Below are 72,089 nucleotides of genomic sequence, written 5' to 3'. Positions count from 1 at the left end.
GAAGCCATGCTGGTTAGTCGTAAGTATGTTACATTTCTCGCAGAAACCGGACGTTTGCTTGTACAATATTTAAAAAAAAAAACACTTCGAGAAATTGGGGAGGATATACATTGGGCGATAAGTTGACAGGTTATTTTCGTCTCCACCTTTATGAACAACGGTAACTTTGGCAACCTGAAATCGTTAGGGGAACACTGCATGTTCGAGACAACAATTAAAAATGTGCTCTAAAACTGGGCTAATTACATCGGCTACATATTTTATTGGTTGGAGTTTAAGATCGTCAATGTCTCATGACCTGCTGTTACGGAGAGTCAGAAGGCAAGTTTTGATTTCACTGGCGTCCGTTGGCATCAAGAATGCCGTGGAAGAAACCCGCGAGTCGAGGCAATTGATATTCTTGGGGGCGTGGTTGCCATCTACCAGTGGCGCGAGGAAAACATTAAATTTTTCTGCAAATGCTTCCCACCGGCTGGTGTGTTATCAACCAAGACTTCAAGCATGCCGCTGGCGTCTCGACCTCGGTAGAAAACTTTATTTATTGTTTATCATACATGGTCACTCCTTTTAATTACTTCTGGATTAAATTGCTTTTCTATATCCTATTGCTTTGTTTGGCGAAGAGAAGAAGCGACATGGTTTCGATATGCCTTAAAACGCGCTAGCTCATCGAGGGATCGGCTTTTGATAAAGCAGTTGCAAATATGAGTTTTTTGTTTTATCATTTTAGGCATTCTTTGGTTATCAATGGTTTGCGGGATTTTTTGTAAGTATCAAGTGGAAAACTGGAAAACTAAGCAGGGGTAGGGGGTGAACAGAGGGACTCTACACTGCTGCTGAAAATGAGATGCGAGCTTCGAGATGCGAACTGGATAGCGTTCAGTCGCGAAGCGTTTCGCGCCCCTGATGCGGCAGACGGCACATGCCCAGGGTCAGCTGAGGTGGGCGCTTGGTCACCACTGCCGTCGTGAGCGCTGGCAATCCATTTTTTTCGCTGTGGACGAATATTCCCCATATCGCGTTCTCCCACGAGAGGGCACGAACCTTTCGTGAATACCCTCTCCGCCTGCTGTGCCTCGTTTCGCGGGAAAGATTGACGTCTGGGACGAGCATCGTCCCGCGCGATTTTCTTCTTTCCTGCGTAAAACACGTTCACCGTATGTGAGCGCTCTCTCCTTTCTTTGCCAACTTCTGTACCTCGCCCCATGTTCGCGCTGATACGACGGTCCATCGTTCCTGCAAAGCGGCATGCGGGTGCACTGCATTGGTCGCGGCCTACCTCTGTACGCTGCCCCGTGTTCTTGCGGATACATCAACCTGGGCAGATCATATTGAGCATCCGCGTCGAAAGCCAATCTCGGCGGGACACAATGCGTTCGTTTCTGAAACATGCTTTGATAGGCGGCTGTGCACAATTAGTTCCACGAGCTTTAACAAATTGGATGTTGTAGACATGCCGAAGGTTATCAAGATATCTTTTCTTTGGATCTTTTGAGAGTAATATTATTTTCGCCACCTACCAGGGGTGCGGCAGCCATGCAGCTGCCAATGAAGCATTGACCAGATCGAAGAGGTCCTGAGTGAGCTCTTCAGCTAAGATTTTCAATACACCGACCATGACACCGTCCGAACCCGGAGCCGACGATTGCATCGAAGAAACTATAGCTAGTAGCTCTGATTTGTCAACCGCAACGTAGTCTGAGCAGCGGTAGGGGGCGAACAGAGGGATTCTACGCTACTCCTGAAAACGAGATGCGAGCCCTTGTGCGATTGGCTCTCACACACCTTTCGCCTCATGTGGAGACAGCACGATGTTAACTCCATGGCTGAGGAGTTGACTTTCGGTTCCGTAAAACGATACAAAGCCTTCCTATTGTTTGAGTTTTGAGTTTGAGAGATACGTATTAAAATTCTGATAGTAGTCATCCTTTGCTGTTGCCATAGTTTTTCGAAACGAGGCCGAGAAAAATTTGTAGTTATATAATTTTCAGGGCTGTGTTTATGCGAAAGGCTCCTCCATACTGCTTTCCCTCGGCTGAAGGATGTCTCACACGCATCGTTCTATCCTATGGGGATGGTATTTTATTACAAACAGCAAAGCGCACCGTGACCTCTGAACTCTCCGTAGTCTTCAAAACTGAACACCCTCGCTGATCCCTGTCGTCCCTACATGAACAATGATCAGATGTAAGCGAGGCGCGCAAAGAAGATTTGTAGGCTGCAAGATTAACTAGTTTTCCGTCAGATGCATGATCTCGGAGACGGCTCACTAAGAAGGTGAAAGTAATTGGCAAGTGGTCACTAGATGTACCACAGTGAACTGTGCACCACGCCCCTATGCCCATCCCTGCTGCTGCCAAGGACAAATCGAGAACTGAACGCGAATTTCTACGGATGAAGGTGATGGCCCGATAATTGCAGCAACGCACTTCATTTTAGACATCCATGCCAATAACATCTGTCTATGTGAGCCAGTGTAGGTAGCCCACACAACGTGAGGAGAGCTAAAGTCCGCTGCAATGATGACCCTATTAGAGTTTGTAAGTAAGCTGTCTAGAAAGGCTGTTCTGCGTGCAACTCCTGGAAAATAGAGGTTAGCGACCGTGACCGCAGCGCACTGCGGTAAAGTGAGATCTGCAGCTCAATGCTCGCAGTCAGGAAGCATTACTTTTTTATTAATTGGTGCCTGGTGGCACAGTTATTAAGAAATTAGCGTCACTAACCCGCTGCTCTTACATTTATGCGGTCCGCTCGAAAAACACGAAACCTTTATAATGAAAATGACTTTGCAGAGTAGATCAAAGTTTCTTGTAAGGTCACTATGTCTGGGTTATCAGAAGATAAAATAAGTTTTAAATCTGGAAGAGAACATGCAATAGAGCAGTAAATTTTGTTTCAGAACGATTACACCTTCCATGATTACTATTTGAGAAAAGAAGATATAACAGCCCCTTGTAGCATATCAGACTTGAAAAGACTTTAGAAGACCATTTTTTAGTCTTGGCCTGGGGAACGGAGGACTCAGAGGGAGAGGTGGAAGCGCGACGCTTCTGCGTAGGGCAAGTCATTTCCACAGCATTGGTGCGACCACTGCTGCGAGAAAGGCTGACGGGGATGCTACCGAGAGGCGGCACGTGAGACGGCACTTTGAGTAATGACGTACCGATTAAACATTCAGCGCAGGCTTGGAGTCAAGCTGATGCTGCTGGCACTGCAGTGTGAGATTGACAAACTGCCTGACTCGCAACAACACAACTCCTGAGTGAAGCTGCTCAGCACACATTTGAAACAGCTTTTTCGACGGTTGACACGTTTATGGCAGAGATTGTGGCCTGCTGGTCAGGAGCGGAGGAGCGCACAAAGCTGGCGTAAGCGTGTTTTTTTTTTTTGCTTTTAAGGAGTGCTTGAGCGCCTGCTCGGCAGCAGCGATTCTGTTAAATTAATTGCAACAAACCTTGCCCCTGTGACCGTTTTCCACAAGTGGCATCATCGGCGCTTTGGACGTTACTGCATGAGCAACAGCTTGGTTGCCCAGCGGTGTTGCTGTCAGAAGAGTAGCCTTCACCGCACACCCGGCTCCTAGTCGCCGACTTACAGGCTCTAAGATTGTGTCAGAATCGCCAACAGTTGGCACATTGCAGATGACGAGGATGCAGTGGGTACACGCGATAAACAATTTGTCAGATTTTCAACTCCAAGGGGCATGTACGACGAGCAAAAGTTGTTATAACTGACCCCGTAGCAACACGCACGCCAGCCACCTCGAGAGAGCAGGGGTATACAGAAATAACAAGCGCTCCGGCATTCTAGGGCCGCTACGGGTACAACGCCTTTAGCGCACGCAAGCTGCTCTGGAAAGAAGGCTTTAACCGGGATAAAAATGAATGTATTACACTGGAGCAGATAGGACACATACTCAATGTTTGCTGATTTGCAAACAATACTAAGCCTTCCAAAAGGCCGGACTTCAGAGGTGTCTAGATAGTGATTCGTTAGACTCTTGGGTTGTTGCTTGATTGTTTTAGGATTTTTCATTTTCAGCATTCATCGCCTATCGGCACAAGCGCCACCGGAATTGCATGGACACCATTCTTTCGAAATGAAATCAGAGACAAGCTTTCGACTGGCAGGCTGGCAAACCGAGCTTCCGAGTCCCCTCCCGGGGAGGTGAAAGACGAGCCTACAAACAGCGCGACGGCAAGCTTACATCACCCAAGTCAGCAGAGCTACCCAAAACGTGGAATGGCCTTACCGGAAAGATATGCCTGGCGTCAGCAGGGCGGGAGCAGGCAGGCGGCAGGGTTCTCTGGCGGGCAGGCGGGAAGGCAACTGGGGCAAGGTTCAGGATGGCTCAGGTTCAGGACGACCCAGGCCTCAAAACTGCGGAGCCGAGCCGTTGCCCGTTGACTGCGCGCGACCTCCGGAATCGCGTGACCGTCCTCCTCTTCGCTGTCCATGGATGATGCCGCGTGCAGCGATATTTTTTTAAGGCGATGCTTATTGCCTCAGGGCATAAAAGGCTATGTAATGATGGATGGCGAAGATGCTTAAATAAATGAAAATATGTTCGCTGATGTAATGAAGTCGAGCAATGAACGATAATGTGGTCCCTGCACCCAAGCGGTATACGAATCAAGATTTTTCAGCGAGAGACCCGCTGCCGCCAAGTGCCGAATTCTCGTCTCCTTCAGCGCCAACAAAACCCACAGCAAGTGATGAAATTCGGCCTAAGTATTTCTACAGCGACTTCCTTTCTGCTATTGAAACTGCAGCTGTTCTATATCGCTCTGTAGAATATAATTAGGGCGAGGCGAAATTGATATTACACTAAAAAAGAGCCGTGAATGATGCAATGCGTAAAAAGTGATCAAACGTAACGCTACAGTGATGCTGCTGATGATGATTCTAGTTAGCTATTGAGATTCTAGGCGCACACAACGGACGTCTGGGGTTTAATTTTGACTGCGTGGTGAGCAAATGCGCCCTCGCATTGGATGTAATCTTCGTGGAGGCTAACCCACCAAAAATAAAAAAGAAATCTATAAGCAAGGAAGTGACAGTCTCATAGAGCCAATGGGGACGTTTTTTTTTTTCGGAGGCGATGGTGGCGGCACCTGGGAGAGGCGGCAAACGCAGTCATTCCAAAAATCCAATACGGCGGCGCGCGTTTAGGCGGCTGGTTGTGGCCGGTTGCTCGCACATTCCTGGTGCTGGCGGCTGCTAGCTCGATCAAAGCTTTGTAAATACGGGTGATTAACTGCTCCCGCGCTGAATTCACGCTTGATTTCCTAAGTACTTACGGAATCTGCTCCATCGCTTTTGTATTTCGATATGTCTGTTGATGTAGCATAGTGTATGGTTGAGAGCGGCGCGCATCCTTAGCAGCTGCTTAGGGCGCTCGCTCGAGAACGAAAAGCGCCAATGATTTTGTACAAAGAACAGTTTATTAAAAGAACATCCGCAGTGACAAGCTATGTTCGAAAAGTGATTTTAGGCATCAGTGGCGTTGCAGTATCAGTAACACGCATCCTAAAAATCAAAATTATAACGCCGTTATGTAAACCTAGAAAACATGAGCGCACAGAGAATATATGGAGGATAAAAAAAAGGTATGAAGCTAGGTAGAGTATACATAATCAAATGCTACATGACTGAATATAGGCTTGTACACGACTTTGTAAGAGATTCAGGTAAATCGCAGGGAAGTAAAACAACTGACATGTATTGAAATGCATCAGTCTGTGGCTATGAATAAACAGACGCAGAGAAAGACAGCAAAAATTTTCAACCTTTGACTCGCGCAGAAGAAATCACAGTGCATTGGGCTAGGGACAATATAATATGCTGTAGTGCTAGTGCTTAGTATAAAGACTCCAAGAAAAACTCACTGTATGACTCGACATGACGCCAATGACGCTGCTGCAGTGCGAACGTCGCCGACGTCGCCGCTTTCGCTTGCGCGGCTGTCCGGGCGTCGTCTGCTTGTCGTCTCTTGCCGCGTTACCCGCGGCGTCATCTTTGAAACTAATTTCTTTGGTATCTTATTTTTAATACCTATGGCTGGTTATAATTTAATTCATAAGCATATTTTTGTTATTGATAGTAGTCGAAAAATTTCACTTTTAGTAAGAATAACTGCAGCCCACTGATCTCCACTAGGGGAGCTGGATGCCGCATCGGGCGCCCGAAAGTGAAGCCACCGGAAGTAAGTGGCCTTGTCCCGGAAGTCAGCCTTTGGCAGTGCATGAAATCGGAGCTGAGCACGGTTTTTCAGTTCCAGTTTTGTTTTCCCACTTAGCATTTCGTCTTTTCGTCGTTCTCGTCTTTTTCCATGTCAATGCCCACCTTTTGCGCCGCCAACTGAGCGAGGAGACCAGCGAAGTCTTCGGGAAGGACGTTTCAAAAATAAGGGCCCATTGCATTTCAATGGGGCGACACTAGCAGACGACAGGACGTCGCTACACACAGCAAGTATGGAGCCTCGTCTACTCGGCTCGGTGTAGTCTCGTTTGCCTAGCTTCGCCAACTCTGCTCTTTACTGCGATGCTTGTTCCCACGCTCAAGCCCAAGTTATGCTATCAATGGGGGATAAATATAAGAAAGAATAGGTTGAAACATTCCGCAGGCAGCTTACTTTGCAGCGACCATTTTACCGAATTATATTTAGACCGAACCGGAGCGAGGGCTAGGCTACTATCTTGTGAGGTGTCGACGGTGTTCGGTTGGTTCATATTAGCGCCTCCAAAAGGTATGGTACTGCTTTTTCGACGGAGCGTGTCATGTACTGTTTCGTGTTGTTGCAAGTTAAGCCTGAATGGTCTTTAATTCGTGGTGCTTGGTGCAGTTGACTTCTAACAGCGCTTCTCACGCGCACTGCACCATTCGCCTTTCTTGTCAGTCGTTCCTCTCGCGCTGTGCCTTTTCTTTACTGCACGAAAATTCGGTTTTAAGGTCATCGTCATTCCACTACTTCTCCTTTACGCTCGGAATACAAGAACCAGGCAAGAACATAGTGTTTAATGCACGTACCCCTTTGCCGAGGCAGGGTGAGACCTGCATGCCTGTTTTCTTCACTTTCGCAGAAATTACAGGGTTCTGCACACAATGCTCACATTTCTCGCGTTCAGCTTGCTTGTTCATTTCATATAACAGCAGACATCACACGAAAACAACGCAAAAAACTGAGAACGAAAGGGCGAAAGACGCGACTTTTTGCATTGAAATACACAGCAGACACCCGACTTCCGGGACAAGCGGTCCAACTTCCGGTGGCTTCACTCGCGCTCGTCTCGGAAAGCGGGAATGCGGCATCCAGCCACCTAGTGGAGATCAGTGCTGCAGCCGCGTTTACCGCCGATACCAGGAGAGCGGCAATCGTTTAGACCGTGGCGGCACCCTTGGCGCGGACGCGCAACTTGCAGCATGCCACAGGCTTGGTATAAGTAAAGCTCCAGCGCCAGTCCTGTTGCCCTGTGTTCGTCCTCGTCTATTCGCGCTGCTTCTTTTTGTTATGCATTCTGAACCACAGGCCCAAATTAAGACTCTAGAAAAAGGAAAACTAGCTCTTTTCGCTTCTGAGTGGCACGAGTCTCGGAGGACGCAATGAAACTCATATCGAGAAAACACGCAGCATGTAGGGCTGGGACGGAGCAAGAGTCGGCACGACTGCACACCAACTCGCTGTCTTGACATGATTGGAATTTATGCTGGGGCTTCAGGACGAGACAAAACATGAAGGGCAATGAGGCGCTCCGTCCCGTCGTTCGTGCCTTGCGTCACCCTCGCTCCTTTTAACCGCCAGAGGCGCGTAAGTTTGGTGCTTACAGAAATTACAGGGACTGATGGCGGAATACCACTCACGAGACATAAAGCCGTTGTTAACCAACAGCAATCAAGCATGATGGGCCGTGGTGAAAGGGCCGTACATAGGCTTCGTAAGAAAGCGATGCCGGGACGCCATCGGCTAAGGCAGTGGGTGGAAGGTACACCAGGCATCGATGGCTGTTAGCTATAGTGAAATCAACCGGAGGCCACTCGACAATCACAGCAACCCCACTGTAAACTACGGGGATGGTGACGTCACTGGGGAGGGGTGAAGCTGAACGCGAGTGAGAACACGAGTACAGTTTGAGCTTTGGCTGGCAAGGACAGTGTGTAAAACTTGAGTGAAAACTTTTCTCTGCAGCGTAAGTAAAGCTACGAATGAAGACTTAGGGCATAATGCTAGTAATGATGAATGCAGCCACACACTTTGTGACTATCGCGAACTGTTGCTCCGTCTCTGTTTCGGCTTCACCTTGCGTGGTGCTAGTGTACGCGTACTTGAAAATCTGTGCTTCGCTATTGAACGTGCTTTGGTGGGTCTCTATGCTCTTACCTGCTCCTTCGGCCAATTGGCTCACTTATACAATAATAACTCGCAAACTGGGATTAATAGAGCCATTGATGGGCGCTCGCACAAAGATGTCATTACCTTTTTTGCAGTTACTGTCGTCGCTTTCTAGTCGTTTCTGGAACCATAATTTTTTTTAACACTCTATTTTCCAAGGAAGCGTGCTTATCAAAACTTGCTTCCGCCACTGGAGGCGGACGTTGTGCTCGGTACCGAGGCGATGCTCTTCGAATGAAATAATTCCGTTTGCATCGCACGAAGTCGACACCTCTTCTTACCGCTGCGCGAAACTCGCAAACGGTAAAGCAGTGCACTGTACGAGATTTTGTGCGACTTTTACCCGACGTATAGATTGTTGATCTAAGTTCGGCGGGAAGGGGGTATCAAGAGCCTACGTTCCCATGAGAAAAACACAGTTCTCTTCATGTTTAGACGTGGAGCTTCTGCCTGAGCAGCACGTTCTTTTCGTGTGATTCGAAGTTGTACAAAGAAACGCAAGGCTCAGCTGTGGGCGATTCTATATCAGTCACCAGTGCAAACCTCATCATGGAAGCGCTGGAGAAAAAGTGCTGGAAACGTTCACTCCGACGCCCAATGTCTCCTACAGGTATGACCACGACTGGTTTTGAATTTTACGGAAAGAAGACTCGTTGTGGTGCACAGTGTTGGACCCAGCTTGGACCAAGAGTAAGGTTTGATTTTGAGCAAGAAAACCGCCTTCCCTTCTTGGAGTGAAAAGGCAACAACTGCCAGTCCTTCTCGGCATATAGGAAGCCTACGAACACCGTCTGGTACTTGGATTTTATTTTGAAACCATCCGTTTGCGCACACAGCCTCCGTCGTCGCCTCGCTCACTAAACGTGCGACGTGAGTCTGCAAGGAGCAAGAAGACCTGCTAAATGACTTCAGAAGAGTGCGCCAGTAACTTTCAGCCAACGGTTATCCGAGCCACTTTGTAACGAAGATACAAGAGCACGTTAGGAATCCAGCGACCACTGAGCGTAGGACGTTTCGATCATTCGAGGCATTCGAGGCATTCCATAGGTGCACGGCACCGGGGAAGCGCTTTCTCTAGGATGTTTAAGATCAGACTTGCGTGCAGCTCGCGTGCCGTCGAACAAGCTCTAGAACCGGCTAATGAACGTCAAAGACCGCCTTGCTTTCTGATTTACTTGGCACGGCGCGTTGGATCGTTCGATGACGCGCGCTCGCTTTCGGCGCCACTCTTTCTCTCACCGCACTCGGCACTCTTCTGGGGACGTCGCTGCACCCGCCTCTCCGCCTCCGCCGATGCAGTGACACATTCACGAGGTTTGTTCTCCCTAGACCCATCATGCGCTGAAACGTAGCTTTGCATCAGCCTTTCATCTAACCATCCTTTGAAACATGCCGTCGTTTTTCTCGGATTGCTTATTAAGAGTTACATTGACACATTCACTTTCCTCCTCTCCATCTTTCACTTTCCTCCTCTCCATCTTTCATTTTCCTCCTCTCCATCTTTCACTTTCCTATCTTCTTTGTCACAACTGTTCTGTCTTCGTTAATTACTTTTTCCTTTTTCCAGGCGGCGAGGGTTAAAGGTGCACCGAAGAGTAATCTGCACTTGTCTTTTTAGCGCGGGAACTCGAATACTCGTTTCGAGCATTCTTAGAAACGCCGCCGCGGTGGCTCAGTGGCTATGGTGCTCGGCTGCTGACCCAAAAGACGCGGGTTCGATCCCTGCCGCGGCGGCTAGAATTTCTTTGGAGGAGAAATTCTAGAGGCCCGTGTACTGTGCGATGTCAGTGCACGTTAAAGAACCCCAGGTGGTCGAAATTTCCGGAGCCCTTCACTACGGCGTCTCTCATAGCCTTAGTCGCTTTGGGACGTTAAACCCCACAAAACCAACCATTCTTAGAAACGTCGAATTATTGTCCTGTTAGGCCAATTTCCTTAATTTAAATCGGATTAAACGTCCCGGCTCCTGCCTTTTTTTTTCAAATCACCGCTGAAGGTAGGAGGAGTCAAGTAACGCGTGGAGTGCCTTTCGGGCAGCCACGTGGGGGTCTCGCTCTCGTTTTTTTTTTGTTTTTTTAGGTTTCCGTGAATAAGAAGTGCCGGTCAGACACAACATAGCTGAAAATTAGGCCCACGGGAATAAAAATACGTGCGGAATCTATGCTTTCGGCCCTCGCTACGTATCACTCCGCCGATGGCAAAGCGGCAAGCCGCCACGAGATTTGGCGAAAGGTTGGTTGACTCCTACCGTCAGTGGTGAGTTCAAGAAAAGCTGGGTGATGAGACGTTTAATCCGATTTAAATTAGGGAAATGGGCCGCACATGACAATAATTCGAAGTTTGTAAGGAGGCTCAGGACGTGTAGATTGATTTCCCGCGGTAAAAAGATGAGTTCAGATCCTCTTTATTGCACCTTTAGCCTTGTGTGACGAAGTACGCTGCGATACGTCATATTGGGTTATAGTTGCGTTGTACAGCTGGCGAGGGCAGGCCTTGCTTTCAAGTTCCTGCCCCGTTCACGAATTGGGCTGCCTGGTGGGCGGCTGGCACCACGGCCGAGGAACCAGTACATTCTATGGCTTCCCCTACTCCAAAAAACGATCGCCCTCATAAAAAAGTGCGAACCAGTGTAACCGCTCAGTTGCTAACGAAAAAACAAAAAACGTTCCCGAAGTATCATGTGATACACAGCGAAGAAGCAGAAATGCCAGCAAGAAAAATATCACCATTCATAACCTCGAAGTCCCTGACGGTCCTTGGGCCTTGGCTAAAGGGTGACAAAAGTAGCCAGCGTCGACATTTCCTCCAGATACGCGACCTAGCGCAATATTTGAAACTCCTAAACCTAACAGACTTTGGAAACATTGCCGTCTCTGTTAGGGCACATCTATCCCTGAACATGCCAAAGGTGTCATTTCAGATTTCCTGACCCTCAGCGAGGAAGAAATGTTGGAAGGTCTAAAAAAATAAAGCGCCACTGAAGTCAGCCGAATAACCATACGCAAAGATGACAAGAAAATACCCACAAAACACATATATAGTCCTGACTTTTCCTTCCAGCCAGCTCCCAGAATCCATAAAAGTAGGATGTCTGAAAGTAGTTCTCCATAGAAGTAGGATGTATGAAAGTAACTGTACGACCCTTTGTCCCAGATCCCCGACGCTGCTTCAACTGCCAAAAATTCTGCCATGGCACTCAGAGTTGTCGCGGTCGCAAAACCTGTGCGAAACGTGATCATGAATTCGAGATCTGCAACGCTACACCACAGTTCACAAACTGTGAAGGGGACCACCCCGCGTACTCAAGGTCGTGTCCGACCTGAAAAAATGAAAGGAAATAATAACCATAAACACAAAAGAAAATATAACTTTCAAAGAAGCACGTCAGCGATTCAGGTAAACACAAGGCACAATATTCCTCTTCACAGCAAGTACAAATTTCGTCGATGAGGTGCGACGGGATGGTGTACCGCACCCGATTTCGGCACCTGCCCAGGCCACGCACAGTGAGCTTTAGGCAGGGCCATTTGCGCCCGGGCAGACGTAGCGAAAGCTGCCCTGCCACCCTAGAAAAAAGGACAGCCGGCCTCTGGGTCAGCCGCCCTCCAGGCTTCTGCCATTCGGGAGAGGCCTACAAACCGCACCCCGATGGACTCTTCGCGGGCCTCCAGAACCTCTATTGAGGTAATGGACGTAGCGCGGAGCTCACCTCCGCTTCGGCGGAGTTCTTTTGAACGAGAAAAAGGAAAAAATCCCAATAACAGACCCCAAAGAAATGGGGACTTAAACTTCCAAAATACAACCCAAAAAAATTCTTGTCATTCCTAATACATTGTAATTGTAGGAGACTATTAAATAACTTAAACAACATAAAATACATTTTAGCCACAATCTTACCTCTTGCATTCAGTATAAAGGAAACAAGCTCAGGTCCCAAACTCACAAATATACTCAAGAAATATAAAGTGTTTCGTTGTAACCAAGAGAATGCAAGCCGGCTCTCCGGTGGCGTTGCACGTCGTAGTAAAAAAATGACGTTCCAGCTTCTGAGCTTTTGCTAAAGACTAAAGTTGAAGCCGTAGGAGCCACTCTACTTACGCACAAAACAATAATAGTGTTCACATATATATATATATATATATATATATATATATATATATATATATATATATATATATATACAGGGTGTTTCACCTAAGACTTTCTGCAATTTTTAAAAATAAGCTATTTGAATTAGATGCTCGCTTTTTCTGGCATAGCATTGTCAGTGGTGTAGTACATCATAATGCAGCTAAGCCATGCTAACTAGAAGGCGTGTTAACCAATATTGAATAGTTAACTTTTAAAGTATTACCGTTGGGCTCCTTAATTATTGATAGACATGTAGCCCACCGTAAGTAATGTCCATATCCGTTTTTAGAATTTCGAGAACGCGATTATCCTCGGCGCTGTGTCCCAACAAATTTTGGCTATCTCGACGAGTTAGGTTCACTGGAGAGGTTGCTTTGCCTGCAAGCTTCTCAAACCGCATGTATTTTGGCGCGATGTAGGCGAAATTTGTTGGGCCACAGCGCCGAGGATAATCGCGTTCTCGAAATTCTAAAAACGGATATGGACATTACTTACGGTGGGCTGCATGCCTCTCAATAATTAAGGCGCCCAACGGTAATAGTTTAAAAGTTAACTATTAAATATTGGTTAACAAGCCTACTAGTTAGCACGTCTTAGTTGAATTATGATGTACTACACCACTGACAATTCTATGCCAGAAAAAGGGCGCATATAATTCAAATAGCTTATTTTTAAAAATTGCAGAAAGTCTTAGGTGAAACACCCTGTATATATATATATATATATATATATATATATGATGCGAAATTGAGAAACGCTTCGTTTATTGGGAGTCGACGTTTCGGACAGAGCCTGTCCTTTTTCAAGACTGAGGTTACATGGTTCTTGCTTCTCTTCTTAAAGGGTCTCCATCTGTACACGTGTTCGACACCTGAGCCAAAACAAGCCGATGCTGCAGAAGGAAGAACGGCTCAGGGAAGAGAAAAAAAAAGAGAAAATTAACAAAAAATACACAAACGGGACAGGGGGTGGGGAGGGTAAATGTCGTCGCCCGCCACCCACGTATGCGGTCGCGGGGAGAAAAGAAAAAAGGAAAAAAGGGGAGGAAAAGAAAAGGAAGAGCGGGAGGGGAATATGGACAGAGAACTGAGTCCTAACACAGCGGACAGCTAGCAAAGTGTATAGAGACAAACAGTGGCCGACGCACAGCATAGATTTGAGATGCACTCAAATGTTGTCCACTTAAACGAGTAAACAAGATACAATGGAGCAAAAGGGCGGGGGAAAAAAAAAGAAAAAAAAAGAAAGACTTCCGCCATGTGCAACTTCTTTGGCAGGATGAGTCAAGGCGGGCAGAGTGTAATTTAACGAGACACACGTGGAGTGTACCTGCACACACCCACACAGGCAACAAAAAAAGGAAAAGAAAAGGCCGGAAACGGAGGCGACTTTGGGGAAGAATCGTCGCGTGGGGCCACTATGAATGGCGGGGGTGCTTAAGTTCTTTGACGGCGCCGCTCTCGTCAAGATGGTCGAACGGGGGAAGGTAAGAACGCTGTGGGCGATGAGGCCATCGGTGTAAGCGTATGGGAGAAAGCTTGCGAGGCCTGTCAGGCCGGAACTCCAAGGTCAGTACTGGATTTGAGGGGGCGTATTGAAGACAAAGCGCCCAGGTTCTCATTAATGCCTTGGGCAATTGTTCCAAACTTATAAATAAAGTACGACTCGCGTTGCTCCCGCTCCCGGGTGTTGTTGAACCCACCCTGTAAGACTGTTAATTTAAGTGCTTCAAATGGGTGTTTTTTGTTATTAATGTGTTTTGACAAGGGGAGGTTAGGTAGAGATAGGGCATGAGCGCGGTGGTTATTAAAGCGAAATCGTAGAGGGTTAACCGTCTGCCCAATTCTTTTCCTTTTTTTGTTGCCTGTGTGGGTGTGTGCAGGTACACTCCACGTGTGTCTCGTTAAATTCCACTCTGCCCGCCTTGACTCATCCTGCCAAAGAAGTTGCACATGGCGGAAGTCTTTCTTTTTTTTTTTTCCCCCGCCCTTTTGCTCCATTGTATCTTGTTTACTCGTTTAAGTGGACAACATTTGAGTGCATCTCAAATCTATGCTGTGCGTCGGCCACTGTTTGTCTCTATACACTTTGCTAGCTGTCCGCTGTGTTAGGACTCAGTTCTCTGTCCATATTCCCCTCCCGCTCTTCCTTTTTTTTTCCTCCCCTTTTTTCCTTTTTTCTTTTCTCCCCGCGACCGCATACGTGGGTGGCGGGCGACGACATTTACCCTCCCCACCCCCTGTCCCGTTTGTGTATTTTTTGTTAATTTTTTCTTTTTTTTTTCTCTTCCCTGAGCCGTTCTTCCTTCTGCAGCATCGGCTTGTTTTGGCTCAGGTGTCGAACACGTGTACAGATGGAGACCCTTTAAGAAGAGAAGCAAGAACCATGTAACCTCAGTCTTGAAAAAGGACAGGCTCTGTCCGAAACGTCGACTCCCAATAAACGAAGCGTTTCTCAATTTCGCATCTTATTTTAAACTAGCAACCAAGTACGTTTACCATATATATATATATATATATATATATATATATATATATATATATATATATATATATATATATATATATATATATATATATATATATATATATATATATATATATATATATTAAACCTCACGTTCTAGCAAAAACGGATGACTTAAGAGACTTTTTAGAGGAGCTACCGGAGCCCTAATATTTAGTGGTTGGGGATTTTAACGCTCATTCAGTGTTTTGGCGAAGTGATGAAACTGATTTAGAAGGCCAAATCACAGAGGATTTTATTCTATGTAATAAAATTTGCTTGCCAAACACTGAGAAACCTACATACTGCTCCCCGACTTCGGGAAAAATGAGCTGTATAGATCTATATTTTATTTCACCCTCTTTGTTTAGTGATTTTAAATGGGATGACATCGACAACCCATATGGGAGCGATTACCTTCCTGTACTAACCAACTTAACACCTGCAGCAGAAGTGACCCCAACAAAACCACAATGTTGGAAGCTTCATTTAGCCGACTGGGCACTTTTTAGAGAAAAGGCCAGCCTTGATCAAATCATTTTTCTATAATCTCAGTGTGGACGAACTTAATGAACATTTCACGAACTGTATTATTACCGCTGCACGCCTAGCTATTCCTCATTCATCCGGAGTCGTAAAACAAAATCATGAACTGTGGTATACGAAAGAACGCAAAGAAGCAAAACGGAAACAAAACAAAGCCTGGGGCATTTTTGTCGATACGCAAAAGAAGAGAATTCCATAACTGTTAAAAAGACGGGAGCGAAAGCCCGATATATTCGTCGCAGTGCCGAAAAAACTTCGTGGCAAAAATTCATGTCCTCCATCAATAACTTAGCACCTTCAAAATAAATGTGAGAGAAGGTTCGAAAGCTGACTGCCCTACTCCCCCTCCACACTTCCCCTCCTGACAGCCCCTGATATACAGACAGATATAAAAGACCAAGCAGACATACTGGGTGAATACTTTTCTGCGGTGTCCAGTTCATCACACTACACAGAATCATATTTAAAATACAAAAACACACCCTAAAAACAAAAACTGCTGACGAGTGGAAGTATAAATGAACATTGCAATAATTTAATTACAGTTCAAAGAATCCATACAGTACTGTCCGCTGGTAAACATACTGCACCTGGCCCTGACGAAATACATGATCAAATGCTAGCCCACCTCTCTGAACCGGCTGCAAAGGCACTTCTAGGATTTTTTAAGAAAGTTTGGGTATCGGCGAAAATACCTGGAGCATGGAAGAAAGCTATTATTGGTTCATTTTATAGGCCCATAGTAGTTATAGGCTCATAGCCATTACCAGTTGTCTGGTGAAATCCTTTGAAAGTGTCCTGAATATAAGATTAACTTTTGTCCTTCAATCCCGTGAACTTCTTGACGTCCAACAATGTGGTTTCAAAAAAGCCTGCTCCACAACCGACCATCTGATTCGTCTCGCAAACACAGTCTGAGAAGCTTTTGTTTGCAAGCAGCACTGTCTTGCTGTCTTTTTCGAGGTAGAGAAGACATATGACACAACCTGGAAGTTCGGGATCCTTCAATACCTTGCTGAACTTGGCATTCGTGGCAGGATGTTGAAATGCCTAAAAGACTTTTATTGCGAAAGCAATACCACGCTCATGAACGGCCTTTCGCGTAGCGGCAACCGGTAGCCATGTTTGACCTTTAGAATGACCTCTGACATCATACCGGGGTGAGAGATGGGCTACCAAGTCGAGTCGTCGCGCAGCGGCGGCCAGTAGCCACGCGTGACATTTAGAATTACCTATGACGTCATGTCATGCCTAGTGACGTCATAGCGTGACGTCATTCTAGGATGAGAGATGGGCTACCAAGTCGAGTCGTCGCACAGCGGTGGCCGGTAGCCACGCGTGACATTTAGAATGACCTCTGCCGTCATCATCATCATCAAAACGTTTATTTCCACCGAAATGAGACTCCTTTTTGGACCCCCCGGCACGCAGGCCTAAGGGAGCCCTACTTAGGAGCCTCGCAAACTAAGGTCTGGTGAAGACACATTGTCTCTTCACGGCCTCGGCCGCCAGGCGGATGGCTTGTTGCTGCTTAGCGGGGTCCTCGCTCCGCAGCAAGGTCTCCCAGGCTTCTCTATCTTCTATCTTTTGCTCGGCGCCCGGGCTTCCAGCACATTCCCATATGACATGGTCCAGAGTGCCCCTCTCCCCGCACGTTATACAATATTGGTCTTTCTCCTCTTTGGAGATTGTTACGTATACCCAGAAGGGGCTTATATGATTCCCCCCTTGCAATCTTCTCCACGCAGTTGCCTCCTCTTTTGCGAGGGAACGGTCGGGCGGCGGATAGACCCTCCTGCTCAGCTTATAATGTTCCGTGATCTCGTGGTATGAAATTAGGCTATCTTTCATGTCTATGCGGGAGGGCTGCTCTGCGGCCGCCCGGTGATAGAGAGCTCGGGCAAGCTCGTGTGCAGCCTCATTTCCTGCAATAGACTCATGCGCTGGGATCCATATTATCTCTATGTTACGTTCTATCGGCCTCGCCTCGAGGACATGTTTGGCCTCTTCCGAGATTCTTACTTTAGCGAAGTTTCTTACTGCAGTTTTGCTGTCACTTAAAATCATCGTGGCCTTGGTACCGACGCAAGCGAGCGCTATCGCCAACTCTTCCGCCGCATTGGCATCTCTCGTGCGGCTCGAAGCCGCTACCGTTGGTACTCCTGCCCCGTCGACCACAGCGGATACAGCCGCCCCGTGCTGTCCGCACGCCGCGTCTACGTACGCCACCTGGTCTGCCGGTCGCTCCTTCATCTTCCTCTCGTAGGCCTTAGCCCTATGTTCTCGCCTTTCCTTGTTATACACGGGGTGCATGTTCCGCGGCATAGGTGGGACGCATATCTTGGCCCTGATTTCTGCCGGGATGTTTACCATCTTGTGCGTGCTACTTTATGGCCGGATTCCTACCCATTCGAGTATTGTCCTGCCCGTTTCAGACTGGCCGAGCCGTTCTAATTGGCGTCATGCCATGCCTAGTGACGTCATAGCGTGACGTCATACCAGGGTGACACATGGGCTACCAAGTCGAGTCGTCGCGCAGCGGCGGCCGGTAGCTACGCGTGACCTGTGGACGCGGCGCGCTGTGTTCCTTCTTTAGACGCGGCGCGCCGCGTTCCTTCCTTTAAAGGCACTGCGCTCGCTTTCGCAACCTACTAGGCTTAATCCCCCGCCAGTTTTTTGTCTAACAACTCCTTCCATGTACGCCTAGGCCCAACCCTTTCGAGGAATTTGATTCAAAGTAATGGGGTTCCTCAGGGGTGTATTTTAGGCACAACACTTTTTATCCTAAAGATGAATTCTATTCGAAAAATAATACCAAGGTCCATTATGCATTCGGTCTACGTAGATGATCTTGAGATAGCTTGCACGTCCTTCAACATATCGACATGTGAAAGACAAATACAGTTAAGATTATGAAACTGGCATCATGGGCGGACAGAAAAAGGGCTTCCGCGGTTCTCCACAGAAAACAGTAGCCATCCTTTTCTCGCTCAAACAGGGCTTAGAGACAGATCCCACACTACACATGAACGAAACCGAATAACCAATAAAAAACGAACACAAACTTCTTGGAATAATTTTGGACAAAAAACTTACTTTCCTGCCTCATACAAACGCATTGAAAAAGAAAGCTACCCAATCTCTGAACATACTCAAAGTCTTTTCACGCAAACACTGGGGTTCTGATAGGACATGCCTTTCGCAAATTTATCGCTTTGTTGTACGCGCCTGCTTACACTATGGTTGCATAGTGTATGGTTCAGCAAGAACGGCATACTTGAAACGATTGAACCCAACTTAGGTGTTAGTTTTTCAACTGGTACTTACAGAACGTCAGCAATAAACAGTCAGAATCAGAATCATGTTTATTTAACATCATGTCGATGTTGAGTGCGTCGACAAAAAGCCAGTGAAAGGCTTGACGAGGCCGGCGCACCCCACAGAGGCATTGCAGTGGTACACAAACTTCAGAGCACTTTCGAAGAACAAACGAGCATACAAAAAACAAAATAAATAACAGATTTGGCATTAGCTATGCATCAATTCGGACTCCTTGTTTAATTGACGCGGGAGGGTGTAGCTCAGCATTTGATAGCCGTAATTTGTTCTCATCCTAGGTACATACCATTTCGGTGTCGCTCGTGTAGAGTACTTTGGCTCTTTGCATTGTAAACCTGACATCTTTATCATAGGGCAATTATTTTTATTAACACTGGATTTATAACGCCGTAGAAGTAGAGTTTCATACAGCTGTGGTAGGCGGGTGATTCGAAGTTCATCGAAAATCGGTTCAGTGTGTCCTAGCCGAGGAGCATTCATAACATTTCGTACAGCTTTCTTTTGAAGAAGATACAAGCGGTTAATATTTGTATAAGACGTGGTACCCCACACTAAAAACAATAATATAAAACAGAAGAAAACAGCGCGCTATACAACATCTCCTTAATACTCTTCGGCATGAAATACCTCAATCGACACAAAATACCGACAACCTTTGACAGCTGGTTCATCACCATGTCGACATGATCATTCCAGATCAGATTCTCATTAAAAATAACACCTAAACTTTTAACCGCTGGGACCATTTCGATAAGTGACTTACCGATCTTTAAACTGAGTGGTGGCAGATTAGTCAGCTTGTTACGAGGCCTGAAAAGCACAGCTTTCGTTTTTGCAGTGTCTATGTTTAATAAATTATTTTGAGACCATTCTTGGAGTGACTGTAAACATTTTGTGGCTTGTTTTCGAGATCTGGCAACTGTGCAGCTATAAAGAATAAAGTTGTGTCGTCAGCGTAAATGACAAATGTTGGAAGATTACTAATACAAACGATGTCGTTAAGATAAATAAGAAATAGTAATGGCCCCAAAATACTACCTTGCGGAACTCCTGAAACTATGCGCTTAATATCAGATAAATCATTGTCTATTTTTACTTGTCGGGATCGAGAACTTAAATAAGACTGAATTATGTCAAGAAACTGTCCGCGGAAACCGTAGTGCTCGAGCTTAGTCAACATTATTTTGTGGTTTATGCAGTCAAACGCTTTTGAAAAATTGATGAATATACCAAGAGTAAGAAGTTTCTGCTCGAAGGACTCTAAAATTAGGTCTTTTTGTGTTAGCAGCGTGGTTTCCGTCGAACAGTTCTTCCTAAAGCCATGCTGACTGGGCGTTATTATGTTATATTTGTCACAATAACTAGATATCTGCTTGAACAAAATCTTTTCAAAACACTTCGAAAAAACAGGTAGAATAGATAACGGGAGATAATTTGACAAACTGTTCTTGTCTCCACCTTTGTGAATAACTCTGACTTTGGCAAACTGCATTCTGCTAGGGAACACTGCGTGTTCGATACAGCTGTTGAAAATAAATTCTAACACTGGGCTAATTACATCAGCAACGTATTTTACTGGTGAAATTTTGAGGTCATCAATGTCAGACGACTTGCTGTTAAGTAAAGCTAGGAGGCCGTTTTTGATTTCATTAGCATCAGTTGGAGACAAGAAAGCACTGGAAACAACCCGCGAGTCAAGACACTTAATATTCCAAAAATTGTAACTCGTATCTTCCTGAGACACAAAATAATTATTGAAATCGTCTGCTAGTCGTTTCCCACTCAGTGTTTCATTGTTGACTAATATTTCAAGTGCACTAGTAGCAGTTTTACCTCTGTTTAAGATTCTGTTAACATTTTTCCACACAAGATCGCTCCTCTATAATAAGTCTTGGTTGAACAGATTTTCCATGTACTCTTTTTTTGCCTGGCGAAGGAAAGATGTAACTGTGTTCCGGTATGTTTTCAATTGTTTAAGGTCATCTAGTGACCTGGTTGCGATGAAACGGTTGTAAAGGTCCGTTTTTGTTTTTATCATTTTGAGGCATTCGGCTGTTATCCGTGGTTTGCGGGCTTTGCGGGGTTTCTTGGAAGTTACAAGAGGAAAGCTTTGTTCATATATTGATTTAAATATGGTAATAAAGGCATTGTAAGCACCTTCTAGGTCCTTTGCGTTTTGCACAGCACTCCAGTCAAAATTTGATAGAGCTGCCCTAAAGTGATTCAGTGTGTCATCATTAATGCGCCGGTGTGAAATGCTTGGGAATACACCATTTTTAGGGGAGGGGGGTCTTTCATCAATCAAGTATATTGGTAGATGGTCACTTATGTGGCCATTAATTGCTCCAGAAGTCAGATGATTTGGTGGGGAGTTAGTAAAAAAGACATCAATTGCTGTCGCTGCTTGTAATCGTGTAGGGACATTTGTAACATTAATAAATCCATTGCATTGCAATATCGACTCAACTTCTAACTTATTAGCTGAAGGCGAAAGAAAATCAATGTTTATGTCACCCCCTAAAACAAGGTTTAGGTTGTTCTCTGTGGTCCATTGTAGGTATTCATCAAGGAAGCTGGAAAAATTCGAAAAGTTACTTTTGGGTGGTCGGTAAAACACAGAAAAGACATTTCTACCGCTTTGTAAGGAGAGTATTTCATAGTCATCATGAGTTAGAGTAAACTCGGCAAGAATACTGCAACTAAATTTCTTTTCTATCGCTATCATCACGCCCCCACCTCGTTTATCAATACGATTTTGAACGTACGTGTTATAGTTTGGCAACTGTAAGGCTTCACCGCTGTTTTGGTACCAAGTTTCAGTAACCATTATTATGTTAAAATGGAAGTTAAGTGCAGAAAGAAAACATTCGAACTCGTCACCTTTGTTGCGTAGGGACTGCGCGTTCACGTGAAAAAAGGACATGCTTCCCTTTTTCTGAGCAGCGCAGTGTTTAGAGCAGATGGCAGGAAGAACTGAGACTTTGTTTGGCTTAAAAGGGGAGGAGGCAGGTCCATTATGGGTACGAAGGGTGCACTTCCTAGCAAGGGCCTAGCCCCTAGAGCATTGCACCAAGTGTGCTTTCCTTTGAAATGACTATCGCTGGCATGCCATCAGAATTCCTCACCAGCACTTTCCCATTTGTGTGCCAGACATATTTGAAGTCGTGTTGCTTCGCCCATTCCTTCGTTTTCATCAGCAGTTCGCGCTTCTTTTTGGTCAGGTTCTCAAGCACGTGGACATTGCTATCATCATTTGCTATCTTTTTCCTGTTTGCCCACAACAGGTCCCGGGTTTTTTGTCTTGTGAACCGGCAAATAATACCAGGAATCTTATCTGGTTTCGAGGGCAGTCGATGTATGGCATCCACGTCATCAGAGGACAGCTGCCGCAGCTGAACCTCAGCAGCGATGGCATTAATTTTTTCCAGTAAGTCTTCTTTCTCGGAAAACGGTATTCCATGAAACTGTAGGTTTGCTCGCCTATTCCGCCATTCCAGTTCGTCAAGCTGAGGAATTCAGTGCATTCACTTCCTTCTAGTTTTTCAACCCTCTTTCTGATTTGTTATTTCTTGCTCATTTTTTTGTACACGTTCGATCAAACCAGTCAACTGATCAGACAAATTGCACAGCTGTTTCCATATCATCAACAGTACGTTCCAGCGGCATCAACACTTCCAGTTTTTTGTCAATGGCTTGCAGCATATGCCACATGTCCTGTAAGTTTGGTTCTACTGCTGATTTCTCAGGCGGGTTGGATTTTGATCCTCTGCATTTAGGACATCTCCAAGTTTTTCGATAGTCTTTTTTGGATTTTAGTGTCGCTTCAGACACGCCAGCACATTTGCCGACATGGAACACAGTGTGGCATACGCTGCAAGACACACCATTTTGATCTTCTACTACGGACTCGCACTCGGGACATTCTTTGTCGTCACCATTCATTGTAACACACTTGGCAGCAGCAGCAGTCATACAACTGATTAAGAGGTATGCGAGGAAAAATAGCACCAACCTGCGATAGTACAGGGGAAAAAATGTGTCACAAGGATGTCGCCGTGACCACCGCTGCCGCCAATGTGTCGCCCGAAGATGCCGCGGCGCCTCTTTTTATCCCAGGCCTGTCGATGGTAACGCCGCCAAACGGATCACAGACTTCTGGTCGTGTTGAACAAGTTGGGGCGTGACGAAGGGCACGTGCACCGGCTCTTTTTCGTCGCAGACGGTGTTGTAGCTTGCGTCCGCGGAACTCGGCGTGGCATGGGCACACACACCGGCTCTTTTCTTTCGTAGACAGTATTGCAACTTGCTTCGGCGGAAATCTGCGATAGTGCAGGGGAAAAAATGTGTCAGAGGGATGTCGCCATGACCACCGCTGCCGCCAATGTGTCTGCACGTACAATCTAATGAACCACCACTTGCAGACAGAAGAACAATGCTCACATGCTCTTACGTTCTAAAAATCCGTTCATTGCCGAAACATATATGTTAACCAATAGTTTCAAAATGCCCATCTCGAAGAATGTTTACCAATAAGCCCCAAACAATCAGACCACTTCTTCTCCGCTTTGAAGAGAAATGCCAGTAATTACACGTGATGCATTTCCTAATATTGCTCGGAAACCTGATTCTCTCCTGCCTTGGTACCGTCTGCCCTCTGTATGCGACTTTATATTAACACCATTTCAGAAAAAACAAACGCCACATGAACAGGTATTACAAGCATTTTTTTTCACTCAAAGAAAAGGTTTGGTTTGGTTTATGGGGTTTAACGTCCCAAAGCGACTAAGGCTATGAGAGACGCCGTAGTGGAGGGCTCCGGAAATTTCGACCACCTGGGGTTCTTTAACGTGCACTGACATCGCACAGTACACGGGCCTCTAGAATTTCTCCTCCAAAGAAATTCCAGCCGCCGCGGCCGGGATCGAACCCGCGTCCTTTGGGTCAGCAGCCGAGCACCATAGCCACTGAGCCACCGCGGCGGCTACTCAAAGAAAAGTACAGCGAATACACTGCATTTTATACAGATGGTTAAAAATCAGCCCAACACGTTGGAAGTGCAGTAATACAAAACAAATGAGAGAAGACAGTAAGGCTGCGACAGTGTGCATAAATTTTCACCACGAAGTGTTACGCAGTCTCTGTGGCTGTAGAAAAAATAATAAATGAGAACATCACGAACAGCATAACTTACACCGATTCTTTAAGCATACTCACTGCACTTCATCCTAAGAATGCAGTTATGCCAATAACCGGCGATATCATACACAACCTAACACGAGCCATAACAAATGGACAAGGCATAAAATTTTGCTGGGTTCCGAGCCACGCCGGAATCAGTGGAAATGAGAAAGCAGATTTATGTGCTGCACAAGCTCGGCACAAAGAAATCAAGAGCTTAAGCATCCCCCACAGAGATGGAATGAAATTGGTACGGTGCAAGCTGAAAGACAAATGGCAGGCCAAATGGAATATTGAAGGTAAATTAACTACACGATGTAAAACCCTTCATAGGTGAATGGAAGTCATGCTCATACCAAGAACGTTTCACTGAAGCCATTTGATGTCGCCTCGGTATTGGACACACAAACCTTCCACACAGTTTTAGTCTTACAAAACAACAAAGACCTGCGTGTGAGCTATGCGGGAAAGATATCAACATAAACCACATTTTATGTTCATCTACAAAGCTCGACAGACTAAGCAAAAAACAATTCGGACAATTTTTCGATGAACAGATCCCATTCCTTCCCAGATTAGTCTTGGGAGAAAATTCACTCATCGAAATTTCCTGCATTACATTGTTCTTAAAAAAAGAAAAACTTCTAACCCGATTGTAGTTTTTTTAAACTTCTTAACTCCTGCCTACCAAACAAACATGATGACCCTAATTGCCTATGTGCCGTAAAACCCAGCACAACAGAAAAAAAAAATTCTCACATTTGTTACTATTTTTGTTTCCGACGTCAGCAGGCACGAAATAACGTTGGGGTAATGATGGATTAACCTTGTTTGCGCGAATATAACGCGAAGGAGGAGTTTCAGCCCTCAGTAAGATTCTAAAAGTGATATCATTACCCTTATAATGCTATCGCAAACTGTCAGGAAAACAATAGCCGAGTGCCTCCCTGCCCCCCCCCCCCCCCCCCCCCCCAAAAAAAAAAGAAAGAAAGGAAACGCAGACAGCACACTAAAATACGTAAGCAACGGATACGTCGACAATTTATGTAAGGCAACGTTTTATATGTGCGTGCCATAATCTGGTGAAGAAAAGCCTCAAATACATTAATGCGCACAGCCACTGTCATTGCGATGCCGTCAGTACACCGTGTTCCAAGCGCCGCAGTTCTGTGCCCGTTTACCCTTCTTTCCTTTGCCCACTCCCCTCAACTGTTTCAGTGTCTTCTCTTTCTAAGCGATCCGTGCCGCCTTCTTTCGCCATCCATAGCCAGCACTTGCTCGCCGCACGGTTTGCCCCAACGTAGCTGAAAAAGCTGGGTTCTTCTTTGACTCGCGAGCTCAGTGGCGAAGATACCTTGTAGAGAAAAAATGACAATTAAAACTTTATTCATAACGTACTTCCAAATATAACGAACGGTGCATTCTGAAGCATTAATTATTGCCTCCCGCGGTATTTTGCAGATTATTTCTTTTCAGTAGTAGTAGTAGCAGTATAAAACTTTATTCCGCACGATGGGATGGGGTTTAGGGGTTGGGGTATTGAGCAGCAGGTGGTGTTCCTAGGTACAGGATCCCATTGGTTCTTGCTGCCTACTCGGCCTGCTCAACCAGCGCAAGCTGATCTTGCGGGTCGGAGCTGGACAGAAGCTCCTCCCACTGCTCCACTGGCGGGTTTTTAATTTTGGGCTCTATCGGGCTCGCCCGACAGCCCCATGTGGAGTGGTAGAGGGTGGCTATCTCTCCGCACCACACGCATTCTGGGGTGTATTGCGTAGGCTAAATCTTACTGTATATGTAGCGACTTGGGTATGAGTTTGTTAGTAGCCGTCTCCGTTTAGTTGCCTAATGTCTTGTGTCTTGTGGGGAAGCGGGTATTTACGGCGTCCTAACTTCCAAAACATGGTGAGTTGTCCGTAGCTGTTCGGAGTAGCGTTGGTTTCCCCCTTGTCGTCGGTCGCTCGGTTTGTGTAACCTCAAACTATCGCGTCGACTTTAAAGTTTCCCTCTACTTCTCCGTGCACAGGGGCCCATACCACATTCTGCTCGTTTTTGAGTTTTGTCGCCTCCCTGAGGAGGGTGCCGGCCTGCTTGCTTAATCTTTCCCTTAGGAAGCGTCTGCATGCAGCCTGTGAGTCTGTTACTATTCTGTAGCTCTTGTTGTTTCTATTTGCTTCCGTGATGGCTAAAGCTACTGCCACCACCTGTGCCGTGTCTATATCCCCAGTCCTAATTGACATGCTGGATATTTCTTTGCCCTGGTTGTTAACGGCGGCTACGACCGCCGCTTTTCTGTCTCTGTACGTGGAAGCATCTACGTAGAGGACGTTTGATTTCTTTGCCAGGCTTCGGCCTAGAGCTCTTGCCCTAGCCTCCCTCCTCCCTGCGTTGTGCAGGGGGCTCATGTTTTTTGGTATAGGGGTGACCACGAACGTTTCCCTAGTGTTTTGTGGTATGTCAGTCGAATTCTTGATCTCTCTTATTGCGTCTCGGTGGCCAAGTCTCGTTAGTAGGTGCCTTCCTACCTTGGATTGTGCTAGCCTGACTTTCTGAAAGAATGTGGCCGCTTCGCTGTGTTCGTTATAGGTGTTGAATACTCCTAGTAACATGAGTTTTTGCGTGGACGCTATGAGGGGAAGTCCTAGCGCGATCTTATATCCTTTCCTAATTTGGGCGTCAATTTGATTGATTTCCTCTCGGTTTATTTTGTGGTACGGCAAGCTGTACGTCAATCGTTTTATCACCAAGGCAATGACTATCCTGATTGCGTCGGCCTCCTTTAGCCTAAAGGACAGCATATTCCTGGCCATTGACTTGAAGGGTGCTTTTGACAACATCAGTCACAAGGCTATCCTCGAGAGGCTTTCCAGAACTAATTGCGGGGCAAAAACATTTCAATATGTAACAGCCTTCCTCACGGACAGAACTGCTACTATAGGTATCGGCAACATCCGGTCTCAACGGAAAAACACACCAAAAAAGGAAACGCCGCAAGGGTCAATTTATCCCCCTTACTATTCAACATCGCCATGATCTAACTGGCGGAAAAACTAGGCAACATCATGGACGTAGTTCACACCATATTTGTTTTAAGTTCACGGTATTTATAATTTTCCGCCACAGAGAGTTCGGGGTCTTAGTAATGATTACCCCGCTTCTGCGCCGTCGCAGCAATTTCATGAGCATTTAGGTGGTATTGAACGTCCCTTTATCCCTTCTCTGTTAATGCAGTTAGAAACAGCTACATTACTTTCAATATGCCGCAAGTGCAAGAAATGTGAGCACTACTGGCTGGTGTAGCTCGAGGACGGAACGCTGGGAGCATGCGTAGGGACCGCGTGCGACAGCTGAGTACGCGTGGTATCTTTTCAGACGACTAGGGGCTTTTTACTACAGCAGACACAAGAGAAAAAAGCACCTGTCTCCACTTTACCGTTAATTAAGCTCCGAATGCTCCACAAAACAACGTGAACTGACGGGCAAGTTGGTCTGCCACGGTGAAACAGCGCAACGAAACAAGGGCCAAGAAAAGAAAGGCCTTAACACAGCGCTGTGTTGTGTCTTTTCTTTCTCCTTGTGCCGTTGCACTGTATCACTTTACTGCACAAAATCCTCGGAGTGTCAGTAGCCAAGAGCAACCGATTCTCACCCTGATCTTCGCCGCTCAACTCTGGTACGCAAACCCGTGAACTACTACAGAAACAGTCTTCGTCCCAGTGCCGTGCATGCAGCAAGCTTCATAACGGAGGGAGGGGTGTGACAACTCGCGGAACCGACGGCCGCGACAACCCAGCGAGAGCTGATTCTGACTGCACCCGGAGTCGTGCGAGAGAAGCCGAATGTGGACGACTATGAACGCTCCCGCGTGTTTGTTTTTTTTTTCTTTTTCATCGAAGATAGAGTTAGCCTGTTTAAGCCTAGCCATATGCGCACTGTCCTTTTCCGGATCCCCCGTCTCTGCCCTGACAAGGCTTTAAGGCTAGGCCACAATGCCAGGTGTCCCAGCCATATTCAGCCAAATATTAAAATACACCATGGAAAGATAGGTGGAGGCAAATTGAACCATATTACTGACCGTTGAGGGCAGTTACTCCATTTTGTTTTGTATTTTGGCGAAATACATAATTAAAGTATAAAAAAAAAACATTTCAGCTATTTTGCTGTCGGCGAAACTTCTGAAACCGAAATGTAGAGCGGGCCAAAAAACTTGTAATTCATCAGTACCCCTGTGGATGTGTGCTAGAGAATAGTTTTTTTCCTGCGGTGAAACGAAAGCGTGCGAATATGAGAAAAATTCTAAGTGATCGTATGCTGCGCGCCGCAACTGCAGTGCTCTCAAACGCGGATTGAACGAAGATGCTTTCGATGGTGCCACGAATCTCAAGAATGAAACATGAAATGGGCGCTGGCAGCAAAATTAAAAGTAACTCCTGCGACCCCGCCGCATTCAGTGGAGATAACAGCGGGTGTGCCAGTGCCTATAAACAGGCAGAAACAAAGCAGAGTTCCTAGTCGTCGGTCGGCCGATTCGTATATTATCTCTGCCGGAGAAAAATCGGTGCTCTCAGAGGCAGAACCCTGCGTAGTGACAATAAAAAATGATGGTCGATTTGTGTAGTTAGGCCAAATGCGAGTTAGGTGCGCTACCAGTTCGGTTTTAACTTCAGTTCCAGTGTTCAGATCTAGTGTGCACGGATGGCCGTTGTTGGGATAGCGATAATAGGTTAATGTCCATATATGCGCAATTGGTCATTCTCTTCATTCATAGATCCATGGAAGTCTTCTCCTGGAACAGTGCTGCAGTGGTCAAGCTATGCACCATTGCCCTTCTATGGCAGCTGCTGCCATCGGGGGAAATCAGATTGCTAGGGTTGGGTTGCGATCCAGGTTGCTCTTCGCGAGCAGCCCCTCACGATTAATTGAGCAGCCCCCTAGCACCGCGGACAGGCTGCTCGGTGGGCAGGTGAGCAGCCTGCCACAAAACCGGCGTCAGCAAGACAAACACACAACAGCTAAATACGGGGAATGGCCACAATAAATTCTAGCGCAATATAAGATGCCACATGTGAGGCGCCACGGCAGGAACGCTGTCCGCCGGCTTCTAACGGAGATTAGTGTTTCGGCCCGCGTATAACTACTGCAAAACTAGCACGCACGCTGTTTTTTATTCCGCACTGACCGCAGCACAGGTGTTGCATTCAATATTACCGCCTTCGTCCACTTCATTGTTTTCACGCCGTCACATTCGCGCCAACGAGCCGCCGCGGTGGCTCAGTGGTTGCGGCGCTCGCCTGCTGACCCGAAAAACGCGGGTTCCATCCCGGACGCGGCGGTCGGATTTCGATGGAGGAGAAATTCCAGAGGCCCGTGTACTGCGCAATGTCAGTGCACGGTAAAGAACCCCAGGTGGTCGAAATTTCCAAAGCCCTTCACTACGGTGTGCCTGATAGCCTAAGTCGCTATGGGACGTTAAACCCCGATAAGCCTAAACCAAATATTCGCGCCATCATCAAACGAACGCGACTGTATTCTCGAATTCAGCGTTGGAGAGCGCTGCTATCGCTACGCGCAAGGCATGGTCACACTGGTGTTTTTCGTATTTGGCGCGCTTTTTTTTTTTTTTCAAAGAGGGAAAAGATAATCTATGGAACACATGAATTAAAACGGTAGAATTAGGAGGCCTTTTTTTGACACGCTCTACATTTTGGCTTAGGAATCATCGCCGGAAACGCAATAGCCAATGTTAATTTTTGTCAATTTTATAATTATTCTATACAGAAGGCTGACGAAGCTGCCCGTTCTGCCCACAATGACGGAATCCCCGTTAATATCCCCGTAACGAGAACTGACGCAGCGTGTGGGCTTCGTTCCTTGAGGTTTGAGCTCACACTTTCAGCGTGGAACTCTGGAGAGTTGTGCAACCGTCGCCTCAGGACATTGGACCCTGGACTGCGCCTCCGTCTTCCGTGTAATGTAGCGCGTCGTGAAGCAACACTACTGTTTCGTCTATGGCACGGTGCTGCCTTCACGAATAAGTATGTTTTCCGGATCGCGATGGCCGACAGCCCTTCTTGTGTGAACTGCGCCTGTGATGAGACAATCACCCATATCTTGTGTGAGTGCCCTGCCTTTGTGGCCGAACGACATAAGCTGCGATGTGCTCTGGACCGCCTGGACCCTCGCCCTTTCACAGAGGCCAAGATCCTCGGTCCGTGGCCACAACAGTCAACTGCCATCAAGGCTTACAAGGCACTCTTTCGCTTTTTGAGAGCGACTGCCTTGATTGACAGACTGTGATTATTTCCCGTTACTTCTCTCTTTCCTCTTTAATTCCCCTCATTCCCCTCCCCTGTGCAGGGTAGCCAACCGGAATCCTTTCTGGTTAACATCCCTGCCTTTCCCTCTCTCTCTCTACATACGATGTTCAACAACGCACAAGAAATTTACTCGACCTATCCTGCCGGGGTGTATTTAAAAGTTTTGGCTGAAGATAGCTGGGTCATTTGTTCAGTAGCCCATCGTGCAACAGGCAATAGCCGTCATGCGTCAGTGCTGATGTTGCGGTGCTTTTTTTCTGTTTTTTTTCTTTTTTTCTGGCAGGGCGGAAGGTGAAGGGGACGAAGGGCAGCCCCCTTCCTCGGATCCTGCCTTCGCTAAGTGGCTGGACGCCTTTTGAAAAGTTTAGCTCAGGCTACAGTGACCGCTGGCAAATATTTATTTTGCTTATTTTCTGCGCAAGTAGCATGACGGTCGCTAGTTATTGTTCACCTCTTGGAGAAGGCACTCAAAGTTGTGCTTCTAGTTTTGTAATTCTACCGCTCTGAAATGGACTTCATCGTCGCGTCACTGAGTCGAAATTTTCTCCAAATGCACGCGTCCACTGTTCATCGCTCCGTTCTCACGCCGGCTGAATCTCAACACTATTCCAGCGATCTCTTCCCTCTCTCCCGTTTATTGCATTACGCCCTCGAACAACGAAAGACTGGCTGATTTTAAGAGCTTGCCCCATGAACAAATAAGCGCGAGTCAGTCGCATTATACAAAGGTACGAGTGGGTGTATACACGCTGACCACAGAAACAGACCTCCGTAACGACTCTATTTCTGTGTCACTTGAGGCGCCTTCCTCCAGGTCGTGAATAGCAAGCAAGCACCTGCGCAAGAATGCGCCTTTTGCAGCGCATCTTCAGGATAGCTAACGTTAAAAGGAACTTTCGCGGTGCGAATCTGTGAAAAAGAGAACGACTGCATAAGTGGGTCGCGTTTAACGTTTGCTCAGTATGATTATGTTGAAGCACGCTCTGTATAAGAAGTTAGCGATTACGTCATCTGCGGCATAAACTTCAAGATGGTTGAATTATTCCTCACCTTTCGTGACCATCAACGCACTTTCATTGCGAGTAAGAAACTGTCAGCTTTTTTGCATACACTATTACCTCGATTTCTGCATGCTGTGCGCTAAGATCAATGGCTAGCGCTCCACGCTTATCAGGCATGCAGTTCCAGCTGTGTGACATGCTCATGAGTTCGGAATTGCACATGCTTGCGCTTATGACATGCGACTAACGTACATGGAGGAACCGAAAAGCGCACTGTAAAGCGTCGGGGTTTGACTCACGCGTTCTGTTAGAGCGCATTCCATGTGTAAGTATGACAGAACGGCCAATACGATCGAAAATGCGCCACTTAACAGGAATTTCAGATATTTTAAGTCAATGCTTTGCTGAGCTGCTTCTCGTGCCTCCTGGCTTGGAAGAGGTACTACTGCACGGGCGGTTCTCGACCGTTGGTTCTCAGAACTGTTGTATAACTCTAAACATTGCAGCATTGAGTTCCATCTTTTCTCGAAGATGAAGTCGATACCATTGCAGAAAGTGGAATAGTAGCGCACGTGAACCGCGTTTCGCTGCGCTAAGTGCTTCTCATCACAAGACCGATGATTTCGCCTCTCCCCACCAGGGGAGCCACGCCGCGCTGCTGTCCTGCTTCCAAACAAGACCTTCATGGAGTTAATGTATTGAGTTTGGGTCGCCTGCTTTCAGTTTGATTCAAGTCTACCAAAAATAGTGCGGAGTGTGCAGAGATTTTAGTAGAGCTATCCTGACAAATCGAGTAAGGGCAGCGCTTCCGCGTAGCCCCGAACAACTAGCCCCGAACTAACATCATCTATGCTGATGATACCACACTCCTGTTTTCTTCTCATGATACCTCAGACTTATTAAGAATTGCTAATAAAGTACTAGAAAAACTACATGTATGGTCGATCAAAAACGGTCTCACAATAAATGCAACGAAAACAAAAGCCATATTATTCCAAGCCAAGAACAGAAACGCTACACTACCTGCAGGCATCACACTTAATGTGGATAAAATTGAACTAGTGAATTCAGTAAAAAGCTTAGGAATTGTCTTCGACCATGACATGTCCTGGAACAGCCATTCATCATCACTTGTAAGTAAACTATCCCAGGTAGTTGGATTAATTTTTTCCCTTAGGTATCTTCCCCGAAATGTAAAATTGCTTATATATAAATCTCTCTCTATGAGTCACTTTAATTACTGCTGTCTTGTCTGGGGTACCACGTCTGCCACAATTGTAGGTCGGTTTTGCTTGAGGGGATGTTTGTAGCGCGACAAAAAACAGACAAGGGACAGAAGACGAACGGGACAAGCGCTAGGTCGGTTACTTGTCCTTCAGAAAAAATTTCTGCGCGCGATGTGCGATGTGAACTGGGATTTCCCAAGTGAACCTTTGTTCCAAGAGCTTAATATATTGAAAGTGCATAATTTATACAACTACATGTTAGTACACGCATACATTAAAGAATGCAAATCGAATAATTTTGCCATCCGTTCAACAGCCAATCTTAAACAAAATCTACTTCACTACCAAACGCGATGTCCGGAATACTGGTAGGTAACACACACGCGAACTAATTACGGTAAGCAAATGATTGCTTACACCCTACCTGCCTTGCTAAATGCACTAATCTCAGAGAATATTGATGTTTTACATGTTTCATTGTCTACTCTACACAATTATTGTTGCCACTAATATTGAGCATGTGTTTATATTATGAACCATTGGGTTAATCATCGTAAACCAGTACTATGTATGTTCCTTGCCTAATGTACTTCTTTTGTGACTGAGTGAGTGATTATATTCATGCTGCTGTATTTTTGAATACTAACCTATGTAGCTTTGCAGATTCACCTTTTTTGTTTGTTATTTTGTTTCTTTGTTTTGTTTCTTTGCTTTGTGCTTTAATGTTTTGAAAGCATTGCCATCCCGCACTGCTGCTGCTGCCAACAAACGGGTTTTAGGACCTGTCAAGCTGATTCCGCAGCTTTTTTCCTCGAACCTGTCCGTTCTCAAATGTATTTTGCAAACGGAAAAATAAAGCACTTACTTAACCGGAGTGACGTGAGCAGACACGAGGACAACATGTATTTGTCGTATTTCGTGGGTTCGTGGTCTTTTACTTCATAGATCTTTGTGTGCAAATACCCGCTTTAGTGCTGTGCTGTAATACCCAGTTTATCAAATTGGCTTTGCTTGCCTACTAAACTTGTTTATTTTGTTGCAAAATCACATCTGTCCTTCCAACGAGCGAAATACGTTTAAAAAATGAACATGACAGCTTAAAAAAATATTCAGCGACGTTCAGGTGGCCTAATGCAGTGAACTTCGTAAGCAGAATGCGCTTTTAGGAGAACGCTTTTCCATTCTATGCTCTTTTATTCGACGCATCCCCCTATGTCCCCCTCCCCATCCCACTTATTCCTCCTGAGAGGCTGGCGTGTGGACCGCTCAGCCCACCGGACAGAAACCCTGAACCAATAGGAGACTACCCGTAGGGCCTTTCTTTTGTCCAGTAAAGTTGCTTCGAGGCCCAGGGCGCTTCTGCTCTGGCGCCGCCACGACACAGGATGATCACAAGGGGCCTTGTTCCGAAGAGCGACCGATAGCGTTCTCGTAAAGGTGTGAATTTTCAGCACTTTATAACGAACTCGGCTGGCTATTTCCGAATTTTGTGGAACAAACCTGTTTACGCTAACTGGCTACAACAGAAACGCACCCGTTGAAGCGTGCGATGTGCTTGACTTCTTTATATGTTTGTGACGACAGCACGAAGAAAAGCGTACGGAGCTGCGATACCAACACGTTTAAAGCAACATCCAGCCATAATACTGGCACTGCTGACTGCGGTAGCGCCATGAGCTGCCGACATTTATGGCACGACATCCATTCGGGCCGCTCGACAGTGCCTTTTTTAATAATACGTGAGCCTCTCCGGCGGCCTTCTGGTCCGCTCGCTTCTGCGCAGCGGCGGCGGGGGCGCCGGGGCAGCCGGTGCTGCAGGGGTGACGACCTCCGGGGCGGCGGCGGCTGCGGCGGCGGGGGTGGCGGTGGCGGCGTCGGCGGGGGTGGCAGTGGCGGTGGCGGCGTCGGCGTCGGCGGGGGTGGCGGCGGCGGCGGCGGTGGAGGAGTCGGCGGGTGTGGCGGTGGCGGTGGCGGCGGCGGCGGCGGCGGCGAAGGACACCGGGACGGTGGCCTGCGGGGCGGCGCCGGCGGTGGTCTCCGGAGCAGTGGCGGTGGTCTCCGGAGCAGTGGCGGTGGTCTCCGGAGCAATGGCGGTGGTGGTCTCCGGGGCGGCGATTGCCTCCGGGGCAGCGATTGCCTCCGGTGCGGCGATGGCCTCCGGGGTGGCGATGGCCGCCCGGGTGGCGATGGCCGCCCGGGTGGCGATGGCCGCCCGGGTGGCGATGGCCTCCGGGGTGGAGATGGCCTCCGGGGTGGAGATGGCCTCCGGGGTGGAGATGGCCTCCGGGGTGGAGATGGCCTCCGGGGCGGCGATCTCCGGCGCGGCGATCTCCGGCGCGGCGGTCTCCGGCGCGGCGACCTCCGGGGCGGCGGCAGGGGGGGCCTCTGGGGCAGCAGGGTCCGCCGGGGTCTCCCGAGGCGCCAGAAAGGCCGGGGGCGCTGCATCGGCCGTGGCAGAGGAACTCCTAGGGAAAGGGATGGCACACATGTAAACAGCAGTGCTGCTTGTATGAGAAACTTTACCTCCCTTAGAGCTTGACTAGATGCATTTGAGACGTGACACGTCGTACTGCAATGCCATCTCTGCATTAATCTTCCATCCCGTACTTCGAACTCCAGCTGCTTTTTATAGCGTGAGCTCAGCTCAGTCTAAATAAGAAAACTCAGCCTTGTGTGCGGCATCCAGGATTAAACTTGCTGAGGTTCTGTTCCACCGCTCTCACGATGTCATTCTGGGCTGCTACTTTCTCACACTTCACCATGCGAACATCGACTTCGCCCATGCTAGCATTGAATTGTCTCTGTTCTCTGCTGCCCGGCCGTTCTACACCTCTCCCCGAGCCGGTAAAATGTTGGTCGCTGAAGGTACGGATATCCCTGCATTCTCTACAGCCCTGGTCCTCCTCTCGTGCACCTGCGGTTCTGATTCGACTGTTCTCCATTTCGACTGATGCTGCTACCCGTCGCCACTGTTTCCTCCTTCCGTTCGCTCTTCTGACTACATGCGATGGCCACAGCGAAGTTCATGCTACGAACCTTTTCGTGCCCATCAGCGCTTCTACATGGCGAATGCCCGCGATAAGTCGAATCAGTCGATCACGTTCTTACATACTCCATCTATGAAGATCCGGCCCCACTCCAGATATATGCCATTGATTCGCGTACTGCTGCACCAAACAAAGACTCCATTTATGTTTTGTATTTCCGATTAATCGATGGCAGTCTTTCGCCAGCCCAACGCTCTCAGCAGCTCGCATTACTCCAGCGTTTCCGTCCGTCCTTCGATTTACTGCACTCCTCGCTTGGCCGCACATCCGTCGTCACTCACTGCATCGACACCGCCCCGCATGTCCCGTGTCGCTAGCGTCCGTATCGCGTGTCGGTCCCTGAACGCAACGTAATTACCAAAGAAAGGGATGACATGCTTCAGCGTGGAGTCATCCAGCCTTTCCACAGCCCCTGAGCTTCCCTCGTTGTTTTCGTGAGGAGGAAGGACGGATCCATCCGCTTTTGATATGATCTTTATTCAAAATTAGGTGATTGACTAGGCCAGGGAAATATTGCTTGACCCCTTTTACAGCAGGGGTGGCAATATTTCGTTACACAACATGAATACAGACATCGATAAAATACAAACGGATGGGGCAATGGAAGATTACACACCATATATAAGCCACTCGTATACACAATGGATAGATGAACAAAAAGAAACAAAATATAAAACGCTTACTTCTGTATCTGGAGAAAAAAAAAAGAAAAAGATACAGAAGAAGCAGTACAAGTGGAAAACACGTGCGTTATCTAAGTAAACATATGACGCAACTTTTGCATGGATATTCTCGTAGCATCTATGTCATTTTGTAGTAGCTGATTTACGGTAGTTAGCAAAGTGAACTTTAGGATCTGTTTTCCATAATGGGTACGACATTTGGCAACTTTCCAGAATCCAGGATGACGTGTGGTGTATGAAACTATGTTTCTATTTAATTCGGCTAATTCAGCCAGGGTTCGGATGTGGTTTATGACGTTCGACCTGTAACATTCGCATAACCTAAAGCCATGCAAGGAGTCCACGCGAGTAACGTTTAGTTTTTTTAATAAGTCAGCTGTACGATATTGGTAAGGCACTTTATTTATAATTATTATGGCATGTTTTTGCTAGACGACCAACTTGTGCATGTTTTCAGTAGTTGTAGTTGCCCACACTAGGATGCCATGGTTAATCAAAGACATGAAGAGCGATTTAAAAACGAAGGCGTTAACGGATGTGGGGTAAGTCGGGGAGTAGCGACGTATAAGACCGATGGTGCTAGATAATTTACTGGACAAATGTTTAATATGACTATCCCATGATATGTTTACAGTGAAGTAAACTCCTAAAGTTTTATAACAGGGTACAACTTCCAGTACACTTTCGTTGAGCTGGAGGGGAGGCTCTTTAATATTCGTGTTTCGTGTATCAAATAAAACTACTTTAGAATTACTGGTGTTTCTTGAAATAGTTGTTATATGACCAGTTCTTAATTTTCGAAAGGGTGCCATTCGCACGAGTACTGAAGTCTGAGCCTTTGCTTCCCGAAAAGAACAATGCTATATCGTCTGCATATAATATGCATTTGTCACGTTCACCTACGCGTACAATTTCGTTAATATATATCATAAAAAGAAACAGACCAAGAATACTACCTTGGGGAACGCCTGTAGTCACCATTTTAACGTCTGATAAATTTCCATTTATATCAACAAACTGTGTGCGATGCTGTAGATACGATGTTAATAATGATAAAGCAAAGTCACGAATCCCATAGTAGTTAATTTTCTGGAGCGATATTTGCTGGTTAACGAGGTCAAAAGCTTCTCAAGTCAAGAAAAATACCTAATACTATACGTCTGCTTTCAAAGTTATCCAATATGGATTCTTTTTGAGAAAGAAAGGCCATTTCTGCTGATCTGCTTTTTCGAAAGCCACATTGTGACGGGCTTATGATACTGTAACGGTCGGTGAAGGATGTGAGACACTCGAGAATAAGTTTCTCAAAACCCTTTGAAAAGACTGGCAAAATTGAAATGGGACGATAATTTGGTAAGTCGTGTCGGTCACCTTTCCTATGTAATACTGTCACTTTGGCGGATTTCATGCACCGAGGAAAAGTTACCTCTGAGATGCAGATGCTGAAAACATCAACTAAGCAAGGAGCGATTAGATCTAGAACATAGTTGACGTGCTTGATCTGAATTCCAGATGCGTCGCAAAATTGGCTATTTTTTGAGGGCATAAATGCAGCTACCACTTCATTATGGGAGAGACTATTAAAGTAAACTGTGCTTTATGGCATCCACATCACAGCTTAGACCATTGTTGATTGTCGGTGTGGAGCTGATGGACAGAAAGTAATTATTAAAGGCATTAGCTAAACCTTTTCTTTTTAGTTCGATGCCATCTCTTAGGAGGCTTGCAATTGGTAGAGGGGCACAGTCTAACACAAATTTCAATTTTTTTTCAAACAGAATCTGACCGCCTTTCAGTTGAACTGAATAATTTGACATAGTAATTGTTTTAAGCCACTCGGAGCTTCGAAGTCCTACTTCGCCAGTACCGCATCGTTCACCGCTCTACAACGGCCTACCACCCTCAAACCAATGGCATGATTGAACTTTTCAATCGCACATCGAGCTACATGATGACCATATATGTTGCCTCTGCTCACTCAGATCGGAACATATGCTTACAATACTGCCGCACAGAGCACAACTGGCTTTTCACCCTCTTTTCTTCTTCACGGCCGTCAGCCTACCTTTACTATGGATACCGTGCTTCCGCATTGGCCGCCCTGACGTGTCCGAATCTCTGGTCCTTTCTCAAGCAGCGACATATGCTGAGGAATGCCGCCAGCTGGCCCGTCTCTTACAATGCAGGACCAGAATCGCCAGAAGCACCTTCGCGCCCCTACCAGTCCTCTTCCGTTCTATACCCCAGACTCGCTCGTGTTGCTTCGCGTTCCGTCAACCCGTACCGGTCTCTACACAGAACTCCTTTCAAGGCACCAAGACTCTTACCGTGTTAACTGCCGGAACCTACAGTGAACAACATTACTGAACCACTTTCGCCGCCCCCGGATGCACGCCATCGTGGCCGTGAAACAGTGCACGTTGACCCCCTCAAGCCGTGCTACGATCCGCCTCTCGTGCGTGCTCCCAAGTCGGCAGGATGCCTCCTTTTTCTCCGGGAGCTAATTGCAGCGTAGTAGCCACGCTCGCTCACTACGGTGAATTGTGTGTATGAAAAAGACGACGACGATCCAGAGGTGTGAAGCTGCTCGCTCGCAGTCCGAACGCTTGACCGCCTGAACCTTCGCAACCTTTGGAAAGCGACCTAGATTCTGCTGAGCCACAACCCCCTCATACATTCCCAACTCCTGGGGTAGATCTCCGTCACTAAAACTACGGAAAACACACGGTTGGAAGCGGAAACCTATTTCCATGTCAAAACAGGAGAAGTTACAGGAGTTGAGAAGATTTTAACCGTCAATTCCACGATTTGCTAATCTGAAGGCCTCCGGTGCTGTGTTTAAAAGCTTTCTTCCATTGCTATGTGCATCAAGTTAGTCTGCTTTCCGGTGGGAATATACCTGCGTTGGCAATAGTAAGCATTGCGTAAATTTAAAGCAGCATACCCCGCCCCTAACACGGAGTGCGCTAGAGGAGAGCTTACTGCCATTTTACTGCAATATAGGGTTGTGAGTGTAGGAGATGACATATTAGAGTAGGGCCATAGCCAAAGCACGGCTGTACCGTTTGAAACGCGAGCTGGTAGATGACATCTCCTGTACCGCAGTCCGCAGACTTGACACGAACGCTCGAATGCGGGGCTTGGACTTTCATAAGCGTCGCTGAGCGCTGGCCGCCGGATATTTGCGGCGGCCGATGAAAGCCGCTGGCCTCCTGCCACTTTAAAATGGTGGACCTTCCGGCCAACGCTCAGCGCATATAATTAATCCCAGCCACTCGCTCAAGCGGCGGTGGTTAGTCTAAGGGCGGAGGTATATCTGGATAGTTGGTGCTGCCTCTAAAGTTTTGAGCGTAAGTTTTTTTTTTTCTTAAATACAACCGCCGTTAATATGGGCTGCTCGAATACTTGAGAGTTTTGCTGGAGACCAAATTTTAATTTTTACAATATATTAAGTCCTGGGAAATATGGAAACTCGCTCTCCAGACAATGGAGAGGCTGAAATGCACATCGCTTGTTGTGGCCAGTGTCTTTTAGTCGCGTTAACTGCACAGCAATGAAAGCAACCTAGACTGTCCCCACCAGACCGTTCGTTTCCTGTATTTTGAGTGGAGTACATAAGAGGAAGGTAGTGCGAAAGTGCATGTGTGATGGCCTTTCTCTTTTAGTGGTTCGATGTTTGGCAGTGCCCCGAAATTTCCGGTCGACGCGACTTACCACGTATCGTACTGCATGAATGACATTGAAGAAACTGCCTCTGCCGCTTGTGCTGGGTCAAAATCCGCATTTAGCAGCTTTAAGCCGACTTTTAATGTAGTTTTGAAAGAACTTCAACGACTGAAATACTGAGAAAATGACCTTTTTTGTGCATAAAACACTGAAATTAATGCTTAAAATTGCAACAAAAATTTCGCCTTCACTGCAGTATATTTGCCGCAGTTTTGTTTCGCGGCACATCTCCTCCAGCCATTCGAAAGAAAGTGGTCAACAGACAGTGCTCGAGCATGAGGGCATGCTCAATTCAGCGTTGAGTAAAGCAGAAATTTGGGCAAGTTGGTACGTATTCCACCTGTATTGGCCAACATTTTTTTTTAGTTTTGTGGACAGGGCGATTGAGCAAGCTTCGAAGGAGTTAGGGGTGCGTATTTTTCGTTATGTTGACGACTATTTGGTGTTTACCCCGCCAAGCAGCCTGCCTAGAATGATAGTCGATGTTCTTAAGGTGTTTAATGAGTACGGACGTGGGCTAAAGTTTACAACAGAGGTACCCACGAACAAGGAACTGCAGTTTCTAGATTTGGTTTTGTTTTCCCGAGGCAATCACGTGTACTGGTGTTATCGGCCAAGATCGGCTAAGCCCTAGTTAAACTTCAGGTCAGGTCATTCCAAGCTTATAAAAGAAGGCATTATCTTGTCTTGCCTGCAGTCTTCACTCAAGAAGTCCTGCCATGAAATGATTGGGGAGAGCATTGCAGCCCAATCAAACAGGTTACGCGCGAATGGCTATCCGGCTCACCTCATTTCAAGGGCAGCGGAGAAATTGCTTAGGCAGGTGAAGTATGGGGCTCGGCCGAGTGCAAGAAATGAAAATAAAAATAAAAGATCGGCAGTGGTTTCATATGCGCACAGCATGTCCCATGGGCTCAAAAAAGTGGCAGGCAGATATGGCGTTGACGTCGTGTTTTCTGCCCCGAAGAAATTAGGCAGGATGTGCAAACAGGTAAGGCAGAGGCAGGAGAGAAACAAAAGGGCTTGTCAGGTGCGCCATGTTTCCCCTTATGTACCTTGCGAGGTAAAGGTAGTATACCAAATTCCCTTCTCGTGTGGCGCCACATATATTGGCCAAACAGGAAAGATGCATCAACAAGCGACTCATGGAACATGAGAACACCAGAAAAAAAGACCCCCTGTCACACGTGGCGGTCCACTGCAGAAAGTGCAAATGTAAACATGAAAAAGATTACGAAAAAAGAAAATCAGAAGAAGACCCTCTCGCTAAATGTGCATTCCGTTGCAAGAAATGCAAATGTATCCCCGACTATAAGAACACCAATATCACGTTCCGCCATAGTGATAAGATGACGCGAGAAGTTATTGAAGCTTTTCTTATACGTGAGAAAGGCGCAACGCGCATTAGTTGCCCATCGGTCGCCCTTTCCGAAGGGGAGATTTGGTATCTGGCGTCACATGTGGCATGAGTTGACTATGGTGGCGGTTAATCTTTCCTAACTCTGTTTATATATTTGTGTGTTTTTTTCAATAAACCCAGTTGTTAGTCAGCGCCTGTTTGTCTTTACCCCTCAGTTTCCACGTCCCGTCTTTGTTGCGCTGTTTCAAAAATGAAAAAATCAATTCAGCGTACCTGTTGGAAAGCTACCAGCACAACTGTCTCCAAATACCACGCACTGGTTGGGCACGCTAAAGAACCCCAGGGGGTCGAAATTCCCAGAGCCCTTCACTACGGCGTCTCTCATAGCCTGAGTCGCTTTGGGACGTTAAACCCCATAAACCAAACCATCTTTTCAGAGTTCTTGGTAATGCTTTGGCCACTTGATACAAAGCGTGCGTTGCTTATCGAGCGGCCGTAGTAGTGCCTGAAGTATTAATCTGAAAAGTTCAAGAAAAGGAGTCGAACGTAATAACTTGTGGGAGGGAGCAGGTCTAGCAGCTGAAAGGTTGCATTGGTATGCTACTCTCTGAACAGCGCACCAAGCACTGCGCCGCACCAGTCTTCGCATCACGTTCGGGTTTCTTTTCGGGCGCGTCTCGTTTTTTCACCTTCCGACCGGTTTGAAGCAAATGAAGCAGCGGCGTGTAGATTAAACGGAAAGTGATACCCATAGACCTGGCGCCGGATGGTCGGACTCGTCGGGCAATCTTACGTGTTTGGCTGCGAGGCTGAAGGTTTTCAGCCATCCGAATTTCTACTGCGTTAAGCCTGAATTCCAAATGAGTCTCCTTCCCACCTCTAAATGGAAAACTTGGAGGTGAAAAAAAAAAGGGGGGGGGGGGGGATTGTCGACGTTTACCCTCGTCCACTGCCGGCACGCCGAAACGACGTCGTTTTCAAAATCCTTCGCAGTCTCGTGTAAAGGGATAAATGAAGACACTCGTCGTGTTTCTTATGGTTCCTGTATGAGGTAGTGCTACTCTTTGGTGGTGCTGCCCTTCTCGCTTTAGCACTTTCTTCTTTCGCTGTCTTCTGCATCTACGAGAGGCTCAGTCCGCCCCCAAGAATTCATCGCTCGGACTATAGGAGTGGTTTTTATTTGGCGTCGGAAACGAGCAAAAATTTCACCGCATGTGCAATACATGGCCGCGTCGTAACCAGTCGCATGAAGGATTGCATGAGCCATTAACGACTGGCTGGAATGGAGCTCATTGTAAACTGATCATTCTGTAAACGGGGCAAAAAACACCAGCAATGCTTCGCGTTACTGACATCCGTAGAGAAGTTTCGACCCTTATCGGAGGTGCTCGCAAGCAGTAGAGCGGCTCGAGGAGGTTAGAGGGAATGTCATTACCATCTCAGTCAGAGGTTGTTTGTCAGGGAGCTTCTTTGCCAACTCGTCCCTTTGTGATTCCCTACCATCGTCCTGTTGCGAGACGCCATTTGTGCCTCAAGGATGGCGTAGCTCTGGGGTATGGATGTGAATCCCTATAATTTATGCCTGAGACAAGACTGATATGCATACGTGGAAGCTTGGTTGGGGATGCTAGTGGCCCAAACTATCGAAAGCGTCGCAACTTGGTATAGAGGGAGAAAAGATGCTCGTTGTTGTCAGGAAGGTTGCGGAGAGTGTAATAAGTGATGCCACCGTCAACGGGAGCAGATTGAGTGGCGTTAGAGAGAAGTGAAACCTCAAGTTCGTGCAGATGAAGAGGAATGCGAGGTCGCTGTTTTTGAAACCTGCGTAAACGGTAAGAGGGTCTGAGAGGAAGGGGGGTAAAGATGCTCAAGGGTTGCGATGATCTATGTGCCCTTTATGCCAACCTCTCCTACTGTTTTTTTTTTTCTCCTGGCCGGATGCTCTGCTAACGGGTTTCTTTCCCATCCCCTCCCACACTGCTGGGACCTGGCTGGACTGGCTTGGAGCGTGAGGTGAAGACGCCCAGCGTCTGCTCGCGTAGCAGGCCAACGACGTCTCAGGCACCTAAGTTTTGTGCCCGAATAGAGTACCATACTTCTACCACTACACCAAGGCGCCAAAAAATTGTGCCCGTGGATGAAAATGACGCAGTTGACGTCACCTAAAATTGTGAAACAGGGAATCGAAACTTCTTAGCGTTTCCTTGTGCCAGGCGGTTCCAGGCAGCGGAAACAAGGCAAGCAGCCAGCTATAATAAGGAGCCATGGTGGCATGGCGGCAAGCTTTGACCTTTCCCGGAGCTGCTCGCAAGCAATAATGGGCAGAGCGGCTCGAGAAGGACAGAAGGAATGTCACTGCCATCTCAATCAGGGGGTGTTTCTCAGGGAGCTTCTTTGCCAACTCATCCGTTTATGGTTGCTTACCAACGCTCTGTTTGGGGAGGCCATTTTGTGTCTCAAGGATTGCGTAGCTGTGTGGTATGGATGCGATAATTTATGCTTGAAACGAGACTTATATGCCTGGATGGAAGCTGTGTTGGGCAATCTCGTGGCCCAGACTGTCGAAAGTGTCGGAAGTCGGTAGAGAGGGAGAGGATGAGCTCTTTTTCTTTGTCAGGAAGGTTGCGGAGAGTGAATAAAGTAATGCCATCCTCAAAGGGAGCAGATTGAGTGGCGTTAGAGAGCAGTGCAGCCTCAAGATCGCGGAGTTGAAAAAAGGACGTCGAGATCGCTGTTTCTGTACCCTGCGTATGTGGGGTAGAGGAGCAGAGAGGAGGGGGAGGTCAAGATGCTCAAGGGTTGCGATGACTTAGGTGCCCATTATGCCAACCTTTCTCTCTATTTATTCTCCTGCTCGGACGCTCTACAATTGGTTTTCTTTCCCGACCTCTCCCACACTGTCCGGACCTGGCTGAACTTGCTAGGAGTTGAAGGTGAAGAAGACTAAAAGCGTCTGCTCGTGCAGCAGGCGATCGACGTCTAAGCGCCTGAGTTTTGTGCCCGAATAAAATACCATACTTCTACTAGTGCACTACGGCGCCAACAAATTGCGCCCGTGGATGAAAATGACGCAGATGACGTCACCCAAAACTGTGATCCTGAGCATCGAAGCCCCTGGCATTCCTTGCGCCAGGTGGCCCCACGCAGCGGAAGTGAGGCAAGCAGCCAAAAAAAAAAAAATGTCAGAGAGCGTGACGTGACTCTCTCAGCCTCCGCAGGCCATCCTCCTCTCACGACGCTGCCTTCTTTCTCCGAGGGGCCCCAGCGCACTGAATCTTGGAAATTAGGGCTTTCATGGTTACCATTCTGCATGCCATGGCTTGATTCATGGAGCGTTTTAGTGAACTTGCGTGCTCCGGTGCAGCGCATGTCCGGCGTTTCTGGCGGAATTCGTATCAACGCATCAAGCGCATATCAGGTTCCATGTGCTGCGCCGGATGCACATCTCAGATTTCAAGCGCAGGCGTGTCGCTGCGCAACGAGCTAAAGTGAAACTCGACTAACAGCTCCCGCTGCCCCGTCACGTGAGGGCCTCTTTCGTATGATGTTTTCCATTATATTTTTAAAGCGAGAGCTTTGTTAGCCTAGCGGCGCCGATTTCTCTGTATCTGCAAGAATGACCTTGAACAGGTGGGGCGGAGCTGCGTAAGTAATCACGTGACGTACCACGTGACTAGCAGCAGCTCCGCCGTCACCGCGGCCGCCGCGTGCTGCCTATCCAGTGTCTCGCTATGGATGACGAAGCAAGTCAGCCGGAGCCGACGTCCTCGAGAATGGGTACTCGCAGATGTCGGGCCGAGTGTGATCATCCGGTCGACATTGCCAACCGTGCGAAGGATTTAGCAATCGGTAGAGAGCGTAAACGCGCTAAACGGGCAGTTGAAACCGATGAAGAGCGTGAGCTTCAAAAGCAAAGGAAAGGCGCATAACTGGCCTCCTGGGACAGTGGACAACTCAGTCGCACTTTAAGCTACGTGGCGGTAGTGACAGATGTGCGCTGCACGCGCTGGCATTCAGAACGTTGTGGCAGAAACTCGGCACTGAAGCAATAGGCTGTCGGCTTTCATTGTGTTCATTGGCGTTGGCTTTGACAAAGTTTTTGGAAACCGAATTTTTTCAATGTATTTACGCCTCATTAATATGGAAACTCGCTGTCTGGACAATGCATAGGGTGAAAATGCCATAGTTATAATTGGGATCATTGTCTTTTTTGTCACGTTAATTGCACGACGATCAAACCAAGACTGCCCCAACGAGATCTTTCCTCTATTTTGAGTCGAGTACATGTGCACCAGCGGAAGGTGATTTGAAAGTGCGGATGCCTGTGTGATTGCCTTATTTGTAGTTTAATCTTTGGAAGTGTCAAGGTCCCCGGTCGGCGAGCCTTACCAGTTACAGTGATTTTTGAGGAAAGGAAACGGGGCGGTAATTGTCTCACTTCTCGTAAGGACTCCGCAACTGTGCCGTGAGGAAAGGGAGGAAGGTAGGAATGACAGAAAGAGGGAAGTGCTGTAGTGGAGGGCTCCGGAATAATTTCGACCACCTGGGGATCTTTAACGTGCACTGACGTCGCACAGCACACGGGCGCCTTTTGAGTTTCGCCTCCATCGAAACGCGGCCGCCGCGGCCTGATTCGAACCCGGGTTTTCCGGCTCAGTAGCCAAGTACCCTAACCTCTGAGCCACCGCGGCAGGTACCATTTGCCGCATTGCATGAATGACTTAAAAAAAAAAAACTTTGCCGCTTGCGCTTCGCTGAAAGGTGACAGTCTAAGAACGTTGGTGAAAGCCCCATTCAGCAGCTTTCAGCTGACTGTGTACAGATATGTACTAGACGTTCCCAGGTAGCACCGAACATTAGAGTAATGTTATAATAATAATATGAAGTTGCGCTAGCAGTGTGCTGCATCCGAACTTTAAATTAATGTTAGAATTTAATAAATAGCGTTCTATGTTACGTCAAAAACATTGGTTTAAGATTTTAAGTAAACATTATTCTAATGCTCACTTTGAAATGTTATTATAATGCCATAACTTCCCAAATAATGTTATACACTCTATAATAAACATTGCCTTATTGTTCCAGATAAACATAACGTTCATGTTACATTTATGCATGTTGTTAAACTGTTTCATGTCAGGGGAGGGTTATTGAACGCATGTTTGTAACATTACAAAAACGTTAGAAAAAATGACAGGACAAACATTGAAATAACGTTTGACCTAAACAAAATGTAAGAGGGCTAGTCAAATGAAAGTGAGCCAACCCACCCTGCGCAATAATTGTTCGGTCCATTATCTGCGAGGCATGCGCGTAGAACACAGGCATCTCCAATTTGCGAAAGTGGCACACAGGTGTGAGGATAATCGTTCTTGAATGTTCTCATACATACACTGGGTTGAACACGGTTGCGTGACGTAATGGACACTGTAAAAGTTGAACAACGTAGTGTCATGAGGTTTTTGACAACTGAAGGTGTTTCCCAACAAGAAAATAGTCGCCCTATGGCTGCTGTGTAGGGTGAACATTGCATTTCATTGCGCTCTGTGGAATGTTGGACCAAACGGTTAATTCAAAGAAGGACGTGAAAGTTGCAAAGATGATCCAAGACCGGGCCAGAGCCACTGCTCAATCAGCCCCAAAACAATTTCAGTGGGTGATGATCTGATTAGACAAGAACACAGGATAAGCATCGAGGAATTGGCAGAGCGTGTGAACATTAGACTGTCTCAGTTATGGACTCTTGTGTGTCCAATGGATGCCAAAGATTTGGAATGACCGCCGGAAAACGGAGGTTTGGCGCTGCCTTGACTCACCTGATTCGGTATCACAATGAGGGTGATGACCTAAGCAGTTTTATGAGACGGGTATCACGCGACTCGTTAGTCAATGGGAGAAATGTATAAATGCTCATGGAGACTACTTTTAAATAAAGCACCCCGCTTGTCACATGCTCGCATTGGCTCACTTTCATTTGACTTGCCCTCGTAACATTAATGTTTAGGTGCTACCTGGTTTCTTGCATTGTGAACAATTTTAGTAGCACACACTATGAGACAGCTTGACTTGTCTCATGAATGCCGTTATATTAAAGATGATGGCGACCAGAATATTTCTCTTGAAGCTACCGAGATTTTGTATAACTTCCGCTTCCTTAATTGCAAACCACACGTATATGGGGACCTTATTTGTGAAGTGTTTTTTATTGCAGGAATACATTTAACAACTATATTTTCACCTTTCTGGATCTTCGTCCATCCGTTCGTTTGAGTGGGATTAACCGAACCCACGCCTTTTAGGTGCCAGTATAAGTAGTGGACGCTAAAGTCGTTTGCGCTGACGCAAGCAGACGGCGCTGCTGCTGCCGAAATCGAAGGAACAAAGAGGAGGAAAGTGCAGGAGCCTGGCTACTGGCTCCCACTGGACCACCATCACCACTGCGTGCAGAGAAAACAACCATGTCCGCCGAAGAGATTGCTGCAGCAATAGATACCCCTAGTTGCCCCTGTCTGTCATCTTCTGTCATCTGGCCTACTGGTGTTAGAAGCTTATGCAAAGGGCACTTAATTGCTCATGTAACAGCTTGCAGTTAGAGCGACGCTATCAACAACAGGGTTTCTAAAAACTGACGCTAATTTTGTGCGCAGCGAAAAGGAGGAAACGAAATGTGGATGCAAAATACACCGCATGAAAGGGAAATTTTATCAACCTATGAATGAACAATATCCTCACAAGATAACCAAAGCGAGACTCCTTGAAAATGTTGCAGCTTTTTATCTTTTTCGAACGCGCAGATTATCTTTGTGATACGTTTTCTATTGTGTTCGAGCACACATTCGTAGCCTCCCACGCATGTGCTCATTTCTGTGCCTGCACGTGCTTGTGTCCGTGTTTGCTCTCTTCGTATGTGATACCTTATGTATGTGGTTGACTCGTAGCATGCAAAAATGTCTTAACTATGCTTGTCCCAATGCTAGCATCCTCGTTCCTCGCATCCACCTGACTGACCTTACCTGGAATGCGTGGCATCATTGGAATGTAAATGAAATTAAAACAAATGGTTGCACTGAGAACAACGAGGATTTTAAGTAGGTGCGTCGCACACCCTACGCCATTGCTGCTGTCATGTGGATCCTTACAAGGGGTGTAACGAAAAGAGCATATAAAGGTTCCTTTATTGGCAACCTTCCGTGTGTATGGATGAGATCAAAACACTGAACAGCACGCAAGCATTCCTGCAGTAAGGTTCCACAGATTAGACAACTAGTGATTTATTACGGACGGCTCGCTTTATGGACGATCTTATTCGGGAACAAAGGTGTGGGGCACAAGGACTGCAAGGTGCTCAGAAAAAGCAAAGTTCGCAAATGCTGTGCGTATACCTTTTCAATCCTAGCCGCCGCAGCCAAGATCGAAACGTTACTAGTCATCAGCTAATGGGTCCGGTTGGCCATCTCTTTGACATCGATAAATGAGGCAGTGCGTATTGAGTGAAGTCGCAAGTTCAGCTGCCTTTTGCAGCCTTTTTGTTGCACTGCTGCAGCTTAAACCTTTGCTTGTGACTTCTTGATAGCGTTGTCATGTGTGTAGCACCGGGGTCGATTTGGTACAACTACTCTAAAAGTAAGACAACACTGTTTCTGAGATTACTTACAGTTTCATGTGACAAAATCGCAGTCAACAGAAATGTTTTCTTGCTATGTCATCACAGTTTGTCAGGTCGCCCATTGAGAAAAAGGATATTGCTCCTGATAAAACCGAGTGTTCCAGTCTCCATCCGTGTTTTGTCTACCGACAGTGGCACTTCTTGCATCACAGAGAAGAGGTGAATGTAGTCACCCTTGTTAGCATCGTTCCCAATTAACCCTTTATGAAGCATGACTGACAGTTTATGAGGTTTGCCATGCATACAAATGGTAAATTTGAATACGGAATGACTCTAGCAACTGACCGATATTAATTTCGAGTCATTTCAAAACTGGTTTTTGAAGAAGGAGTGGTACAAATATGTGCCACTACCTTCACAACGAAAACTCATAATTGATGCATATTTGTACTGCTGTCCTTTGACTTATAAAAAAATCATTAGAGCTTAAAAACCTAACCGAAGAAGAGGTACTGTGGAGACAACTGCAAACTGAAACTCTCCCTGATACCGCTGTCCTAAACCATGTGCACTCTGATAGATTTAGGCTGGAATGCAGCAATTGCGGCGGCAAAGCCACCGTAGACCACATCTTCTGGGACTGTCCGACAGACAGGCCATCAATATTGCTTCAGAGGCTCGCGCATCCGGTCCCGGGGGAAACCTTGCTGCTCGGCTCCGACCTGGAAACCTGAATACAGGTCGTGACAAGAGCCCAAGAGGTCGCCACTATTCTCTACTGATGGCCACCTAGCAAAATAAACAAAGCCACTTGTAACTCAAGCTGATAATAAGTTTTCCAATCCAGTTATAGAGCTGAAAAATGCTCCAAAAACTTTTACGACCAATTCACTGGTGCAACGGCTTAATGCATTGACGCACAATAAAACTTGGCTTCTAACTTCGAATCACCAAGTTCATGCGGATCCGCTTTTGCATAGTCGAGCACGTACACCTACAGCATCTTTGTTCTGCGGATTGCTGAAGATGTAGATCCCTAATACTTTCCTTCCGAGAACTGTGGCTGAGGCTTTTTTCTTTGTTATGAACCCTTGTGCTTCATAGTAGCAGTGCTTTAAAAGGCTTACTTTTAACTGCCTCAGTTTAACCTGTGGGGCCCCACTCTGAAACGAAGTAAATAGCATTTGCCGTCATTTTGTCCCAGCTGTGGTCGCCGAAGGTTTCTGGAGGAGTTATGGGGCGACCGATTCAGTGTAGTGTTTTTATTCGAAAGGACGCTGTACTGTTGCACCACTGGCTGTGAATATAAAAAGCACAAGAAAATGTGTTGCTTCTGATCCATCGCGACCTAATACAACCTCTTGTTGAGAAAGGCACCAGCCTGAAAAGTGGATATTACTATACTATACTGCGCTCGTAAACCTCCGCATGTATTTGTAACACTGCGTTACTGAGGCTGACGCCGCGAGCCAGCCGCTTGGGGGAACGCTGTCAGTCAAACTCCACTTGATAACAGTTTTGTCATCGAAGCCCAATTAAATTTGTGTATAATTGGAATTGAATAACTAGGGGCCGTTTTAGAAACGAGTAAATTTAGTTCACCCAGCAGGCATCAGGAATACATCTTTTTCCGCCCTGGGGCCAAATTGCGCCGAGTCGAAATATACATATATGCCTTTGCAAAAACAATTTTTTTTTCCAGTCACTCTCAAACGGGAGCAGAGTTTCGCTACTGTTTTCCTCGCGCCGCTCGCGCTGGTGTCAAATGTTCCACATCGTTGCGGCGCAGCCAACTTTACAGGTGCAGATGTGCAGTCACCTGGTGCCATCTGCTCGTGCGGTCTCTTACTGGTGCTGTCACTGGCGGTGAGCGATACTCGGCGGCGGCACACGCCGTGCTAAAAGTATCTGTTTAGCATAGCGTGTACTGTGTTGAGCTTAACTAAATTCATGGCGATCCTGTTCATGCCACGATGCAGCAAAACGCCGCGAAAATCGCCGAAGGTTTCCGGACGAGTTATGGGGCGACCGAGTTTTCAGTCTTGTGTTTCGAAAGGACGCTGTACTGTTGAACCACTGGCTGTGAATATAAGAAGCACAAGAAAATGTGTTGCTTCTGATTCATCGCGACCTAATATCGGCTTAAGAAAAAGCAACCGAAGTACCGAACACCACCGGCTTTGCCCAAATCATGAATCCTACCACACAATGGGGCCGCTTTCCCGCAGAACTTGGAACATAATGGCGGACCTTCGCGCAACTCTGCTCCCTGCAAGTGCATATGCAGGAAACACACTAAAACACACAGTACACGCACGACACCTGTTAGCGAAGCAAAAACATGACTCTACTTTACACCGGCGGTTAAACTTAAAAGCTACGCGGGATGTTGCCGTAATTGCAGTTACAAAGTCAATGCACGGCTTTCCTCAGCGCATGGGCAGCACACGGCCGCGTCGTAACCAGTTGCATGAGGGATTACATGAGTCATTACCGACTGAGCGGAATGGTAACCTGACTATGGCATAATCGAGGCACAAAACATCGGCAAAACTTCGCGTTTTTTGATATCCGTCGACAAGCTTTGATCCGTACTGGGAGTGCTCGCAAGCAATAACGGGAGGCGGCTCCAGGAGGAAAAGGGGAATGTCACTACCTTCTCAGTACAGAGTGTGTTTCCCAGGGTGCTTCTATGCCAACTCGTCCGTTTATAGTGGTGCCTACCGCCGTTCGGTCGTGGGAAGCCATTTTGTCTCTTAAGAATTGCATAGATTTCATGGACAAGAAGATGGGAAATGTTTGCCTGAAGACAAGACTTATATGCACGCCAGCTGTAATGGACAATCTCGTGGCTGACAGCCGAAAGTGTCGCCACTCGGAATAACACTGCGGCGTCGCAAAATTGTGCCTGCGGAACGGAATGACGCAGTTGACCCCCGAAATGGTTAATCTGAGCATCCAAGCTGCCTAGCGTTTCCTTGCGCCAAGCGGCCCCATGCGGCGGAAATCGAGGAAGCAACCACCTGTAAGGAACTAAGCTTTTTTTAGATACCACTGTCAAGCAGCGCTGAACAGCAAGAGCGAGTTTCCTTCTCCCCCTCTATATGCTTGCGACCAGCACGACACGGAGACTGGAGCGGCGGAGCCCTTCTGGCCGCGGTGACCTGGTAGTTTTTTTGTGTCAACGTTCATTGTGAGGTTGCAGCTTTGAACGTGTTCATGAAAAGCGTGACGAAAATGCGATGTGCTCACTTTGTTGAACAAACGAACCTGAAGTCGCTACGTCGCTCGTTTTCATTTCGTGCAGGCTATGATCGAGGCAGGGGCCCGTGTGCAATCGCTCGTGTTCAGTAGACATACAGGCTATCAGACAGGATGACAAGCGAAGCTGAGAGAAAAGCCCGAAAGTCAATTTTCCACTTCGGCAGGACGAAAATCTGCAGCGCAGCATTTTTTTGAGCGGTGCTGTTGAGCCTCGCATGTTACTCACTTGGTCTTGAGGAAGGAGCCATCCATGCGGCCCACCATGCCCAGGTTGGGGTCCACGTTGTCGGGGAGTGCGAGCTGCCGCTGGTCCTGCGCTGCTCCGGGGACCTCAGCGCCGGCGGCATCGCAGTAGCTTTCAAGCGTCGCAGTGGAGCGCGCAGGGGGAGGCCAGGTCTGCGTGTCAGTGGGAAAGGGGAAGTCGGTGTTTGCGTCAAGACTTTCCCGTTCAGAGCAGGCGGGCGTGGTGTAAGCAGGGCCACAGTGCGGTGGGCAGAAGGGGGCGAACCCTGTGCAAACGTATGCCTGAGGTTGCCGGCGGCGCCTGCTTTTAATTAACAGTGTCTTATATTGGGAAGAGCGTCTTCGAAAAAACGGCTGCGCCTCTCGGCTGCTACAGCCTTTGAGATAAGGAGCGCTTTTTACTTTTGAGTTGCCGTTTTAAGGTCGGGCGGATCTGTGGTTTGAGCTCTGTTTTTCTTACATTTTTCGTCGAAAATTGGGATCCTTCATGGTTTTCATTTTGCAAATCTTTCGGGGCGGGGGGGAGGGGAGGGGGGAGGGGGGAATTTAATTACGAATTGAGAATTGTGGGGTTTAACGTTCTGAGTCGACGCATGGGCTATGAGGGACGCCGTAGTGGAGGGCTCCTTGTTAATTTCGATCACCTGGGATTCGTTAACGTGCACTGACATATCATAAAGCACACCGACGCCTTTTGCGTTGGTCAGTCAAAATCGAGGTTGTGAACTGTACACAAAAAATTGTTGTCGCGTAAAACAGGCATATTGAGAGCTGTAAACGCAATAAACCGTTCTGTGTGTCCTTGCGTCGTGTATCTAGAGCGTATAAGGCGCAACAGGAAGAAAAAAAATGATGAACGACTTATTAAGTTGAACTAAATGGGAGTAAGGTGCGCTAGCACAATCACACCTCCGTTGGCACACTACACCAGCTACATCCTACGCATAATGTGGTTTTCCACTGTCTACTGCAATCTGAACACGTGACCAGAACTTTCGTGACGCAAACGCTCTCCTTTCCTTTTAGCGTGACGTAGATTTCGTCCTTTCCACTGAGCTGTAGCTATCATGCAGAGCAACTAGTGTGACATGATTTCTCTTTCCGCATTGATGCAGCTGGCGCAACACTTGCTTGCAGCTGCGGCGCAACCGGTATCGTCCTCTTCACTTGGCAGCAGCCGAGGCGACACTTGACCGCAGCTGTCGTGAAACTCATTTTCTTCCTTTCCACTTATTGTCCATGGTGGGAACGTGGCAACCTGTCCACCGGGTTGTGGGCAGCCTGCCATCCTCAGGCTTAAACCACAGACAGGAAGGCTTTTTCGCTAGCGAGGCATCTAGTGAGGCAACCTATCCACAGTGTTGTGGGCAGCCTGCCATACTTAGGGTTCAGTGAGTTGTAACATCCATAGTCAGTTACAACTCAAGAATGCAGCGGCGAATGCCCCTCAAAGGAGGCCCGTCCAGCCAATGGCGTCGTCCACATCTGGTTCTGCAGCATATGCTAGGCAGGAAAGAGACAGGGGTCTTTTTGTCCTCAGACCTGGCGACGCCACACCGTCTTTTCAATTTACCCCATAACTCCTCTGCACCCTTAGCCCGAACAACGAACTCACTCTCTGCCATTGGCTGGAGAGCCTTCTTTGAGGAGCATTCACCGCTACCTTCTTTAGTTGTAATTGACTGTAGTGCTAGCGCGCTAAAAAATGCTGACAGAATCAACGATTGGCAGTCTGAAAAATGAAAAAAAAAAAAGGTGCTTGAGAACGTACAGGCGTTCTGCCTTGTGCGTGTGCTCACCTCAATATGGACCGGCGCAAGCGACATCGGCAGCACGCGCTGGTCTTCGCGCAGGAGAGGTCGCATCGAGGGAAGTGACTTGGCAGGGCGTACCTGCGGTCAGTACATGTGGGTGTTATGCGCACGCCGGCGCTTGCGAAAGAAAATCGTTTTGTTTACAAGCCACAAGGATATTGTGTGCTAGCAAAAGGCTGCTCCTACCAGTAGCGTGGCGAGACGACTGTCAGTTCTGATTGTTACTTGCATTTTTCGGGCGCGGCTGAAGCCTCTCCCCTCTGCGGTAATTCCGGTACGCCCTTTGGATGGCGGTCGCCGCCCTCTCACGAACCTCTGGCGTCGCCTTTTTTCCCGGCTGCGAAGCACGTGAAAATGACAAGTAGGAAAAATAAGGCCGATTTGTTGCAGGCAAACATGGCGACAGAAAGCAGAGTCTGATGCTGCGGAAGCTGCTCATGTTAAAAAAACGAAGCAAACTATGAAGGCTAGGAAATAGTGCTTGCCACTTTTGCGGCAGGACTGGATAGCTCTAAGATGAGGAATGAACGGCAGCGTTCAATGAGGCTGAACATACACAGCGCCAGGGACCACTATTTCACGCAAACCGATCGTCTTCCCCACCCTCTGCAGAGCGTGGCAAAAGCTTTCACAATAGCAATACTTTTTTGCAGTTCACAATATCAGGTGTGTCGTCTAAATTGTTTGAGAATTTAAGAGCCTCCAAAACGTCTCGTCCTTGTTAACGAGAAACGTCTTGGAGTCGGTAGGGTCCATTCCGAGCAACTCATACCGAACGCTTACCGCCATTGAGCTTAGCTTCTGTTCTTTACTTCAACACGCACCGCTCCTCTCTTTTCCTTCGGCTTGCCCATCTGAGACGATTTCGTGACATCCCAGCACAACCGTAGACAAAGTGGTCTAAAGCGGCGGCCGTGATTGGAGGTGGCTGCGCGCGCGCTTGTGAGGAAGAGCGCGTTGCTCCCTTCAAGTCTGGCCTTGGCGGAAGAGTCCGTGCGTGGGCATACTCGAGCAACAACGGTGAGGCGATTTTCGGCCACACATTGTTCATTGCTGAAAACATTAGGAGGTCGCATTGCGAATGCCCGCCTAAGCCAATCCATGGGTGGGATGACCCCACCTTGCAGACAGAAAAGCACTACCATGAGTGTAGCTGTTGGGAACCAACTAAATGAGCCAGATTTACGGGTTCCATACGTGATCGATGTGGCCGAGGTAACGTGGCTGAGTTGTCCTAACCTGACCAGGTGCTCCATTGTGTGCTTATTCTTCCGCAGGCTCACGGATTATTTCAGGTCATTTCATTCATTATGTGATATTATTTATTCGGTAAACTACAAGGAAAAACACTGGTGAAGCAGAACAGCCTGCGAGAGCTCTGCTCCAATTTTATCCTCGGACAACATGCGAGGCTTTTTTCTTCACAGTGTTTTCCTCTTTTTCCAGTTGCACTGACCTTTTCTGAGACTTTCTGAATACATGTGTACGTCACGTCTTTTGTTGACCTTTTTTTTTTTAAATATACCGTTATGAGTCGTGGCTACCGCAGTCCTCTGTCGGCGGTTGTCAGTTGAACCGCTGATGGGAACTGCAAGAAGCTCGGTCGTCGGGGGCATGCAACACGGGATAACAACGTTCCACTATAGGTCCGAAGATGAAGGCGCGAGTGACCGCCGATAATCAGGAACGCTTGTTTCGATGGGCCGTTGCAGTGGAAGCAGCGTGAAACAAGTCGTGCCGCCGTCGTGGCGCTCCGTTGCCGTACTCACCCATATACGACGAAGGCGTAACCAGTCCAAACGATTCGCGGGCGTCAAGGCGGTGGCGGCGCCCGCCAAGCCCCTCGGCAGCGGTGCACACTCCATGAAACTGCGACGGGCGCGGTCGAACACGATCACATCGCTGATTGGGTGGTTATTCTCGTCTTGGCCCCCAACCAGGTACACTTCGTATCCTGCGCGTGGTGGCCAGCGTTTCCGTTCACGCTCGCAGCCTTTGATATAAGCGGCTCACGACGATGAATAAGAACGACAAGAACACACAGGAAGAAAAAAAAAAGTCGCGTATACCTACCAGGCTGCCCTGATGCCGAGTATCTACGTATATGTGAGGGCTTCGATTGCTGTTACCAGTGGGACAGTGTTACTTTCGACAGCCGTAACGATGTTGCGCGTAGTTTGCTGTTCGGCGAGAAAACACGCCACAGAAGGCGGTGTTCATCAGCTGCTTTGGAGCTGTTCCACTCGGTAATCGATAGGCACGGGAAGACTGCCAAACAGCATTTAGTAACAGCAAGTATTGCATTGCAATTAGCAGTACAATGTTGCTTCTCTCGCGGACTTAGTGAGAGAACGCCTTCAACTTCCCACGGTGCAATAGCTCACAGTGCAAGTGCCATATCTACTATCAGATATCAAGCCTAGTTTAATTCTTTAAGTATGACGCCGCCTCCATAAGGCGTCGTGCTGGTGCGCCTCTTTCCAAATAACACAAATTAGCGGAGGTACTCGATGAAAATTATTTATGCCCTGGCTTGTCTAGTTCCATTTCAGCACGCTCTGTGCTTGGGCTGTATCCTGTAAAGCGTGCACCACCTAATAAAGGAGGTTGATGCGGCTAAGTGTAACCGGCGAGTGGCCTGCAAGTATAATTTTTTTTGTATTGCGTAATTTTTACTCAACATTTAGGTATGTTAGTTAACAGTTAACATTTTTAGTTAAGATTTCGGTATCTGGTAATATAAATTCATCAGGTTGCAGCTTTGTACCTGTTTATGAAAAGCGCGTCGAAAAAGCGGTTTTTAATGCTATCGCATCAAAAATAGAACCGACAGAGCACACCAAACCGAGCTAAAAGCGCCCGTCATGATTGTTTCCTCTCCGTCTACGTTTCGTTCGCTGCACATTTTCGTCGAGATGGGTGTGATCGGGATACAGTGCTCACAGGTGAGCTATAAGCGGGCGTTGTGATTACTACTGCACAGAGCAAGTTAGTGAATCACTGGCGGTTGCTTCGAAGCAACCGCTCGAGCGCTTCAGCTCGGGTCATGCGACAAGACAGGGTTATCTGTGGAACTCAGGTGGCGGAATGTGCTTGTCGGCGGCTGCCACTGGCCCACTCACCTGTCCTCGCCACGCGAACAGAGTGCCTGGGTGATGGCAAGTCAGAGCGGCGCTCAATGGTGGACGACTCCAGCCGGAGCACATCGATGCGCGTGGTGCACCTGACCTCGGGCTTCAGCTGCACGACGCCCCCTACCAGCCAGAGGTCACGGTGTAGGGCCAGGGCCGTGCAGAGGGCTCTCTTCTGCGGCATCGCTGGCAGCTCGGCCCAGCTGCAAAACACGGCATGTTTGCCTTTACTCAGCGCAGAAGAGCGCCTGTCTGCCACCGATTCTCTACTGCGGTTCCGATAGCGGCAAAATAAAAAAAAGAAGAAAGGAACGGTCGTGCACTCCCCAACTTTCCTTTGAATTTGGGCTCAAAGACCCGAGTGAGGCGCCCTTTGCTGCCAATGTGAGAGCTTTTTACGCTGAATTTTACGCATTCAGCGTAAAATGCGCCCCCCCCCCCCCCCCCGAAACACACACATTGAAAAATAAATATAAAAGCGAAAATTCGCCGTCAGGCTGCGCTCCATGGCGTGCAGTGGGCACTCACGAATCTCTGCTCGGTTCGAAAACGTAGACCGAGTCCTGGAGGGCGTCCCCGTCGGGGCCAGACGTGATGCCGCCCACGATGTAGACGCGCGTGTCGATGGTGACGGCAGCCATCCCTATGAGCGCCATCGGCATTGGGTGGACGAGTGACCACTGGTTCGTATTGCGGGAGTAAACTTCTGCGCTGCTGAGCATCCTGCAGAAAGACCGTCGTGTTCAACTGACCACGTCGATAGGTAAGCAGCCTACCGTGCCTCACGCACGACAGCTCTCCCTCTCTCCCACACAAGCAGCACCACAGCACATCAGGGAGACTCCGGCTTACTCCTCTTCCCAGGCCAAAACATTCGTCCGCGTACTTTCAGAGAGCTTTCCCGTTTACACTCCACGACTCTGGATTCGCTTATTCGCTGCCAACGCTTCAAAGCTCGTAATGTTTTGCAATGATCAGATCGCGTTAATGATCAGTTTACCGTGCCTTCTTATTTTTTATTTCGGAATGCTTAGACATTAGTCGTATCCCTCAAATTTTTTTTCGCGCAGATCGCTATGCCACTTTCATAGTCTTAGCTTTGGCATATTTCTCGTCCGGCGCCTTTCTCGGCCTTTTCGTCTTTTTTTGCGCTATTGTTTCATACATCAATTATAACAATCTTGAAGTATTTTTACATAAGGCCTTTCTACATCCTGATTCCTTAATTCCAGCATGACTGCTGAGGTTTCCATGGAGTCAAATGCTTTCTCGTAGTCTGCATTTCTACAATTTACTCCAATGCAAATGTCGTAAGTTTTGGTTTGGTTTGGTGTGTTGGGGTTTAACGTCCCAAAGCAACTCAGGCTATGAGGAACGCCGTAGTGAAGGGCTCCGGAAAATTCGACCACATGGGGTTCTTTAACGTGCACTGACATCGCACAGCACACGGGCGTCTAGAATTTCGCCTCCATCGAAATTCGACTACCGCGGCTGGAATCGAACCGGCGTCTTTCGGGTCAGTAACGGAGGGCTATAACCACTTAGCCACCGCGGCGGTTTGTCGTAAGTTTCACACCATAAACAGAGTGTCTTGTTCTGGCCATCAAATATTAAAAAAAAAAAAATTCGTTTTGCCCTCGGTAGTGCTCGCTAAGTAGAATAATCGAAAATAATTTACTGTAAATGGAATACAATTCTAGAGCCGTGAAAAACGCACTTGTAAGGAGAAAGCGATGACCTGTGCGCTGAACAGTCTACGAGACTGGCGCAGAGAGAAGCATTGCCACCTAGAAGAATTATTGAGGGCTCTTCAATGTAAATGTCCTTCTTTATTAATAGCACAGCCTCGAAGGATTTTAATTTTTTTCTCGAAGTTGACGCATGCTTTATTTTTGTTCCGTAAAGCGATTGGCTGCTGTGCAAATATTAGAGGGTCGCCATTAATAATTCGATACGGACCTTTTCAGAGGTAGCTTAAATGTCTCGGAATTTTTATTTCTCTTTCATTATTTGCAAAACAGCCCACAATAGGAAATATTGCTGATAATCTGGATATCTGAGCGATGCATATATGTACCTGAAAGAACGTTTCGTCTAGCGTCGGATTCACCGCTCAGCGTTTGTTTTCAAGCCAACAATGCAGCGAGGATTCCAGATGACAGGAAGGGTCGCGATTTTTTGCAGAGTGCCGTTCAGTCTTGTTTGTTTATGGTGCGTTCAATGAAGCGGCGAATGAAACGGCTGAAACCTGGGTGGCATGGAGCATTTTTTGCGCGCGGCACCAAGTGGACGTGCCGCCACCATCACGTGTGCAGGAAGCGGGCGCGATGAACGCCCGTGACAGTGCAAGTTCGGCGGTACGGCGGCGTCCGTTTGACACGCGGCGCGGTTCCACGTGCAAAAAAAGTAAAAAAATAAAAAACGCTCCATGGCGACCAGGCTTAAGACAAGCGCGTGCTGGCTCAAAAAGTGCAAGCCAGCTGGAAGAACTGCTCCATGGCTCTTCTTCTTTGCAATCGCCACAGGCTACTCTCGCGGCCGAATGCAGGCTGTCGCACGCTCTGAATTTGCAGTGGCGAGCTCACCGGCCGGTGCGATCGGCTCCGCCGAAGACGATCACGCGGTCGTGCAAGCCGACGGCGGCGTGGAAGGCGCGTTCTTGATTCAATGAGGCTAGCACGATCCACCTCTTCCCTCTGTTCCTGAATAGAAAGGCCTTGCTCGATGGCTGCATGTGGCCACTGCTCGTCACGCACAGGGGGTCAAGGCCGCCTGCACAGAGGACGCAGTCACACTCAACTATGCGCACAGCATATATGACGAGTCACAGCATCGGAAGCATAGGCCACGCAATTGCAAGCAGCCGCCGCATTGCCTGCGATGCGCGCCAAACTGTTGCGTATGCGAAGGACGACGCAAGGAAACAAAAAGCAGAAAGATCCCGGAAGCCTGTTTCGTTTCTAGCATCACGGTCCGTCGTGTGCGTCCATCGTGCTGCTCCGACGGTTAGTGACGATATACGTGTGTAGTAAAAAAAATAATATTTATTAAGCACCCAAGAAAATCCATATAGCAAAACGGGTCCATCTAAGCCAATGGTGGCTTGTGTGTCGTGGCCCGGCATCGTCAGCTAAACGATGTGATTGCAGTATACATGCACATATTTAAAACCAACAACGAAAGGGAAAGAAGTAAGAGTGATAAACGTAGATCAGGCTTCCAAGGCATCGAAACAAAAGCATAGAGTAATCTTAACTAAACTGCGACAAAAAATAGGAAATTAAGTACGTTTGTATTACAACATTTGCAATCGACTTTTCAAATTAGACCGAGAGTCCACAGAAAAATATTCGTCTGGCGAGACTTGCTGCTCCGTACCAAGTGGATACGCGCGGTACAACAAAGCGCATTTCTTTGCGCAGGGGGTAATAATAATAATAAAATCAAATGATCTGTGGTTAGAGAACAAGACCGACTCTGCATACTACGACTATCCATGGGACGAACATCACATATGCTGGCACTCGGGCCGCTCTTGTAACTTGTGTATGTGGTTTTAGGTTTTACGGCTTATAAGCAGCCAAGGCTATCAAGCGTCAAAGTCAGGCTTAGAAATGTCAGTTTATGAAAGTTTTCAAAGACACAACTCATTTATCCTCCTTCTATGAACCACCAAACCCCATGAAGCATATACAACTGCATTTTCTATTAAAATCGATGTATTGTTAAAGGTAATGTGAGGGACGTAAAACTACGCGAAATGTCTTCCGTGGTTTTTGATGTTTGCATGGAAATAGGGTGTGGTTTGCTCTGAGCTCGCCACCGCATGCTTAAACATGGAGGTTTATCTTGTTTCGCGAGTATGAAGCTTCTGTGTTACGCGTGCTTAAAGTGCACGTTAGAATCTCTTCGAGTCTAGCACGGGTGCTCGAAAGGGTCGCGTAAAGGTAAACGTAAAGCTAAAAGAAAAATAACTCTGTTCGCATTCAAGGATCGAATAAACTTGACTACTCCAGAGAGCTTGGTGAGTACTATATGGATCACTTGTACAGAGGAGAGGACTTAAAGAAGGTGTGCGTATCACTCGTGCTTGGGGATCAATAGATGGCTGAAAACCATTCCTTTAACGACGTTTTTAGCCGTGTGTAACACTTGGCGGCGCGCCGCGTAGAGCCGACGTTAACGTTGGTTTTGTAACGGGCGTTTTACGCTGTACTCGCCTGCCACCAAGACGTCGTTGTTGCCCACGATGACGGCCGTGTGGTAGCACCTCGGCTCGGGCATGAACCCGATGGACCTCCAGCTATTGTCGCCCGGGTCATAGCACATCACGGCGGCTCCTGCACGTACCACATGTGCGCTGGAATAAGCTTCCTTTTCTCTCCCGCTTTTCTACGAGCACTTAACACTGAAATGTTCTGCCTGAAGGCCTCATTGCAGCGTGCGAAAGAAGGCGATAAAACGCGCTCCGTGATTGTGGGAGGCATGTGCGAGGACCATTCTAAGCAGTTATTTAGGCAGCGTGTTTTTCTACGGCGAAGAATAATACGTCCAAACAATGTGGAGCAGAGTTAGAGAGTGCAAAATGAAGCCCAATTTGGGCGTGAACTTTCCCCTGCCCTTTCTCGCTATCGGCCCCCTATATATAGCCTTCATTGATTACAAGAAAGCATTTGACTCAGTGGAAACCTCAGCTGTCATGCAGGCATTGCCGAGTCGAGGTGTATAAGAGTGTTATGTGAAAACATTGGAAGATATTTATAACGATTGTACAGCTAGCATAATCCTCCATAAAGTCAGCAATAAAATTCCAATAACGAAAGGCGTCAGGCACCCAGACACGATCCCGCCAATGCTGTTCACGGCCTGTTCACAAGAGATATTCCGGGGCCTGAAATGGGGACAGTTGGGGAAAGAATTAATGGAGAATACCTAAGTAATCTACGATTCGCTGATGACATTGCCTTGCTAAGTCACTCAGGACATGAGCTGCAAAGCATGATCAACGTGTTAGACAGGCAGAGCAGAACGGTGGGGCTACATATTGGGATGCAGAAAACCAAAGTAACGTTCGACAGTCTAGCAAAGGAACAGCAGCTCGCAATTGGCAGCGAGGTGCTGCAAGTAGTAAGAGGAATATGTCTATTTAGGGTGGGTAGTGTGGGCTGATCCGGATCATGGGAGGGAAACATTTTCCTTCCTCCATGGAGGGAAATAACTAGAAGAATAAGAATGGGGTGGAGCGCATATGGCAGATTCGATTAGATCATGAATGGCAGTTTACCAATATCCCTCAAGAGAAGAGTATACAACGGCTCTATCTTACCGGTACTCACTCATAGGGCAGAAGCATGAGACTAACAAGGAGGGTTCAGCTTAAGTTAAGAACAACGCAGCGAGCTATGGAAAGAAAAACGACAGGTGCAACGTTAAGAGATCGAAAGCGGGCGGAGTGGATGAGGGAACAAACGCGGGTAAATGACATCCTAGTCGAAATCAGGAGGAAGAAATGGGCTTGGGCAGGGCATGCAATGCGAAGGCAAGATAACCGCTGGTCCTTAAATGTAACAGAATGGATTCCAAGAGAAGGGGGTGGCGGAAAGTTAGGTGAGCGGATGAGATTAGGAAGCTTACGGGGATAAGGTGCCAGCAACTGGCAAAGGACAGGGTTAGGTTTGGTTTTATTAGGGTTTAACGTCCCAAAGCGACTCAGGCTACGAGGGACGCCGTAGTGAAGGGCTCCGAAAATTTCGGCCACCCGGGGCTATTTAATGTGCGCTGAGATCACACAGTACACGAACCTCAGGAATTTCGCCTTCATCGAAATTCAGCCGCCGCGGCTGGGATCGAACCCGCGTCCTTCGGGCCAGCAGCCGCCACTCAACCACCGCGGCGGTGCCAAAAAAAGACAGTGTTAATTGGAGAGACATGGGAGAGGCATTTGCCCTGCAGTGGGGGTAGTCAGGCTGATGATGATGCAATCCCGTTTCTTCATTTCCACGGGCCGTAGCTCGAGTGCTTAATTAAGATATTAGATAGCAGTTACCGCGGCCGGCAACAACTTTTCCTTTTTTTTTATTTGTAATAACTAGTACCACTACTGCATTGCTACTACTTCGAATATGCAGGGCGTATATATAAGCAAGGAACGGAGAGAAAAATGGAAACGAGTAATACATCTAGGGAGTCAAGGTTATATATATTTAACGCACACCACTGACTGCACACCGATAATGAAAGTCTTCGTTTCGTTAATCTCGTGTAGTAGCTCATTAATTAAGCTTTCTATTGCATGCTTACTCTCAAAGACGCTTAAAGCAATTTCGATGTTGTTTGTAACACTGCGTTTCACTGTGCCAGCACTGCAGTGGGAACGAACGTAATTATCGCATAATCATGACTGCCAAGCGAACGGAGCTGCTTTAATAGCTCACGTGTGTATATCGACGCAAACTTTTGCCAACTCTATGCCCGCGTGTTCTGATTCAAGGGCGGCTTACCATCAGCGTAACCGGTTGGCTGGGTAGGCGATATGCCACCGATGAACATCAGGTTGTGACAAGGCCCGTTGAAGGTGAGCTGAACTGGGGTCATTAGGTCGCCGTAAAACGGGTCGGCGAAAAAGGAACTCAGGATTTTGTTCCTGGGCACAAGAAAAAAGGGAAGAAAAAGTAAACAAACTGTCACCTAAATTCATTGCCACCACCTGCTGTTTCCCTCAGTGCGTCCGTTTTCGACACACACACACTTGCAGGCATTGTTATAAGCTTTGCTGCTAAACTACGTTGTGAGAGCTTGATGTTCGACAAGCACCCCATTTTTGCTTTGCGTCGCGTTTGGATACCGCGTGTTACTACAACAGTTTATTGCTGTCATCCAACTCTGAGGGACCATGACAGCTGTAATCGAGCTGCCTATTATATTATTTGAGTTCTCGACACCTCTTGGTGCGCTCGCCTTTAGAAAGCCACAGAGGGACACATCGCAGCTGGATGGGGGATCAAGCCGGGAAACGAGGGCCGAGCAACTGCGTAACATGCATATACAGAACGCATCGTTTAACGCGATATCGATATCGTGATTTTCAGCGTATGCACGTGTTATGGGGGGTGACGCGACTCAAACAGCGCTAAGTGGAGCTTCCCTCATCGGATAGACGGCGCACAGGGCAAAGCACAATGCCGACCAAGGGGGAAGGGGGGTCAAGCTGTCGACCAGGACGGTTGTCTCAGCGTCCGCAAAGCAGAAATGCCTTACCTCTTTGCAGCCTAGCTCGCCATTCTGCATCTTTCTTACATATATTTCGCACCAAACCGGGCAAAACTTCGATGGTGTGTTAACTTAAAACGGCGCACAAATGGACGGCCTGGAAATAAATTTTACTCACCGCTCGTCGGCTGTCTTTGTAGTCAGCGGCGGCAAAATATTGCTCAGAGGACTCCAGTAGAACGGGTCGTTTTGCTCACTCGCAGCCAGGCAGTTTAGCGAAGTGTGGCATGCGCGAAACTCAGTCTTTTTTTGCTCGCGAGCGGCGTCTTCCAACTGGGTAGCGTTTAGGCGCGAAGCGTTTCGCAGCCCAGATGCTGCAGACGGCACATGTCCAGGGTCAGCTGAGGTAGGTCCTTGGTCACCACTGCCTTCGTGAGCGCTGGCAATCCATTTCTTTCGCTGTGGACGAATATTCCCCATATCGCGTTCTCCCACGAGAGGCCACGAGCCTTTCGTGAACACTCTCTCCGCCTCATGTGCCTCGTTTCGCGGGAAAGATTGACGTCTGGGACAAGCATCGTCCCACGCGATTTTCTTCTGTCCTGGGTAAAACGCGTTCACCGTATGTGAGCGCTGTCGTGTGTGTTGTCCAACTTCTGTACCTCGCGCCATGTTCGCGCTGATATTGCGGTCCATCGTTCCTGCAAAGCGGTATGCGGGTGCTCTGCATTGGTCGCTGCCTACCTCTCTACGCTGACCCGTGTTCCTGCTGATACAACGGTCCATCGCCCTCGCAAAATAGGGTCCTGGAACTCTGCATTCGTCAAGGCACCCTTCTGAACGCCGCTGTCTTTCCTCGCCCATACGATGGCCCATTGTTTCAACATTGTCAGCTACGGGAGCGCTGCACTGGTCGCGCCCCTCTTCTGTGCGCCGTCCGGTGTTCTGGCTGATGTGAAGATCCATAACTTCCTCAAAGTAGGATACAGGGGATCTATACTGGTCGCTGACTGCTTCTATAAGCCGCTGTTTGTTCTCGATGACACGGCGATCCGTTGTATCCATGAAGTCTGGTCTAGGAGAGCTGCGCTCGTCACCGAGCACTTCCGCACGCCGCCCCCTTTTCTCGACCATTAGACGTCCCACTGTTTCTACGATGTCAGATACTGGTGCAGTGCACTCGTCGTGCTCGATTTCTGTTCGTCGCCCTCGGTTCCCGCCAAAGTGACGGTCCATCGTTGTCGGAAAGTTAAACGCAGGGGCTTTACACTGGTTGTCGACAAACTCTGTACGCCGCCGCCTGTTCTCACTGACACGACGGTCCATGACCTCAAAGTGATGTCCCGGAGCTCTGCACTCGTTCCGGAATACTTCTGTTGGCCGCCCCCTTCTGTCGCTCATGTGATGATCCATCCCTTCTGCATAGTCCGCTAGAGGAGCTCTGCTTTCGTCACGGGCCACTGCTGCACGCCGTCCCCTGTTTTCTCTTGTGCGATGGTCCATTGTTTCTGTAAAGTCGTAAGTAGGGTCTTTACACTGGTCACGGCCTAGCTGTGTACGCCACCGCCTGCTCTCGCTTAAATGACGGTCCATGTTCTCCACGAAGTCGGGACCAGGATCTATGGACTCGTCACGGTCCACTTCTGCACACCATTCCTTCTTCTCGCTGATGCGTCGGTCCATGCTTTCAGTAAGGTCGAAAGCAGGGGCTCTACACTGGGCGGGGCCAATTTCTGTGATCACCCCCATTTTCTCTCTGATTGGACGGTCAATAGTTTCCTCGCTACACTCGTCGCGGCCCACTAGTTCAAGCAGGCCCCTGTTCTCACTGGCACCATGCTTCACCCTTTCCCCAATGTCATCTCCCGGAGCTCCACACTCGCCACGAACGTCTTCTGGACGCCGCGCATTCTTCTCTCTGTTAGGGTGGTACATCGTTTTCTCGAAGTAGGGTGCGAGAAGTCCGCATTCGTCGTCTTTGTCATGGGAGGAGGGCTCAAAGAAACGTCGGAGCCTCAAAGGGCACTTCTTCGGATAGTAATGTGATAAATTTTTAAAAGCCAGAGCAATTATTTTTCTTTCCTCTTCCTTAATAATGTCCGTATAACTTCGTCTGGCTCCGTGTTCTTCTGAATTGTTATGTGACACAAACTGGAGGTGGTTCCTCTGCACGGGAGGGCTGCACTCGTCGCGCCCCACTTCCGCACGCCGTCCGGTGATCTGGCTGATGGGAAGATCCATAACTTCCTCAAAGTAGGATACAGGGGATCTATACACAAACCGGAGGTGCTTCCTCTCCAGCGGTGGTGAAGTGTCTTCGGAAGAGCCGTCGACGCAAGATCCTTTCACATTCTCGACAGTTCTGTTCGGTGTTGTTTTTGTATCAGCTTTCGGGCTTGATGCCATGGGTGGCGAAGCAGGGTACCCAAATAAGAACTCGGAATCAGCCGCGCTTTCAGCCTGCAGAGCCTGATTTTGTGGTGAATGGAAATGTAAACCCAAGACGCACTTTTCTGTCTTCGAAGAGCCTTCTGGCAGGTACACAGCTTCGGCAAGGGATCCCCGCTTGTCAGTTTTGACGTGAGATGCACGGGACTCTTCGTCGGGTGTCTCTTTTCCATGCACGTGCCTTTCTGTTCGTTTCCCCTGGTGATGACGATTTCTCTCGTTGAACGACCGGGTGTTAGACCGGGTGTCGTCCGAAAGGAGGGACTCTTCTGAACTTTGATCTTCTGTGTATGGAGACTCGTGACTCTGGCTTCTTTCTGTTCGTTTTTCCTGGTAATGACGATTTCGCTCGTTGAACGACCGGGTGTTAGACCGGGTGTCGTCCTGAAGGTGGGATTCTTCTGAACTTTGATCTTTTGTGTATGCGGACTCGTGACTCTGGCTTCTTTCGTACGCCGTGCGCACAATCCGTGCAGCGTGTCTGCGGGAGCATGCTTCTTCGCTCCTCGTGAACTCCCTGCCGCGCATGCGCATGCCTCCACGAAGTTGTAACGGAGAAATAAAGGCGTTCGTGTTCGAGTGGTCACCTTCATACCTTTCTGTTCGTGGGTAACGAGCTCGCGATTCATCAGTTAAGGGGCGCTCCAAACCACGGGCCATATTAAATGCACCGCAGAAAATGCAAAGAAATCCTTGCCTTGCGGAAGGTTCTGAAGAGCTGCTCCGATTTGGTTGCCCGGCTTTGCGGCCCCTAGTTCTCACGTTACCACCAATGTCGCTCCCTGCTGAGCGAGCATGCTCTTCAGAGTTCACCACATCTCGTGCATGTGGAGAATTGTTCTCATTCGTCGGTCGCGGATCGTAACTTGTGCCTCTCGCACGACCGCGGCGGAAAGTCTCTTCCGCCCACTGATCCCGACTGCAGCTGCTGCCGCTCGAGCTCGGAGGGTTCCACCGTCGATCGTGGTTTACAAATCGCCCGTAGAGCCTGTGCCCTCGCGGTCTTGAGAGCGCCGCGTGGCGATGGCTGCCGTCGTAGTCGAGCAGTCTGAAGGCACCAGCGGCGACTGAAGCGCTCCTGCCGGGCGCCTCCACGCGGCTGGGGCGCGTTCCGCGGTGATGCTGCAGCCGCTGGAAGAGAAGGGACTCCATTGGCGTGCCATTGGCGGCAGACACTTTGTGTTAACCTTACCCTAAGCATGTCTGCCTTCCTTCGCGCGAGGTGGGCACGGTAGGCCGCCTGTGTCAGCGTCGCCTCTGCATCCTGCGATTTAGCAGATTTCAGCATTTTCACTTTATTTCGACAAGGTTGCTTTGAAGGATAGAACTACCGGGTGTTTTTTTTAGAAGGTCAGAAATTTTTAAAGAAAGGTAAATTCCTTGAGATTTTTTAAACCCTGGGGCTATACTGAGGGATACGGCGGACGCCAGGTAATAGGCAAACTACTTTAAGTAGTTCGCTGATTAACTGAATACGTTAAATAACTTCTATAATTTTTATTTTAGGGGATAATTTGTAGTAGCAGAATTGGAGATCGTCTTCCAAACAGTCCAGCCAAGAAAAAAAAATTTAATGAAAAAATTTTTTGCGCGCGTTACGAAGCGGGAAAAAGTCACCCTGGTAGGCAGCTTCACACCTTAGCACAGCATCTGTGAGCACCTGTGACGCAGCTCGCTCCGCCCTGCGCTTTGTGTCAATGCGTTTTTGTTCCAACGCGGCATTCCGTGAGGCCGCGGAGCGAAACAAGCAGCGATAGCGCAGACCGCCCGTCCGTGCTTCAGGTGATATCAGCCGTGTGACGCAAAGCGCAGGGCGGAGCGAACTACGTGAGAAGCGCTCACCGCCGCTGAGTTATTGTGTGAAGATACCTACCAGGGTGACTTTTTCACGCCTCGTAACGTGCGTGAAAAATTTCAATTAAAATTGTTTTTTCTCGGTTGGACTGTTTGGAGGATGATTTCCAATTTTGCGAATACAACAAAAGCCTTAAAATTAAAATAAGAAAAGTTTATTAACATATTTAGTTAATCAGCTAACTAAACAAAAAAGTTTTCCTCTTGCCTGGCGCCCGCCATAGCCTCCAGGATAGCCCCAGTGGTAAAATAAATCTAAAGCAATTTACTCCTTAAAAATTTTGGACCAAAAAAAAACACCCGGTATATTGGGCATACAGCTCAATGACATTGGCCACCAAAGAAAGCGGTCACTGTTTTATTACTTCAAAGGAATGAAAATCAGCCTTTCAGAAAAACACGGGGTGAGAGAAAGTTTGCATGTTCGATGTTCTCAGTTCTCGCGGAATCGACGAGTTCAACACTCGTCTTTTTTTGTTTAGAGACAGCTGGTAGCGCGTAGACACTTCGAAAGTCGGCAGGGTCCCGTAGTTTCCTCCACGGAAATCAAAGTTCGCGCTAGACCTAGGTGGTGTAATACGTTTCATTATGCCAGGTGTGCGTATCTTCATCATATTGCAATGAGGTGTCGTGAAAGATGGATTAGCGTTAACTAGGTGAAGCTGAACATGGATTATCTTTAAAGCCATGGAAAATTTAATACAGTGGGTACTTCCGTGCCAAAGCCGAGGGAGCGGATGTAAGCCACGCTGTGATGGGCAGCTCCGGATTTCGACTGCCTCGGCTTCACAGTCATCTTTGGCACACGTCCGCATCCGGGGTGCAGAGAAGTGTCGCTACACAAAGAATGTCGTCTTCATCGAAACGCGGCCGCTGTGGTCCGGCTCGAACACGCGCAACCTAGGGCCCATTTAGCGGAACGCCAGTAGCAAACAAAATGAGCCGTCGCGACGGTTATGAGGCGCATGCAATAAACAGGTAGAAATTGGGAAAAAATTAATAATCACACCATTGCGAATAAAATCTGACAAACTGACTATTCGTAGCGCAGGCCTGATAATTTCGCAACTTGGATTATGTAATGTAGGTGGCGCTGTATGACATACCGCATCCTACATGTTTTTTTTATTATGCCTCCTTAAGGGGGAGCGTATAGCAAGTGTGAATCAAATATTAACTCTTTGGATTCAAAGCTCGAAAGGAGGCAGTGTTTCCATTTTAGCTGTTTTTTCGCTAAATTGAGCGACTTTTGTTGCCTCTTGGCGGGAAAAATATTTGTCGAGCGGCTAGCAGATTTCTTTGCGGATTTTGAATCTTTAGTAGGTGGGTCTCATTGTTTTAGCGGATTTCACGTTATTTAAGCGCATTTGCAGTGGATCTGAACAAAATGAGAAATTGTCATCGGGCTTTAGTAAAAAAAAAGTGGCCCGCCGGTTACGTGCGTGGAAGGGAATCTAGCAGCGGCGCCGGCTGCCTGCTCGTTGGCTGGCCAGTTGGCATTTGCCTCGAAGAAGCCCACGGAGAGATTCGTAGTCTGCGCCTCTTCGCACCTGGCTGCTGTAGGGTGTAAACTGATGCCATGCATGACCCTGCGAGGCGCGGCGAAAAGCGACACGCCGCCGGCGCATAGGCGACTCGATCACTGTTGCTACCCTACCTCGCAGGTTACCTCTGCGACAGCATTCAAAGTGTCTCTCTACGCTTTGAACGCCTTCTCGCAGTGCTTCCTCCATCCCTTGCTTCCGTGCAGAATAAATCAGTCCGCTTGGTATATCAGCATTGTCTGCGGCGCTACGCCAGAAAATATAACATATCCCAGACGGTGCGTACGTGCACGGGAGATTATCATGCCAAGAGCGCCAAAAGTGAAGTACGCTCGAAAGTTTCGAGACGCTTAAAGACCCGGATCTGTGCAGCTGGCTTCTCTGGAAGACAGCACCCAAAGAATTGAAGGTTGCCGAACGTAAATTCTGCCGGTGGCAACTTGGATCCAAATACAACGACCTGAGGGCGCACGAAGATACAAAAAAGCAGCAGAATGCTGCTAGCATATTAGACCCGTCGCAAAAGCCGATTACCATCCCGAAAAGAACGGAAAGCGATCGATGCAGCGAGTACAGAAGAGGGTAGGGCGGTGTTGTTTATAGCTGAACACTGCAGCATTATTAAGAAATTATTCCCAGGCATTGCGGCTCCCAAAGGCTACCTAATGAAGAGGACAAAATGCGCTGCAGTGCTTAAAAATGTTTTGTAGCCGCACGTTAAAGAGGGCCTTTCATCTGACATTGGCAACAGCAAATGCAGCATCATTGTTGACGAATAAACTGACATGTCAGTAACAAAGTATTTGTCAATATGTGTCATTTACCACAGTGAAGCAGTCTCGTCAATTGTAAAAAATTCATGTCCCTGTGCGTGCTAAAAACATGCGATGTGCGCAGCATTGTTGAGAGCATGCGGAATGTGCACTGGACGATCACAGTCTGAAATTGGAAAATCTTGTTGGTATCGGGACAGACAACGCGAGCTTTAGGACAGGCGTAAACAGCGGTGTCTATCAACAGCTCAACGTTCATATGCTCCCCATTTGGTTTTGATTCGCTGCGTCTGCCATTCGTTCCAGCTGGCGACATCAGCCGGTGTGGGAGACTCCCAAGAAGCTTAGATTACCTTGTGAACGAAACTCACAGTTGGTTTACTAGGTCCTCATAACGGCTGCAAGCGTACAAGAAACTTTTTGGTCTCTAGCTTAACATCGGAGAAGCGCCTTTGAAGATGCTTGCTCGACTAGATGGCTTACTATCACGATAGCAGTGGAACGAGTGCTGGACCAGTGGGAAGAGCTGAAGACGCACTTCCAAGTATTTAGGATGACGGAAAAATGCTATGGCGCGGAAGTGCTTCACTCCATGTAGTGTGACGACGCGAACAAAGCTTATTTGCTATTTCTAAAGCCAATACTCGTGGAAATACAAAGAGTGCGCAAGTCTTTTGAAGCGAATAGTGTGGACCAGACAAAGCTGCTGGAAGACCTCGTGTCACTTTTGTCTACCCTAACCAAAAAAGTGGTGCTTC

The 72,089-nt window shown here is 47.7% G+C and overlaps 1 protein-coding gene across 1 annotated transcript; it reads right to left on the bottom strand.

Moving 5' to 3' along the window:
* Window positions 1-34,358: 34,358 nt before the first annotated feature.
* Window positions 34,359-65,742, bottom strand: LOC149350400 (uncharacterized). Its single transcript, XM_089575528.1, has 10 exons — window positions 64,891-65,742; window positions 64,004-64,146; window positions 61,724-61,843; window positions 60,089-60,275; window positions 58,032-58,226; window positions 57,495-57,706; window positions 56,142-56,326; window positions 54,602-54,709; window positions 52,542-52,711; window positions 34,359-35,094 (listed from the first exon to the last, which is right to left on the bottom strand). The coding sequence occupies exons 1-10, from the start codon at window positions 65,676-65,678 to the stop codon at window positions 34,359-34,361; spliced, it is 2,844 nt and encodes a 947-aa protein (XP_089431654.1). The 5' UTR covers window positions 65,679-65,742.
* Between the last annotated feature and the right edge of the window lie 6,347 nt (window positions 65,743-72,089).

This window comes from Amblyomma mixtum, chromosome 3 (genome assembly GCF_055824585.1).
Source record: "Amblyomma mixtum isolate Tamu chromosome 3, ASM5582458v1, whole genome shotgun sequence".
NCBI classification, from domain to species: Eukaryota; Metazoa; Arthropoda; class Arachnida; order Ixodida; family Ixodidae; genus Amblyomma; species Amblyomma mixtum.
Note: the sequence above shows the minus strand (reverse complement) of the source record. Positions and strands in the feature narration are given on the sequence as shown.

Excerpts from the sequence above, each read along its gene's own strand:
- LOC149350400 (XM_089575528.1), bottom strand. The coding sequence starts at position 65,678 with ATGGATCTTCACATCAGCCAGAACACCGGACGGCGCACAGAAGAGGGG. Across the intron at positions 61,844-64,003 it reads GCCAACCGGTTACGCTGATG|GAGCCGCCGTGATGTGCTAT; the intron begins GTAAGCCGCCCT and ends TGGTACGTGCAG. Across the intron at positions 54,710-56,141 it reads TACGCCTTCGTCGTATATGG|CCGGGAAAAAAGGCGACGCC; the intron begins GTGAGTACGGCA and ends CGTGCTTCGCAG.